This window comes from Arachis hypogaea, chromosome 15 (genome assembly GCF_003086295.3).
Source record: "Arachis hypogaea cultivar Tifrunner chromosome 15, arahy.Tifrunner.gnm2.J5K5, whole genome shotgun sequence".
Lineage (NCBI taxonomy): Eukaryota > Viridiplantae > Streptophyta > Magnoliopsida > Fabales > Fabaceae > Arachis > Arachis hypogaea.
The window spans coordinates 149,555,868-149,627,711 of NC_092050.1; the positions used below are offsets into that span (position 1 = coordinate 149,555,868).

A 71,844-nucleotide genomic window follows, 5' to 3' on the forward strand; every position below is an offset into this window, starting at 1 on the left:
TCCTTTATTTAATATATTTTACATAAGGTGTTTTTATCTCCAGAGGGGAGATTGTAAATACTAACTCCAGAGGGGAGTTTAGAACTATTTTTCCCTAATGGGAATTCTTCTTCAGATCATAGAATCGCCTCGGCAGCTTCCTCCTTGCTCTCCTAACATTTGAGTACTCTTTGCCTCCTGCTTTCTATTTTCTGATGCCTTCTACAATTGCCTAAGCAACCTATTTATAATGGTTGGGTCTGATGGACAATTCCCATCCTTACCCTTCTTATGACGTCATTGCTTACGTCATTGTTTATTATCTTGCACCAGCTACATTGTTGGTGCTCTATGACCTAAGCGCTTACGTCACTATGCAATAATGTTGAGAGATGCTTCAGATGTGCTGTCTTCCTCTTTCATTATGTGTCCTTCAGATGCGTTGTCTTCTTCCTTTATCATGTGGGTTGATTCTGTTTTATTATTGCTTTCTTCAGATAACTCTGAGACGCATAGCTGGCACTTGTGGTCTTCTCTCTCTTTTATCAGATAGCAGAGATTCCTCTTTATCCCTTCAGGGAGCTTTTCTAAGAGTCCAGACAAGTTGTAGAATGCTGATTCAAATTCCACTAAGAGTCTCATCTCTCTTTCTTCAATTTCATTCCTTTTACTAGACACAAGCAAAGTATTTCTGCTTTTATAATTAATTCTTGTGTGAGATTCCCTTGTTATCTTTTGAGTTCTTTCGAAGACCCTTGCTAGTGTGCTAGCTAGCCTTCCTTCATGACTGTAGATTGTTAAATCTTGAACTTGATCAATTGGTTGAAAATTTCCTGGGAAGACGGACATGAATATTACTTGGTGTGCTGGAACCAAGCATTCTTCTTCTTCATTAAAAATAGGTTGACTGTTCGTAAATTTTAGGGATATATCCCTTGGATTTACGTTGTCAATCATATTTTTAAATCTCTTCACTGCATCAACGAATCCTGCAGGAAACTCACTAATAATTTTTAGATCATTAAAAATTAAAATTGTATCAATTAATCCATACTGGAAAAACTGATAGGTGTCCGATGGGGATGCATCTGGAAATATAACCAGCTTTATTAGCTGTTCTTTGGCAATAGGATAATATCCTAAAATTGCTCTTTTTTCTTCAGTCCAGTTCAGGACTATATTAAGGGTTTCTCTGAGATTTGATCTACAGACCCTTTTCTTTTCTTTGATTTCAGCCCTTGTAGGAATGTTTCTTATTATCCCTGTTCTCTGGGTTTGAATTGGAGCTTTATCTGCTCTTTTTAGGGTTTGCTCTGGATGAAGAGCTTCATATTCCCTGAAAGATTCCTTTGCTTCTTCTAGTGTTAAAAATCCTCCTTTATGAATTATCCTTGATTGATGTGTAAATGGTGCTGCTTTTTCCCAGGCATCATATACTCCTTTCATGGGGCCATTATAAATTACATAATATTTTTTATCTTGGGTAGATTTTTTGATAATTTCAGCAATTGTTTTATTTTCTGGAATTTTTTCTTCACCTGATTTGTCCACCACGCTTAGCTGGCTGAGCTCTGATGATTTTGGTTGTTGTGTTGATTTCATTGCTTCGACGGCCTTCTTGAGAGATTGGATCTGTGTCCTTATTTGCTGACAATGCTTGCATTTTTCGAGTTCTTGTTCGTATTTCTGAATTTCTTGATCTAATGCGTTGTAGACGAACTCCATTCTCTTGTTAATGTATCTGCAATAACATTTTTGTCACCCTTAATATATTCAATTTTTATTGGATATTGTAACAAAAATAATTGCCATCTTACCAATCGTCCATGATTATAATCAACTTTTAAATTATATCGTATGAAACCTGTTAGGTAGCTTGAATCTGTCCTTAATGTAAATTCTCTGGGTAGTAAATCAATTTTCCATTTCTTAAGAGATTTAATTGCTGCTAGAGTTTCCTTTTCATGAGTGGTATATCTCTGTTCTGTTGGAGTAAAAGTCCCTGAAATATACCTGCAAAGTAATTCCTTTGGGGAATTTTTAGAATCTAGTGATTCTTTTCCTTGCTCCAAACTTTTTATAGCTTTCTTAGCTTTTAGACATCCTGACCAGGTTATGTCTGAAGCATCTGTTTCTACTATTAAGTAGTCATTTTCTTTTGGAATATAAAGTTCTGGAAGTTTTTCACATAATTCTTTAATCTTTTGAATTTGCATACTATCTTTTTCATCCCATTTTCATTCTTTTTTAGTACTTATTTTTGGAAATAAGCTTTTAGTGTATTCTGTTATATTTTTTAAGAATCCTTGATCAGAAATATAATTTATACACCCTAAAAATCTTTGTAATTGTTTTCTATCTTCTATTTTATTAGGAAATAAATTTACCTTTTCTAGGACATTTGGCTGAAGTTTTAGCTTTCCTTGAGTGGATAGAATTAATCCAAGAAACTCTATTTCTTGTTTTGCTATTCTTGCTTTCTTTTTGCTAAGAACTAATCCTTTTTCTTTACATCTTTCTAAAACTATTAATAATTTTTGAAGATGATCTTCTCTATCCTGTTTTGTAAAAATTAGTATATCATCAATGTACACTAAAACAAATTCATTTAACTCTTTTAGATTTTCTTCCATAAATCTTTGATAAATACCTGGAGCTTGTTTTAATCCGAATGGCAATACATTCCATTCATAGAGCAACACACTTGTTGATTCTTTTGTTGGACAAGTAAAAGCAGTTAATTTCTTTGTTTCTTCGTCTAAACGAAGTTGCCAATATCCTGATTTTGCATCAAGAGATGAAAACCAAGTTGCTCCTTTGATTTTTTCTAAAATTGAATCTTTTCTTGGAAGTTTATGAGCATCACCAATAGTTGCTTCATTCATCTTCTTATAGTTAATAACCATTCTTCGTTTTCCCCTTTTAATTTCATTATTGTTTTCGACATAAAAGGCTGGAGCCGCATGAGGACTTTTACTTAATCTTATAATTCCTTTTTTCAAAAGATCTCTACATTCTAATGAAAACTCTTCTCTATCTCTTGCGGAATAAGGGATTTTATTTGGAACATTTATCTCTTTTGTCGGATCTTTTAATTTAATGCTTACTAATTCGTTACTTGTATTTTTAATATCTAAAGGATTTTCAGCACAAATTTCATTCAAAAGTTCTTCTATCTTTATTTCAAGATTATTTTTTGGGATATTTATTTGAAAGTATAAATTTAAATAGCATGTCTCCAATATAGAAAATATTTTAAATTTTAAGATCTTATCTATAGTAGTAGTCGGTATTTTTATACGTTTTGATTTTTGATTTATTGAAGAATCGTGTGGAGCTTTTAAAACTATATATGTTAGTTCTTGAATGAATGGATGATATAGCTTTAAAAAGTTATTTCCTATGATAAAATCCATTCCAGAATCTAACATGTATATAGATGGAACAATGAACCTATAATTTTGAATAAAAATTTCAACCATCTCTGCTTTTTGGTCAATTTTATGTATTGATTTGTCAGCTATTCTAACTCTTAATGGTTTCTTTAATTTTTTCCAATCAAGTTTTATATTTGAACTAGCAAAGCATTGTGTTGCTCCAGAATCTATGAAAGCATTTATAAATTTTTCTGTTATTTTTATAGTAATAAATGTAGCATTATTACTCAGTCTCTGAGTCTGTTTCCGAGACATATTCAAAAATATAGTCTAAGTTATCATCAGATTCTTCTAAAGGTTCCATGAAACAAGACTTAGCGATTTCTATTTGTTTAGTAAGATCCTTTTTATCCTTCTTTTTCGGACATTCATTTGCATAGTGTCCTTCTTCTTGGCAATACCAACACTTATAATTTTCTTTTTTATTTGGGCAATAATCACTTTTTTGTCTCTTATTTTTATTGTTATTTCTTTTTCTAAAATACCTCTTTTTTCTCCAGTTTGGATAGTATTTTCTTTTTCTAAATTGATATTTTCTTTTTCTTTGAAAATTTTTATTAAGACCATATTTTTGAGGTATCTCTTCATTATCCTGACAGCAAATTCTAATTATATTTGCAAATCTTTTTTGAGTTGCTTCTTGCATACAACGTTCTTTTATTTCCTCTCTTATTGCAGAGGTTGCTCCACCAAAATTATTTTCAATTGTTTCTCTATTTATTTCTCTTATAAATCTTCCCATAATAAATTCGTTAGCAGGATATGGAAGTTTTGTTATATACATATTAAGATAATGATTTTTATCTTCTTCTTTTAATTTGTAATAATGTATTCTATATTCACATATATAAGACTCCACATTACATAGATCATATATGTGAATGTTAGCTAAATGGTTTTTTGCTTCTTGATATTCTTTATTATAGACTTCTTATTTATGATCTATAATATTTTTTCCAAAAAATTCTTTATATAGAATCATCATTATATATAATATCTTATCATAAGCTGTTATTTTTGTTGCTAATTCTTCTATTATTTGGTTTTCTATTGATGTCATATAATCTCTTATAACTCCTTTAGTATGAAACCCTATGTAATTCCAAATGTCTCTTCCAGATAATTCATTAAGTTTTGGATTAGTAAAGGCTTCTAATAAGAAGGAATTTAACCAGTTTTCGAAAATTTCTTTTTCATTCGATTTACAGTCTAAATCGAGCATTCTTTCTCCTTCCATTTCCTGGATTTTAGGAACATATTTTGATGGTATTTTTGTATATTTTGAATCTTTATTTATAAACCCCTTTTTAAAAGCATAATTATCAAAACCTGTTTCCCATTTAAATTGAGATTGATTATCCCTAGATGTTCCAGCTTCATTTTTTACTTGTATTGGAATTGCTGGTTCTTCGTCACTTGAATAATCTAGGATGTGTTCTTCATTTTCTATATTTTCAGAATTTACTATTTCTTCTTCTATCAGAAATTCCTGTTCCATAATATTATTTTCTTGAGCCATTTTTAATTGTTTAAAAAGCATTGTAACTTCTTCTAATTTTTCTTCAATATTCATAATTTTAGTGGTGGTTTTACTTTTAAATCTGTTATGTTGATTATATTTTGAAATTTTTCTTAGAAATTCCGTGTGAAAAATAAGTTTTTTCAGGTTTTTGAAGTCCTTCAATAAAACTTATAGTAAAATAAAGATTTTGAGAAAAATCATTTTGTATTGATTTTAAGAATTCGGTGTCATTACAGTTAACATTAGTTAAAATCATTAATTTTTGATCTATTAATTTTGATAACTTAATTATTTCTTCTCTTAAATCTTCTAATTTACTCTTTTCCATTAGGTGACGCTTTTCTTTGTGAAGAGCTACGGTTTTAAGTGAAAAGTGTGGCTTTAAAAAGTGTAGTTTAAGTAAGCAAATCTTTAAATCTGTACAGATTTAGATCTGTACCATATAATTTTCTTTATCCAATATATCTTTTTGTTTAATTACAAGGTACATCGACTATACTTTTGCACAAAGATATGGGACAACGTCAACAATTATTGTCTACCGTTTTATTTTTTTTTATCCAATATATCTATGATGATAAGCTCATGAGTCATGAACTAGATAGTAGCAAAGTTTTTGATTGATGCGGACCAAAAAGGATGTCATAAGTCATAAAATATCATAAACAAACAAAATAATATTCTTTTGCACCAAAATATCCGATACACAGCTGTCATGTTTGGTCGTACCAACTAATTAAATATTATGTAAGATTAATTTTAATAATCATTGAAAAAATTAATATTAAACTAAAATTAATCACTGAAAGATCAATAATATTGGATGTACAAATTAAAATTAAAATTAAATCAAATTTCAACTAAATGCTCCCTCTGTCATGATATCATAATACGATAATTTATATGAATATGATATAAAATATAAAATATATTTATTTCATTAACAGCCGAGGAAAGTTTTCATGTATTATTGTTTTAAAAAGGAAAAAAAAATTAATAAGCATGTATCATCTTTTGGCTTACCCTAAAGTTTCCTTTTAAATTGAGATTAAAGTTAAGGCACTCCCAAAGTCCCTATGATTGTCCAATTGCATCATTGTTAATTATGGAAATTAAATATCCCTTTTAAATTTTAAATTATTTTCATTTTATTTGGACAGCCCTGCCCCCTTCCTTTCTAATCATTTTTTTTTTTTGTTTTTCAAGTGCATGAACCTTAAAATAACACGTGGAAAATACAGTTAAGTTTACTTTGATCTGAAATTAAGGAATTTGATTGATTTAGTTTTCGAGATCTTAATTGTACTACTAAATTAGTTTTTCAAATTAAAAAAAATGTACTATATTAGTTCTCTCATTTTCTACCACTAGAGTACTGACGTCGTCAGTAACGTGGCCAATTCTTGCCACGTTGAACATAGAGAAACAACGTCATTTATGATTTGGCGTAAAACATCTCTTGAAACGACATCATTTGTTTTTTATGAGAAGTAAAACATTAACTCTCTTTTGTCTTTTTTTGTCTTCAATTTCTTCATGAGCGATGTAGAGAAAAAAAATTCTCTTTTGAGTGACAGAAATTAGTGACTCGTAGCTGCAACCTGCAATAGAATTTCAAGAGACCATTGGAACACGATGTAGACTGTACACTCGTCTAGAGAGTTCGTTTATCATTGCAAGAATCTTCTATTTCGTCACAGAGTTGAGTGAGAAGGAAAAAAATTTTGATACTAACTACTCCCTGTCTCAACACAATGAACCCACTACCACATCCAATTCTAATCCGAACTAAACTAATAAATCCACTGTCTCTGCTGATAATACTTTACCTTCCAACAACATAGAACCAACAAATCCTGGTGCTAATAACTCCCTGTCTCACAACAATGAACCCACTACTACATCCAACTCTAATCCTAATCAAGCTACTAATGCATAGCCTATTAATATTCCTATGCGAGTGCAGAAATTAGACACCATGTCCGAACATCCCACAATTGTGCTCGAAATTTTCAAGCGAATACAACAGTGCTTCAAACTACACTGCCTCCTACAAGGACATGTACACACTGTAATGCACGTCTGTTTCACCATGAAACATTTGACATGTGTTGCAATGGAGGAAAAGTCTCTTTGCCCCAAGTAAATGCTCCTCAGGAATTACTAGACATCTTCTTAGACCCTTCTGCAGAAGGGAACCATTTTAGGAAACACATTCGTGGTTACAATCATGTTTTTTCATTCACTTCGTGTGGTGTACACATAGACGAACAATTAGCTTCAGCAAGACATGGTATATATACATTCCGTGCTCAAGGATCAATGTACCACAGTATAGGAGGATTTCATCCGGGTCAGGGGGCGCGGCCACGCTTCTTGCAACTATATATATACGATACTGATCACGAGTTACAAAATAGGATGCTGGAGAACACACAACTGCATGAAAGTTTGGTTTTGAAGCTACAACAATTGTTGCACCGATATAATCCTTTTATCCATGTATTCCGCCAGCTTGCACAACGACTAGATGTGCAAGAGTGTAGTTTGGTGATCAGAGAGCGACCTGCTAATCAACCACAATACAGTCTCCCAACTACTTCACAAGTAGCAGCCATAATAGTCGGTGATGATATTGAAACAATGGTGCGAGGACGGGATATCAAGGTTCAAACCCATGCTGGTAACCTCAGAAGGATTCAAGAGTTTGTTGGGTATTACGATCCACTACAATATCCTCTTTTTTTTCCATTTGGAACCCATGGATGGGATATAAATACTCGAACTCAACGTGAAAACAAAGTATCATGCCGGACATATTATAGCTATATGCTCCAGGTACAAACTCCTATATTTGTTACATCATTTATAGACTTCCGTAGATGATAGTTTGTACCAATAAATCATTTCACAATTTCTAACAATTTTCTATAATCCTCAATATTCGTAGATCCGCCCCAATGATCACTCAACAGTTTTGCAAGCGGGGCGACTTCTTCAACAATATGTTGTTGACAACTATGTGAAAATGAAAACATGCAAGTTAAGATGGGTTCGACAAAGACAAAGGGAACTTCGAGCTGAACTGTATCAAGGCTTGCAAGATGCTTTGCACACAGGAGAGAATAATGCTGGTAATTACTCAACTTAACGGCCACATGATTGATCATTACGTGTTCCTAAATTTAAACTTTAAAACTAATAATACTTTTCTCTAAAATCTGTTTTAGAAAATGTTGGCAGAAGAACGATATTACCATCGTCGTTCGTGGGCAGTCGTCGAGACATGACTCAACGGTACGAGGATGGAATGGCTATTGTTCTTAAAGAAGGAAAACCAGATATTTTTCTAACTATGACATGCAATCCATCATGGTCAGAAATAGCTTCGGAACTCAGTCCTACTCAAACTCCACAGGATCGTCCGGATCTGACAACTAGGATTTTCAGAGCCAAATTCGAACAATTAAAACAGGATGTTATTACCAAAGGTGTACTGGGAAAGGTGAAAAGTTATATTTATGTCACCGAATTTCAGAAAAGAGGATTGCCACACGTACATATGTTGCTAATCTTAGAAAACAATGACAAATTGAGTGATCCTGATCAATATGATAGTTTGGTCCAAGCGGAAATACCATGTAAAGAAACAGAACCACACTTACATGAGGCAGTGCTAAGGCATATGGTCCATGGTTCTTGCGGAACACTAAATCAATCTTCACCGTGCATGAAGAACGGTCAATGTAAACGCAACTACCCAAAAGAGTTCGTACCAGAGACACGACGAGGTGATGACTCATATCCTCAATATAGGAGGCGATTTGATACTCCAATTCCTATCAACCAAAATGTCACCATTGACAATAGATGGGTGGTTCCGTACAACCCTTGGCTACTACTGAAGTATGATTGCCATATCAATGTAGAGATATGTAACAGTATCAAGAGGATAAAATATCTATACAAGTATTGCTATAAGGGACCAGACCGTGTGGCAATGGAGGTTCACAAAAGATCTCATTATGATGAGGTGCAACAGTTTATTGATGCAAGATGGATTGCCGCTCCAGAGGCATGCTGGAGGATATTTCGATTCAACCTTTACCGAATGTACCCATCAGTTGAGAGGTTGCAAGTTCATTTGCCAAATCAACATCAAGTGAGCTTTTATGAGCACCAAACTATTTCTGAAATAGTTAATAATGACTATTTCTCAAGAACAATGCTCACTGAATTCTTTGCACTTAATCGGGCCGATGACCAACAATCTAGACATCTTTTGTACAGGGAAATTCCAGAATATTACAGTTGGCACAGCAAGGAAAAAGAATGGCGTCGACGTAGGTCACAAAAGAGAGCTATCGGTCGGATCTATACCGTTTCGCCAACAGAAGGTGAAAAATTATATTTGCGTATTCTGTTGTCAAATGTAAGAGGCCCAACTGGTTGGGATGATTTGCTAACGGTCGATGGTATCCAATATTCGTCCTTTAGGAAATCCGCTCAGCATCGAGGACTGTTGGAGAGTGATAGTAGTATAAGATCATGTTTGGTTGAGGCATCCATTTTGAGAATGCCATGCGCTTTAAGAAGGATGTTTGCCACCATTCTAATTTTTTGTGAGCCAACAGATGTAAGAAGTTTGTGGGACGAGTTTCTTTCATGTATGGTGGATGATTACGCATCAACAAGCACTACAACCTGCAATGGGTTGACAAATCGTTTGTTTAGGGATTTAAATGACATCCTCCTACAACATGGAAAACATATTGGACAATACGATTTACCAGCTCTAACCTCGGACAACGACAACGACAACTTCATGCCTAGAATTATTCAAGAAGAAATGTCCATCGAAGTTCCTCAAGAAGACCTGTGTTCTATAGAAAGATTGAATCATGACCAGTCTGCAGCTTTCAGGTGCATTATGAATACAATTGATCGAAGAGAAAGTGGAGTGTTCTTCGTGGATGGACCAGGAGGAGCAGGTAAGACATTTCTTTACAGAGCTATAATTGCAGACTTAAGAAGTAAAGGGCATATTGTCTTGGTAACTGCGTCCTCAGGAATAGCTACAACTTTACTGCTTGGTGGTCGAACAGCTCATTCTAGATTTAAGATCCCAATCAATGCAGAGCCATCCTCCACGTGCAATATAAGTAAACAATCTGATCTTGCAAAACTGATTAGGCAGACGACCGCGATAATTTGGGATGAAGCGCCAATGACTAATAAAGAGACAATGGAATCACTGGACCGCACATTACGAGACATCTTAGAAAACAATACTCCATTTGGAGGGAAGGTGATGGTTATGGGAGGGGATTTTCGCCAAGTACTACCTGTTGTGCCGAAAGGAAGTAAGTCGCAAATGATTTCAGCTTCTATTGTTAAATCACATTTGTGGGCATTCACCAAAATTCTTCACCTGCGACAAAATATGCGATCCCTTAATGATCGTGATTTTGCGGAGTATCTTATGCGCATAGGGGATGGGATTGAGTCTACCATATGTGAAGACTTGGTACAAATAGAAGTAGGCATGGCAATACCATGGGAAGGTGAGGCATCGTTACACAAATTAATAGAAGAAACCTTTCCAAATTTGCAATCTCATGGGTGGGATGCATCTTATATGGTGGAGAGGGCGATATTGACACCCAAGAACCATGATGTGCAACAGCTTAATGATATAGTCATCAACCAATTTCCGGGAGACGAACGAATTTTAGCATCCTTTGATGAAGTAGAAGGAGATACAAATAATCTGTATCAACAAGAATATCTTAACTCGATCTCCACAGGTGGATTGCCACCTCATATGTTGAAGGTAAAAAAAGGTGCTCCTCTGATGTTACTGAGAAACATAGATCCTAAGGCAGGCTTATGCAATGGCACAAGGCTACTGTGTCTAGGAACTTTTCAAAATATGTTAGACGTGGAAATCTTAACAGGCCATCACTCTGGAAAAAGAGCTTTTCTGCCTCGGATAAAACACAAAACAACTGAGAACTCAGGACTACCCTTTGTGCTTATTAGAAAACAATTTCCTGTAAGGTTGAGTTTTGCCTTGACGATAAATAAATCACAAGGGCAAACTATCCCTAAGGTAGGGATCTATCTCCCTAAACATGTGTTCAGCCATGGTCAATTATACGTTGCTCTATCTCGAAGTATTTCTCAGTCAACCACAAAAATCTTAGTCAAAGAAGGAACAGTAGATGGAAAAAGGGGACAATTCACAAAGAATGTGGTGTTCAAAAAAATTTTGTTACCTGCACCTCAGGTAATTTATGTCCTTGGCAAATATGTGAGCCTTTTTACAAGTATAATCCGTGTATTATGTAATTTTATCATTACAATATCAACATTGGAATAGATAGTTTTGTTCACTAATTTTAACAACTAATGACTAAGATTTTTAACAGATAAATTGATATCAAGAGAGCTCATCAGCATATTAAAAGAGATAAGTGAAAGGAACTAGAACCTCTACTTATCCCAACAGGTATGCACCAACTACGATTCACATATATAAATTATAAAAATTATATCATACATCCTTAAAATATATCATTATTGGTTTTTTAATAAATTATAGTTTGCAATGTTTGTATATACTTTGAAAAGAATTCAAAATTTGATTTCTTTAAATGTTGCTATCAATTTTATAATTTTAGCAATAAAATTATAAAAATTAAAATTTTAAAACTAATAATAGGTAGAGGTATGTCTTATTTGGGATATATCATTACTTAATTCTAAAGTAATATATATAGGACACTACTGCAATATATTGTGATACATATATGCAATAAATTACAGGAAACAGGATTTCAATCGTTATGGAATACATGGAAAGATGAGCAATCAATTGCATCGATGAGACCAATTGACGATAAAGTAAGGATTACATAATTAATGACAGTGACAACTACACTGATGATACATATTTTTGTTTTAGTGTTACTGATCAAACGTGCAATTGACACAGGTTCATCTAATCAAAATTTATTCTATTGGTTGGGGAGGTACAGTTAAAGCAGAGAAAACTCAACTATGGAAGATGGTAAAAAGAGAAATATTGGAACAAAAAAATAAAAGGTAATGCAATAAACCTTTGTTACATAATAAATATTTCCGTCTATTTCGTCCTATATACCAACTATGTTAAAACTTTAACTCTTTTTTTTCAGCCATGAACTTAGAAGAACACAACTAACTCATTTCGAACCAAAACAATATCATTGCAGGTAATTATTATTAAAAAAAATTCCTAACAAAAAAAGATGTAATTTCATTTAATTTACATTTTGTCAATGATAAACAAGGATTAATGTCATTTCTTTTGTCCTTTCAGAAAGTTCAATGCAAAACAAGATATCACAATTCTACAGGTTTTAATTAAATTCTTCTCTATAATAAGCAATCAATTTAATTGAATAAACCTGAAGCGTTTTATACGGTTATTTTTATGATAAACAAAATCTGACAGTTTTTCAAGATGCAAGAAGTTATTGACAAGGAGATGTATAATGAATTAAGACGGATTTTTTCTAGGTACACAATCTTTGTATTCTCCTATTTTTTCAGTAATACTCTTATAGTTTGATATTTTAAAACGAAAAAAATAAGCATATTCATTTCTTCTATCCTTCCATTATTTGTAGGAAAATGCAGGTCTCTTCAGATTCAGAATCATATTTTGGCCTACCACTTAAAAAAGAAGAAGACAAACATGAATATCCATGATATTTAGAAAAAATTAATCTTTTGTAAATAACTAACATGCATTTGGGTTTATAGATATTTATAGATATATACTCTTTTTAAATTTGGATAATATTTTTGTCGTTATTTCTGGAACTATATCTTTTACTGATAATATACATATATTTTTATTGTGTGCTTTTATAATTTAGCATTTTAAAGGTTTTCTATAGTAGTTTTACCCTCAACAGAATATAAAACAAATAAGGTTATGTTAATTTTAAAATGATGAAAAGAATATTTATTTGACAAATTTAAAGAATAAATGATATATTAATATCAACACTAAAATATGATATAAATAAGATCACGTTAAACTTAAAATTTAACAAATATAATCTAATAAATTTAAAGAACGAATAATATATTTTAAAAATAAAATTAAATTCTTCAAAACAATAGAAAAGCGGCTGAAAGTGCCTGTTGAGCCGCTAGTATTTATAACAAGATTAACAACTTGAACATTTTAGTTATAAAAAGAAGAAGAGGGAGAAGTAGGGAAAAAAATTTTGGTTATAGAAGAAAACAAGGAACAAATTGGAGCTAATACACTTTTATGCCATGTCATCGCTGGTTACTATGTCCAGTGTGACAAAAATTGACCATATCACTGATAGCGTTAATGTTCCAGTGATGGAAAATAAGAGAGGAATTAACGAGATATAATTTTTCGAATTTAAAAGACTAATTTAATGCAATTAAAATTTTAATGACTAAATTTATACAATTTACCAATCTCAGAAATTAAAATGGGGCTTAACTCGAAAAACACATCTTCTATTGTTCCTAAAAAACTGCATACTATATATTTTTAATTATATATTTATTATATAAGTAAATAAAATCTTTTTATTTTTTAAAATAAAATATATTTTAATTCTTTCTGCATAAAAACCTCTCTGTCATAAATTTTAACTCTTAAAAGAACGGTCATCCAACAAGAGAATACCAACCCTTTTTCTTTCTTTCTTTTTTTTTTTTCTATTTTTTTTATGTTTATAAATGAAGCTTTTTTTTTTGTTTCACCTTTTGGATTGAATCTTTTTTTTAACACTTTCAACCAATTTTTTTTTTTGGTAAAAACTTTCAACCTAATTTTAGGTGGAAATTCAGGTGCAGTCGACTTCACGTGAAGTTGATAACTCACAGTCGTTAGACGATTTGACTGATTTGACAAAATTTTCATCTAACGGCTCTCAGCTATCAATTTCACATGAAGTCGACTGCACCTGAGTTTTTATCTTTTTTTAAACAATGTAAATAATAGACTCTAGAATTGACCCAATAAAGTAAAAAAGTACTCCACCTCCAAATTACCTCCTAAATCTTAACATTAGGATAACTATTCACACACCTAATAAATTAAACATTCAACATATTTATCATTCACATTGTTTAGTATTTTTATTGTCTACCTATAATTTTTCTTTGTTGACAAACAGTCATCTCCTTCAATTGTTTATTTTCCCTCCATTGTTGAATGCAAATAGACAAAACCCTCTTTCTTTTACAATCTCCCACTTCCCTTGATGATATTCAATTTAATTATCTGGTAATACTCCTTTTATTCTCCTCAAATATGGTTTTGTAAAAATGACTTATAATAAGATGGCAATTTTAGTTATTAGAAAAATAAAATGTAATATAATTTTTAAATAAGTATAGAAAATTAACTTTTAATTAGTTAACTTTTTATTCTTTATTGACAAAATATTTTTTTAATGGTGTTTTTTAATAGGATTTAGAATTTCGAGTTTAGAATAATAATAAAAAAGAACAGTTATGCTATCCATACAAGTCTTTTTGACTTATAAGTCTTACAAGTTAGGCCAAATTCAATAGAAGCTACGATTACCTACAAAAGCGTGTTAACACACGCATTACGTTTCCAAAGCACTCCTTCACCATTATGAACGACTCTTCTTTTTCTTCGATGAAAACCACAACTGTCATTTTTTCTTTGCGTTTTTCCTCCTCCTCTTCTTCTTCCTTCTTCTTCTCCTTCTTCTTTGTGTTTCTCCTCCTTTTTCTTCGCATGTTTCATCTTCATTGTCGTGTTTCTCCTCCTTCTTGTTTTGATTTTGCAACATTATGTATTTTTTCTTCTTTGTTTGATTTTTTCTCCCAAAAAGAATTATGAGAACATGAAATAAGAATATGAAGAAGAAGCAGCAGAAGATGAGGAGAAAGAAGAGGAAGAATTTTGAATTATACAGAACTTATCAGAATAAAAATATACCGAAATATTTTTGTTTTACACCCAAATTTCTTCGTTTTACACCCAAATTTGCTGCAAATACAGAAATGAGTTGTGCTACGTATACAATAAAATCAACCACCAAAGTCAGCCACCAGTATAAAATATATACTGGAATACAAATATACATTGAAAATAAATTAAAGCACACATGTATTTATATACAAATACATTGGTGACTGATTTTAGTGGCTGATTTTAGTGTACAAATAGTATTTTTGTACAAAAAAATATTTTCTAATGCTGCATTTTCTTCTTCTTCTTCTTTTCCTTATTTCTTTTAGTTAAATGAATGTAAATTCATCCTCTTCTAAGTAATTTTGCAGCATTATGTGTTTCCTCTTCTTCTTTGTTTGATCTTTTGTTTTTATTTTTGTTAAGAGAGTAAAACAAGAAGAAACTTGAAAATATAAAACAAAAAGGAAAAGATGAATAAGAAAAAAAAGAAGAAGAAGATTGTGATGATGATGAAAAAAGAAACAACAGCAAAAGATGAGGAGAGGACGAGGAAGAGGAAGAGTTCTGAATTATGCAGAACTTATCAGAATAAAAATACACCCAAATATCTTCGTTTTACATCCAAATATCTTCGTTTTACATCCAAATATGCTGCAAACACAGAAATGAGTTATGCTACGTGTACACTAAAATCAGCCACCAAAGTCAGCCACAGTATAAAATACATACTAGAATACAAATATACATTTTTTTCCAAAGATAGTAGGTTATATTTCATTAATTATTGAGAAATGAAATACAAAGATGTCCAAAAGTAGGACAGCATAATGAAAGGTGGAGATTTTCCAAAAACACTACATTGAAGGTATTCATCCAACGGTGCGTGGTCGAAAAATGAAGAAAAATCTTAAAGAAGAAAGAATGATAAATCAAATTGAATACAACTAAGAGCTTGCCTCATGGAGATGACGACCTAAACTGGGAGTTCTTTGGATTTCACGGAGCAACTTGACAGAGCTTGCTAGAATGGCAGACGGCATTGAAGTAGAACCTTCAAAAATCAACTGGTTGCGAGCTTTCCAGCAGTTCCAACAAATGATGACAAGCAATTGAGGATTACGGTCAGCATTTTTCAGCGGGTTAAACATCTCTGTTGATACAATCTACCATGTCCAAAAGTTGTTAGGACTCTGAGGGGGAAGACAGTCACGAAGATAACTCTGAGACCATACATCTTTAATTATAGAGCAATCGATCAAACAATGAGTGACTGTTTCGGTTGCTTCATGACAGCAGGGGCATATTGGTGATATAGATGGGATGCGGTGATGAATCTGAGTAAGCACCGGAAGCCGGCCATGAAGAGCTTTCCAGATAAATAGCTTAATTTTGTGAGGCAAGTTCAACTTTCATAGATCAATCCACGGCTTTTTCTGCTGCATATAATTAGGGAAAAGCTCTAGAGGCGGATGGTAAAATAAATAGCCAATTCTGTAACCTGAAGCTGTATCATATTGCTTGGATTTGTTCAAATCCCATTGCAATTTGTCCCTACTCTGCTGAATTTTAACTGACAAAATCCTGTTTGCAACGTCTTGGGGAAATAATTCTTGAATGAGATTCTAATTCCAATTTCTATCTTCAGTAATTAGATCTTTAACTCTTGGAACTAACTCAGAAATAGCCTATCTATTTGGCATATCAAAAATTATTAAAGGATACGGAGGAGACAGCCAAGGATCCTCAAAGGTTCGGATATTCTCTCCAGTACCCACAGCCCAATTAAGACCTTTTTCAACAATCTTTCGGCCTTCCAGTATACTCCTCTATCCCCAAGAAGGTAAGACTCCAATTTCTGCCGTTATAGCATTACCATTGCTAAAGTATTTACCTCTTAGGATTTTGGATAATAAGAAAGTAGGCTGTGTTACGAGTCGCCAAAACTATTTGCCTAAAAGTGCCAGATTTTGGATTCTGAGATCTTTAAATCCAAGGCCTCCTTCTTTTCGTGGACGAGTCATAGTGTCCCAGCTAATCCAAGCCATCCGCCTTTCAGAACCTTTTTGTTCCCACCAGAACTGAGAAAGTAGAGAGTGAATTTCCGAAATTAAACCATCAGGCAACTTGAAGCAAGACAATGTATAAATAGGAATAGCTTCTCCCACTGCCTTAAGCAATACGTGTCTACCACCTGACGATAGAAGATAGCGCTTCCACCCTTGGATTCTTTTTCGAACCTTTTCTTTGATCATACTAAAAGAAGCCTTTTTTGATTTAGAGATTGTAGAAGGCAAACCAAGATATTTATCCTGAACCCCAATATGATTAATATTCATAGAGTTAGCCAGTAGTGTACGAGTAGAGGAGGGAGTGTTGTGGCTAAAGAATACAGCAGATTTATTAAGATTTACTCTCTGGCCACTGATACTTTCATAAGAATTCAATAAATGCAGGATATTTGAACATGCTTCAGGATTATCCTTACAGAATAAGATGGAATCAATAGCAAAGAGGAGGTGGTTGACCTTGGGACATCGCCTATGTATCTGAAGACCCTGAATTAGTCTGTTTTATTCTGCCTTGTGTAGCAAGAAGGAGAGACCTTCTGCACAGAAAAGAAAAAGATAGGGAGATAGAGGATCTTCTTGTCAAATACCTCTATTTGGTTTGAAGAAACCATAAGGTTGTCCTTCCACAATAACAGAATAAGAAACAGTTGTCACTAATTCTCGAATCCACATGATCCACCGGGAGTCAAAACCAAACTTCTCCAATATAAACCAAAGAAAGTGCCATTTCACCCTATCATATGCCTTACTCATATCTAATTTTAGCACCATTTCATTTTCGAGTCCCTTTTTTTTTTGTTCTTCAAGTAATGCATACACTCGTGAGCAATTAGGATATTATCAGAGATTAATCTGCCTTTAATAAAAGTACTATGCGTAGGGCTAATGAGTCTATTCATCATACCCTGAAGTCTATGTACAAATACTTTGGAGATAATCTTGTAAAAGACTGAAGATAGGCTTATTGGTCTTACCTGAGTCATATCTTTAGCATCAAAAATCTTGGGAATAAGACAGATCTGAGTGTGGTTAAAACCCTTCAAAATTCTACCCCTTGAAAAGAAGCTCTTAACTGCTCGAAACACATCACCACTAAGTATGTTCCAGAAGCTTTGAAAAAAATTTGCTGTCATACCATCATCTTCTGGAGCACTTTGATGATGAATGCTAAATGTTGCACATTTCACTTCCTCCATAGTCACTGGTCTTTGAAGCCTACGGTTCATGTGAGCTGTAACCTTAGGTTCAAAATCAGTAAACAGAGGTTTAGGATTCTCATGACAAGTGGAGGAAAAGATGTCCTTGAAATAAGATTCAGCCACAGAAGCAATACCAGCATTTGAAGTAGCCACTTCACCATCACTGCCAGTTAGTTGCCAAATTCTATTCCTTCGAGTTCGATTTCTAAATTTCTGATAGAAGAAAGTTGTATTCTGATCACCGGATTTGAGCCATTTGACTCTAGACTTATCTTTCCAATAAGATTCCTCATTTTACAATGCTTTTTCAAGTTTGTCCTCTATTTCTGAAATGATGTCGCCTCCATGAATTCCTGCTAAACAAAATTCCTCTAATTCAGACTGTAGTAAATCAATCTCCACATTCGAATTAGATCTGTGTTCTTGCTGCCATCTGACAATCTTATGCCGACAACGCTTTATTTTTTGAGCTAGGATATACATGGCTGAACCATCAATCTGTCTGTGCCAAACCTCTCTAACACTCTGCCTTATTTCATCATTGGAACAACATCTTTCTTGGAATTTAAATCGGTGTTTAGATCTCTCAGTTCTCGAATTAGAGTCTAAGAGAAGAGGGGAGTGATCCAAGCCTGATTCTGACAGTCTAAGAACCGTTGCATTAGGATAGAGTTGCTGCCAATCAACTCCTACCAGGAATCGGTCCAGTCTTTCCTGTATCAACTCATCACCCCTCCGTCTATTCGACCAAGTGAATGGTCTTCCGACCATAATAATATCAATCAGAGAATTATCATCAATAAAACTGTTAAAGGTTTCGATAGAAGAAGGAAATTTAGCATCCCCACCTGCTTTCTCCAATTGATTAGAAATGACATTAAAATCACCCATTAACACAACCTTACCATCGAACTGTTGGGTGACTGAAGTTAATTCAGCAAACTGAGCCATTCTATGTTGATCATTTGAACTGAGATAAACACCTAGAACACCATAGGGATCATTAGAACCAGCTATCAGAACTGATGCAGCAATGAAGAATCTACCATGCTGTAAAATCTGAACAGTGCAACCATCCCTCCATGCCATTGCCAAACCCCCTGATAATCCATCCGGATCCACAATAAACCATTCCTTGAAACCACAAGATCTTAGTTTTCCTTCAACTTGTCGAGATTGATTTTTTGTTTCACAGATAAAACCAACCTCGGGGGAGTAGAATTTGCAAATCCCTTTAAGATTGTGGATTGTCAAGGGTCTCCCCAAACCCCGACAATTCCACGAGAGCAGTTTCATATTTTTTGGGTGCCACTTGAAGGCTGGCACCCTCCACCGTCATAGCATCAGAGACAATATCATTGAGACAAATTTTCTTTGAAATATCTTTAGTACCATTACCTCCACTCCTCCGTTTGAAACCTATCACAGACTTTCTGGAAAGTTGTTTCAGGTTTGGCTTTTTGTTCTCCTTTTTAAGCTTGGATATGACGTTGTTATTGTGTTGGACATTATTCATGGGATAGGATATCTCCAATAAAGCATTAGAAGAAGAATTAGTATCAGTAGTCGTACCTGTGTTTTCTGATTCACCCTCATTTTCTGCTCTAGAACCCGAATTGGCAGCAGTTTTTTCATTATTCTATTTTTTCTGATCATCTTGCACACTCATTTTTGAGAAACTATCAAAAAGCCAAGCAGGTGGAGATTTTTTCTTTGATTGAGTTGGAATAGAACCATCCCGAGGTTGGTTAGGATTGAAGGAAGCTCTCTTTTCAGTTAAACGCCTATCGACTTGATCTGCCTTAAGCCATTCACCAACTCTATCTTTCTTGATATTGTTTTAGGCAGAATCATCAATAAAATATTGGCAGTTCTTAGATTCATGCCCCAATTTTGCACAATAAGTACAGAACACACCTATACGTTCATAGCGTACTCCAATTTTCAGCATTTTCTGATTAAGATCAAGCAATTTCAGTGTATCCCTCACTCTTTTATCACCGTTCAGTTTCACTTTAGCCTTCACTATGTGTGTATCTTTGCCTCTAACTTCAAATAGAGCAACATCTTCAATTTGACCAAGTCTCCCACCCAATTTTTGGCCAACTTCAAGTGTTTTGTATTGTTCAGACAATCCCCAAAATTGTGCCCATACAGGAAAAGAAGAGATGTGATTATCCTCCATGTTTATTGACTGCTTCCATCTGCGAACATGAATAACAAAACTATTGAATAACCAAGGTGAACCCCTCTCAATTCGAGTCACATCAGAGTCATTCTCAAAGAAAAATTGAAACTGGTTCCTGGATTTTTCGACTACTCTGAATTCTTCTGGTTTATTCCATATTGCATAGAGAGCTCCTTCTATGGTACCTACAGAAAAGATCCGATCTGAGAAAATTCTTTCGAACAGGCTTGAATTCTTTCAGAAACATCTTCATAAGCTAAAACGATTAAGTCATCCTCCTGATCACTATCAATATGAGGGTTCTGAATCTCTGATTTGTTGCTCATGGTGTAGAGAAAAACAGAATTGATATTTAATAATTTTAGAGAGAAATAAGATATATGGAATGAGTGAATTAGAAAACGGAATGAATTAAAAGAGGAATGAATTGGGAGAGAAAACGAAAATTAGGGAACTAAGTGGAAAATAAATTAAGAGAAGAAAGTAGAAGAAGATAGAAAAGACTTTGACGAAGAAAAGACAAAAAAAGGTGTAACCATGGAGGCGGCGCAGTGAAACCCTAGCAGAGCGTGAACGAACTCATGGGGCGCTAGATGAGGAGTACGTACTCCCGCAAATTTTTTCACTTGCATACGTTTAGATTGAATACAAATATACATTGAAAATAAATTAAAGCACACATGTATTTATACACAAATACATTTGTGGTTGATTTTAGTGCCTGATTTTAGTGTACAAATAGCATTTTTGTATAGAAAAATATTTCCTCTAATGCTGCATTTTTTTCTTCTTCTTCTTTTCCTTATTTTTTTCTTTCTTTTAGTTAAATGAATGTAAGTTCATCCTCTTCCAAGTAATTTTGCAGCATTATGTGTTTCTTCTTCTACTTTGTTTGATTATTTTGTTTTATTTTTGTTAAGAAAGTAAAACAAGAAGAAACTTGAGAAGGTAAAACAAAAAGGAAAAGATGAATAAGGAAAAAAAGAAGAAGATGGTGATGATGATGAAAAAAAAAAACAGCAGCAGAAGATGAGGAAGAGAAAGATGAAGAGTTTTGAATTATGCAAAACTTATTAAAATAAAAATACACCCAAATATCTTCATTTTACACCAAAATATCTTCATGTTACACTCAAATTTGCTACAAATATAGAAAAATATTTTTTCGAATGCTGTATTTTTTTCTTCTGAATTGAACCACACCTCAGCCACTTGATTGGATTAAAAACAATAATCAATTTCGTTCTGCTTCAATTGATAATCTGAACTTGAATTATTAATTATATTCAACAATGAGATAACTGATGGTGGAGGAGAAAGAGAAAAAGAAAGGAAGAGAAGAAAATCCAATAAAAAAAGAAGGAGGAAGAGGAGGAGGAAGAGGTGATATTGATGACGACGATAACGAAAAATACGAAGAACGAAGAAGAAGAAGAACGTAGAAGAACATGCAGTAACATGAAGAAGAAGAAGAAAAAGAACGTGCACACGTTGATTGAAAAATATGTTATGGAGACGCATGAAACATACGTAATATAAGAGGCGCGTTTTATGGATAAGTGAATTTCAGGATTTGCAAGACTTGTATAGCAAAAAGAGTTGTATGTGAAAATTAATTCAAAAAATAATTTAAAACAGTTAATTGATATTAATAATTAACCAATTAAAAAAAAACATGTTGGCAATGACTTATTTCATAATTGGTATGTTTGTTGAGATTCATGTACAAAATTTCTATACTGGCAGTCAAAACAATTAGAGAGATGCAAATTGAAAGACCTTGAAAAATCTTATAAGCAATGGCTTTAATGTAGATCAAATAGAATTATGAAATCATATATGAAATGTGTAATATTCTGCTATGACTCGTGCATTGTATAACTCGTTTAGTTTTCAAGGTTTTGTATACTTAATTAAACAAAAGATAGAGTAATATATCAATTATGTTATGTGTATACCAAAATCAGCCACTAAAGCTAGTCACCAAAGTCAGTTATCACTATAAAATATATATTAAAATAAATTAAACTACACATATATTTATATACAAATATATTAGTAGCTGATTTTGGTATACGAATAACATTTTTGATAATATATATATACCAAAAAACAACAAAAGTTAGTACAATAACAAATAATTATCAAAAGACTATCTCCACTATCATATAAAATAATGCAAAAGCAACAAAAAAAAGGGGAAAAAAGATGATTAATCTATTAAGGTAACAAAAGTACTACCAGCATGTTATACACACTATATATCTCACTCACATGGTTACATGTTTCTTTTTCAAATAAAAAAACGACACTAACAAAACAAACACAACCACTTGTTGAATTTTCTTCCCCCTTGACTTTGATCACCAAGCCATGATTGATTTTCATTGTGGTGCAGTCTTGTCACTATAAAAGCGTTGTGATTACAATCAGTGAAACATTGCCATTGTTTTAGAGAGCAAAAAGAAATATCTCAACCTTTTTTTTTTTTGTGTGGTTGGAAGAAGATCATTATTCATGGAGAGTACACTGAAGGCCTTGAGAGAGGGTGAGTCAGTGCTTGATCTCAGCCCAAGATCCACCGTTAGCGGCGGCGTTGAGGATGTCTACGGCGAGGATCGTGCCACCGAGGACCAGCTTGTCACCCCATGGTCTTTCTCAGTAGCCAGGTCAGTCTCAAAAAACGGTTATTAACTAACTTTGTATGCTTTCTCTGCTTTTTTTATTTTACCTTCATAGCTTCTATTATTAGTTATAAACATAGCACAATTTATAAGTCTTACTAATAGTTGCATGAATGAATGCAAGTTTTTTATTTTGATTCTTAGTTAGCTAATAACTATTCCTTTTTTAATTATTTGTGATATGAAATTATAGTGGATACACTTTGCTGAGGGATCCACAATACAACAAAGGACTTGCTTTCACTGAGAAAGAGAGGGATGCACATTATCTCCGTGGACTCTTACCCCCTACAGTTATCTCCCAGCAACTTCAGGTTTGAATTCAATCATCAATATATAAGGATTAATTACTCTATTAGTTATTATAGTTTTATCATATTTTCAATTAAATTTTTATAATTTAAATATTTATAATTGAGTATTTATAATAAATAAAACTTTCAATTAAGTCCTTTTAACTATATTTTTTTTAAAAATATATAATTTTTTTAAATATTAATTTTTGTGTTTGATATAAGATGAATTAGTAATATTTTTAAAAAAATATTCTAGACTCATTTTGTTTTCCTAAAAAATAGCAATTATAAATATTAAATTACAAAATTTTATTTAATATAAAAATTAAATTATAAATTTTTAAATTATAAAAATCTAATTAAAAATTCAGTACAACTGTACAAACTGAGTGAGTTACAATGATCACTGCATGCAACACTGCTTAATTTGTTTTGAAATACAAGTCTTATATAACTTAAATTTTCTAAGGTGGTTAGTGTACACTTTTACTCTTTCCTTTTCTCTTTTTTTATTTTTTTTTTATTTTATTATTTCTTCTACTTTTGATCACAGGAGAAACAGCTGATGAACAACATCAGACAATATCAGGTTCCTTTGCAAAAATACATGGCTATGATGGAACTTCAGGCAGGTTTTTCAACTCATCATGTTAAAATTACACAGCATGAGATAGTATATTTGTGGTTTTAACTTTTAAGTTCATGCTATTAAGGTTGTTTCCTGGGATGAATGAAAGTGATATATAATTGCAAATATTTGATACTGAAAGCACTACTTAAGAAAGACCAAATGAAAACTTGAATCTTATTATTGAACTGACAAAAAAAAAAAATCTTCATGTTGCAGGAAACAAATGAAAGGCTGTTTTACAAGCTTCTTGTTGACAATGTAGAGGAACTGCTCCCAATTGTGTATACTCCCACCGTCGGCGAGGCTTGCCAGAAATATGGGAGCATCTTCAAGCGTCCTCAGGGTCTTTACATAAGTTTGAAAGAGAAGTATATTTCTTTCTTGTATGCAACTTTGTACTGTGTTTGATTCAGTATCATCATAAGAGCTTTTGGCTTTCTTTCAGGGGCAAGATCCTTGAGGTACTGAAAAATTGGCCTGAGAGGAGTATTCAAGTTATTGTTGTCACAGATGGCGAGCGAATTTTAGGACTCGGAGACCTTGGATGTCAGGTATTTCGTTCCTTGATTTACTATAACTACTAGACTCCTATCTGAAGCTGTTACTTTTTAGTATATAGATACATTAATTCAATGAAAATATGATGTATAGTAAAATAGGTAACTTAGGCTTCATATAGTTTATGTAAGATGTGTTTCATTTCAGGGAATGGGAATTCCTGTTGGAAAATTGGCTTTGTACACAGCACTAGGAGGGCTTCGTCCATCAGCAGTATGCATTTTCAATCTTCTACTAACTTTTTTCTTCTCATTATACCATTGTATATGTCTCATTTCCTCTGTTTGTGTTCTATGGTTAGTGTTTGCCTATCACAATTGATGTTGGGACAAACAATGAGAATTTGCTGAACGACGAGTTTTACATCGGACTTCGACAGAAAAGAACCACTGGGCAGGTTGGTGTAATTACATACATGCCTTGATATCTGCATATCACTTTCATTTGCATTGATATGAAGTGATTTTGATGATATCTGGTTTCTATATAGGAATATTCTGAACTTCTGAGTGAGTTCATGGCTGCTGTAAAGCAAAACTATGGCGAAAAAGTTCTTGTGCAGGTTGTGAATTTTAAACAAGTTTTTATGATGTTATGAACCTGAATCACTCAATTGAGTTTCTGTTACCTTAAATGTTTTTTCTGCAGTTTGAAGATTTTGCAAATCACAATGCTTTCGAGTTGCTTGCGAAATACGGCACATCTCATCTAGTCTTCAATGATGATATTCAGGTACTATAAGTAGCATCTTAGCATCTATACCATGAAGATTGTTCGGTTCAAAATTTCAAATCATGAATGTTTTATAATCTATCTCAGGGGACTGCATCTGTTGTTCTTGCCGGGGTCGTGGCAGCATTGAAGCTGATTGGTGGAACTTTGGCCGACCACACTTTCCTGTTCCTCGGTGCCGGCGAGGTAACAAATTGACAATCATAAAAGCTTGCTTGGTGTCTTTTGGGGGGGGGGGGGGGGAGAGTGAAAACAGATACTATTTCTATTTTCTATTTTTAAAATCCCTTTTATATATGTATATATTTGCACTTGACAAGTTAATTCATCTCGTGTTTTTGCCATGATTTCAGGCAGGAACTGGAATAGCAGAACTTATAGCTCTTGAGATGTCAAAGCAGGTGATAATAATAATAAAGACTTCAATCTTCATTGCTGACACAGTAGTCTTATATTGATTTATGGAGTGAATTTTAAATTACAATCTATGGAGCTATTCTATTTCTTTGTGCAGACAAAGAAACCGATAGAGGAAACTCGCAAGAAGATATGGCTTGTAGACTCAAAGGTAGTTGAAAAACCATGATAATACTCTACTTTTTAGTTTAATTTTCCTTCTTTAATAACAAACTGTTTCATTTCTTTTTCTCTTTTTCAGGGATTAATTGTTGGTTCGAGACAGAACTCGCTTCAACACTTCAAGAAGCCTTGGGCTCATGATCATGAGCCAGTTGGAACTCTCTTAGAAGCTGTTAAGGTATCGGAATATGCCTGTTAAAAATGTTACCAAAATCAATTTGGTCTAACATTGTAAGGCCTCATTAGATCAGGCAATAAAATGATTGTGTAAAACAAATGTCTCTAACCTTGATTGGTTCACATGTTCAGGTAATCAAGCCTACAGTTTTGATTGGATCATCAGGAGTTGGAAAAACATTCACAAAGGAAGTAATTGAAGCTGTGTCTTCAATCAACGAAGTAAAACTCTTTTTCCCTCCCTCTCATATACAATCTTATTTAGCAATTGAGTCTCTATCATACTTGGCCTGCAGAAACCTCTTGTTATGGCCCTCTCGAATCCAACTTCGCAATCCGAGTGCACAGCCGAAGAGGCTTACCAATGGAGTGAGGTAAAAACAAAATGATTCCTGATTTATAACCACATCTATCCGTTTCTTATGTGGTTGAAACTTGAAAGCCCTTTACTTCAATGTCTAGTCTTAATTCTTTGATTCTTCTTCTACACAGGGCCGTGCGATTTTTGCTAGTGGGAGTCCATTTGATCCTTTTGAGTACAAAGGAAAAGTTTACTACTCCGGCCAGGTGTTGAATTGGTGAAAACCCACGTCCTGTTGTTTTCACGTGAAGTTGTTAGTTGAAAATCGTCAAATAATTTAATATGTTTGTCTAAATTGTCATCTAACAGTTTTGAACTATCAACTTCACATGAAAATAACTGCATCTAAGTCCTCACCTTTGAATTCTGCAATCCTCTTCCTCTTGGTTAAACAACACAACATAACATAGCATCATATCTGATTCAATTCTTGGGTTTTGTCAAATTAGGCCAACAATGCTTACATCTTCCCTGGCTTTGGTTTGGGGTTGGTGATCTCCGGAGCGATCCGAGTACATGATGATATGCTTCTGGCAGCATGTAAGTAGTAGTCATGTTGAAAAGAATGAATGGTTAAGGATCAAATCATGTGAAATAATTTGATGATGAATGATTAACATTCTTGTATTCAGCGGAAGCGTTGGCTAAACTAGTGGCAGAGGAGGACTACAAGAAGGGTTTGATTTACCCGCCATTTTCTAACATAAGAACAATTTCGGCTAATATAGCTGCAAATGTTGCGGCCAAGGCATATGAACTAGGTATGCCTTCAAAAAAAAAAAAAGAACACTCTTATTATTCATGCCTCATTTCACTTCAATATCTAATTAACTATAAACCGAGTTAACCAAAAATCGATCACTTACTTGAAAATAGGTGAACCAATTTTTTTTTTTTCTGGTGACTGAAAATAGGTGAACCAATTGAATCAACAAACTATGATATGACAGAAAAATCAGTTATCTTATCTATATAGAATATATATTAAAATACAATTAAACAATATATATATTTATACATAAATACATAATGATTGATTTTTTATATACACAGTATTTTTATTACAATATTTTTTTTTAGGAAAAGTTAGTTTTAAAAATAAATGTAAGAATACTTTAGTTAAATTTGTAAACTTTTGATAAATTCACCAATTCAAATACCGATTTGGTTTTTAGAATTTTATTAATTATTAATAAGTCGTTGTTTTAATAGGGTTGGCAACACGCCTTCCTCGTCCTGAGAATCTTGTGAAGTATGCAGAGAGCTGCATGTATACCCCAACATACCGCAACTACAGGTGATCATGGCCCAAGTTACTATATATTGACCTTGGTGGTAAGAATCACAAATATTAATTAATTAATAAACATAATATGTCTGGCTATATGTGTTGTTTGATGTAGCTTAAGCAAGAGTAAGGGTTTGTATGGTTTTAGCATGAAGTCATGAACAAATAAGTGCCTTGTATTCTTGGTTACATATCCTTGTTTCATCTCATGTAATGTAACGTCAATGCAAATTGCAAAATATATAATATATAAATCTTGTGCTTATGCAAGAATTTCTCCATTGATTTATGATAATATATTCAATTTCTATAAAATATTAGGGTTAAATATAATTTTGGTCTTTTAAGATATATACCAAAAATTTTTTTGTCCCCAATCTTTTTTTTCATACAATACAAAATCGTCATTGAATCAGACTCATTGATGGCCATAAATTTCATCAAAGATAGCTCACCTCCCCACGACCCCACCATGCGTGTGCTGCTCTCCTTGAAGACATTCGCAATATGGTCGTATCCATACTTTCCAAGAAGTTAATTCTGTTGTTGACATTCTAGAAAAGAAAGGTCATGATTTACCTTTTGGCCTCCATACTTTCGAGTTGGCCCTTATACATCTTACAAACTTTGTCTTTTGATAGTTTTGGTTCCTTTAGATTAAGAAGATGTAGTTAGTATTACTATTTTTTTTGTATGTTTTGTTTCTTTTTTTTTTTTGGCCAAAAAAAATTGTCATTTTTACTTAAATATTAAAATTTTAAACTAAATTATTTATAATAAACAATTATAAAATAAAATAAAAAGAAAAAGAGAGTGTTTTTGTTCTTGCAAAGGAGAAGGAAAAAAGATGGGAAAAAGAAAGAAGAAGAAGAAGCTGTGAACGATCCAATTCTGCCTCCGCTTTCGCCGCCATCTTCGTACAATTTTGGTCCATAAGGTAAGGACGATTTTAAAACCAAGTTAAATCTTAGGAACGATTTTGTATACAAAAAAGGTTGAAAACAAAAAGTATTTTCGACTTATACCTTAGGAACCAAAATCGTACTTAACCCAAGATGTTATTAGAGTAGTTATGTTGCCAACTTGCCATGTTGGGCATCCAGCTTCTATAACAACTTGTTATCACTCGTCAACATAACCTAGCTATACTCAATAGGCTTGTGAATATTTTATAACACAGGGAGCTAACTTTTTTCCCATCAATATCAATTAATTTTTTTTAAATTATCTATTTTTATACTAAATTCTAAATTTTAAATCTTAAAATTTTAATTCTAAATTTTAAATTCTTAAAAATGAACATTTTTACAATTTTAAAAAATAAATTAATATTAACTAATTAAAAGTTAGTTTTCTATAATTATTTATATTTTTATCATAAATCTATCTTGAGCTTTTATTCTAAAAATAATAAATAAAAATGAACATAATATTGCTACTAAATCAATATATTTCCTTTTCTTCTTTTTTCCCACTAGTGCTTTAACATTCAATAGAAGTGGAGTATTGTTACTTAGAATATAGACCCACTAAATAGAGAAACACTTTGAGGGAAAAGAATAACCAAAAAAAAAAAAAAAACTTTGTTGAATAACTTGAATTCTATATTCTCACGTCATTTGACTACTACCACATCATAAAGCTAAAAGAATAGTGTTGAATGAAACACAAGGACACAAGGACACAAAGTAACCACAAATAAAGCCAACCATTGTATACCGAGAATAATTTATCTAATGATAAATGAAAATATAGAAGATAAATTTCATTTGCAAGTCCTACATTAGAAATTGAATGTGCTAAAAGTTTGAAAAGCACAATGGAAGTGGAAGCAAATCCTACTATCCTTCCTCCTATAATTCCTAAATTTGAGCTTGAACCAAACAAAAAAATAAAATAAAATACAACTGTTAATTTCATATATATGTTTCTTTTTCCCCTTTAGCTTTAGTAAACATCAAACCAACTACCTACCATGTAAAAACTAAATCTATACATATAAGGTGGCTAATGCACTATGCTTGTAGGTTAACAAAACAGCAATTTCCATTCTCTTTAGGATTCACACCTCCAAAAGACTTGATACTTAAGATTTTAAGCAATGTCCAATTCTGCATGAGTAGTAATGTTCTTGGGTCCAAAGGATTTTAGTATTGAAGATTTTGCTGTTTCTTGTAAATAGTAAGATTGGCGTGAGTATCGTTGTATCGTTGGCTCAGGTAGTCCTGGCATAGGATAGGAGGAAACCTGTAACAAGAGAGAAAAGAATGAAGGGATGTATGACATTTACGATTTATTTAGGCAGCATTTGGTTCATATGATCATATCCTAAGTTTCTAAGAAAACAATGTTAGTGTCAAGTTAAATGGCATTTTTCACTCACTTGGGAGGATTTGTGGCGGATTTGCATGTTGGCAAGCATTCCACTAGACATTCATGACTAGGCTCCAAAAAGAATGGAATCTGTAAACCAAAACAACATTGGCGTAAGCAAATTGGAAATGATTCATAACGATTTATATAGTCGCCATTAAAAGATGAGAGGAAATGCAAAATAAAGAAGTTGAACAAGAACAAAGAGCTGAGGCTTACAGAATATCTCTCTTTACCATTTCCCAGAACTCTGTGCAGTGTAGACCTGATCAAGAAAATGCAAAGCAACTTGTTGAATATATGATGTAGAAAATTCAACTAAAAAATGACATACTACAAAATACACCAAGGTCAAAATCACTTGATTTGCTTAGCTGTGGTTTAAAGTCCCTTAAGTGCACATAAAAAGTACTAATCAAGTTCTTAAGCATGTGATCTCTGCTTCAATTTAAGCTTGTGAATTTCATTCTAGCAGCTATAGAAGACACAGGATGCCACATAAGGTTTCAAAATTCTTGTACCCTTATGTATATACTAGTGATCAACCATCGGCAAACGCAATTTCAATCATTTTAAGTGAATAAGGTGAATGAAATAAGTTTGCATGCAGAATTAATATGCGTCGCATCGAGTTCAAAAATGCTAAACGGTAGGGAAAGTTTCTTACTTGAAAACACAGTTGCTCCAGCGCTCCAGCATGTCACCGATATTCACTATGAATGCTCTGCAACAAAAACAAGCAGAAAAATAATGTAAATAGTTCATGAGAAGGGCATGCAAAAAATCATCATGTTTTAGCACATTGCGGAATCTTCATGCCTTTTCAGCCAATGATGTTTTGTGTTTGATAACATGCAGCTCAAAATGAATTTTAAGGTATACAAATATACTAGTTCTGGAAGATAATTACTATTTTGTTTTGGTTGAATTGTTTCATAATGCACAGATCATTCTTGTTCTTAACCTATAAAAGCTAAAAGGGTGTAGAGACTAACCCCTTCATCGGCGGCACATCCTCCCATTTTTGAGGCTTAGCATCCCTATCTTTACATATCTGCGATAAAAGATATTGAAGTTCATTATTAAGTACCAAACATATCTGGAACATCAAAAGAAACATCCTTTGCCTTCTTACTTGAAGACCTGAGATCTCATCCGTCGCCAATAGTGTAATTAACCCATAATCAGTATGAGCTCCAGCTCCAAATAATCCTTTTGTGGGATCTGATATTCTACCTTTATTGAACAAGGAAGATCACAGCAACATGAGTAATTAAACAAAAGCAACATGAGTATAAGACAGAATAGTAATGATTCAAAACCTTCATAGTGCAGCAAACGCAGAACTGCAATTGGCTCTCCGAGCATTTTCGGCTGATCAAAGAAATTGGCATCCAAACCAAGAGCAAGGGCAATTATCCTTGCAACTTTTTTTCCCACTTCTCTGCATTCCCCCAACAAAATAAATTGGAGCAAAAGATGAAGAAGTTAATAGAAGACCCCGAAAAAGAGGGGGGGGGGGGGGGGAGTCAAAAGAAAAGGCTACAATTTGCATCTAACCCCATGACAAAGAAGAAAGTCGTGGCAAATATTCAGGGGAAGAAGGCATTTTTTGTTTCAAGGCAAACATATATTCCACATAAAAGTCTCATGTTTCACCGCAAAAATACAGAAAAGTTTGTAACAATGTAACATTTAGGTAGCTCCATATGCAGCACAAATAAACAAAAGAAAGTGGTATAATTGTATCTTAGTATAACTGAATAACTTCAATTGAAACTTACAATGCTTGTTCGTGGTATTTTTCCATAGTCTCCCTCCATTTAGGCAGAATACCTGCATGACATCAAAATAATTTTTCAAAAAAAAAAAAGCAGCATATGAAAGCCAATGAAATGGACACTTTTTCTGGCTTTTAGTCTATTTGGTTTCTGTTTTTGTTTCTTATTTTCATTTCTGTTGTTTTCTCTTTACTGGAACGGAAATTGACAAAAAGATTTTACTTTATTAGCATAATAACATTTTCAGCTACTGATTTTTACCTGATGAAGGCCATCGATTTGGTCCATAGAAAGGTTTATGTGATTTTGGATCATCTTCAGCTACTTCAACTCCAATATAATATCCCTCTTTGTAATCTCCTACTTAATCCACAAGGAACATAAAACAAAGCATATCAAGCTTCAACACAAACAAGAACAACAATAATACTAACAAAACATAGTTCAAGAACAAGAGCCAAACATGCAACACAGAGGCATATATAATTATATACCATGAACTTGGTTTTCAGGATCAAGTAGTTCATCAAGAACAGGAGTATACCCCCTATGCTTCTCATTCCTGAGGAGCTTCATCTTCTCCTTATGTGGAAGAGAGAAGAATTTCTTGCTCTCTGCAAAAACCTCGTCCATGAATTCCTGGCTTATTCCATGATTCACAACGTAGAAGAAACCAGAATCCAAGCATGCCTATTATCAATAAACAAAATGGTTAAAGGGATTGAAATAAAAGAAAATAGAACCTTGATGATCATGGAGGAAGAACCAAACCTGTTTGAGCGAATTAACGGATTGGTTTATGTCAGGGTTGGAGAGGTCGACACAATTGAGGGAAGAGGTGAGAGAATCTGCGTTAACCATGTTGGAACTTGGAACAAAGAAGACGAAGAAAAATGAAGGACAACCTCTAAGTTTTGTTTTTCAATGGTTTTTGTACTTTTTGGTTTTTGGTATGCAGAAAAAGAAAAAAGTGAATTGCACTTTGTTTTATATATATTAGCACAAGACCACAATGTCCACAAACTGTTGCCACCACCACTCATCAGCAGCCATAGATTTTTTCTTTATTTAATTAAATATTTTTTTATTGCTTATTTAGAAATTGACATCTCTTGGTTGGGAAATTCTTTTTTTTTTTTTTTTTTTTGGGGTGGGGTGGTACAATTATTGTGTAACATTGCTACTTAAGCAAACTAGTCCTTGCATTTTTCGTAAAAAATAATTAATATTAGATTTCAAGGTTCTCAAATAAGATTTAGGACAGAATCACAGAATCACACATCACTTCTTAGTTTTTACTTTTACATTGCTACATCATCGTATCTAATCTAACTTATTTTGAGCATGTGTATATTTTTTTCCCTTTTTTTTTATTTTTGGGTTTTTTTTTTTAAATTAGGAGTGAGATTTGAATTTACAATTTTTAAATGAGTATGAAAAAATTATATCATTTAAGTTATAATTTGTTGACAAATTATTATAGATGTAGATTGAATATGCATCTTCTTTGTTACTGCATGCTTTTCTTACTAAGAAACTATATTCTTCATTTATCGTGTATTTATCAAATAAAAGTTTAACATTTTTATTAATAATAATCTTATTATTAAACTCTTCCATGTACAAGAAAGTGAAGAGAGGGACGAAACCTCCTTGCAAGTTGCAACTAGCCAACTAGTACAAGCAAGACAAAATGTAGATGCTTCCGCGAACGATGGACAGATCAGAGTGGAGTGCTACGGGTAGGCATTTTCTGACTACAGAATCAAAATTAAACATGTCCAACACTAACATGGATGCTACAAGGGGTACTGAGATAGGAATATAAAATTATAAAATTATATTTAATAAATAAAATATATATACAGATATCATATTTAAAGATATTAAATTAATATATTTTATAATTTTTTATTAAAAAAATATATTAATAAAAAATATAATTTTTTATTTTTTTATTGTTTTTATTAATTTTTTATATGAAAATAATAAAAATTAATTGAATTTTTATAATTTATTTTTTTATTTAATTTATCATGAAAGAAAATATAAAAATATTAATTTTTTATTTTTATTTTATGTGTTTTGTTTTTAATATCTTGTTTTATTTTTTTCTTATGACAGACGCAGTCGTATTGTGGTGGCTGTCGTATTGTGGTGGCTGTCGTCGTTATAATATTAATTAATATTAATTATTTTAAATAATAGAAGTAATAGTAATAGAGTAATAGTTCAAATAGTATAATCTCTCCATACTTAATTAAAAGATTGCGGATTCGAGTTTCATATTTTTGGTAAAAAAAAATAGTAATAGAGTAAATAATCAATTTGACTTTTTTCTTTTTTCAAATGGCACCACAATGCGGCTCTTTTGTTGGTACCACTATTATCTGTTGACAAAAATTATTAATGTGTCATATTAACATGTTGAATTGGATGTTAAGTGTCAATATAGAATAGTTAAAAATTTATTTATTTTTAAATTTAAATTGGTCAGAAATTTATTTATCCATATTTATTCAAATAAAATAATATATTTTAACTTTAAATTAGTTAAAAATTTATTTATTAAGGATTTATTTATCCTAAAAAAATTAATACAATATTTTTTCTCAATTTAATTTTTTATTGTCATAATATCATTATATTAATATTTTTTAATAAATTATTTAAATTTAAAAAATTATTTATTATGACACTAAATAAATAATTTTCAGGGTAATTCTTAAATATATAAATAATAAAAACTAAAGTACAATGAAACAATTAATAATATAATTTTTTATAAATAATAATTTTCTAATATATTATTAGTATTGTGATCTAGATAATTTATATAATAAATAGAAATTAATAAATGTAACACCCTAACTTTTAGCACCTCATAATCATACTAAAAGTCCGAACACTACTTATCTCTAAACTTTTTTATTTTATACTATCTTTATTTAATAGCGAGCCTTTACAAATACGAACCGGAATCTTAATCAGGAAAACGAAAAGTCTTCACTTTAAATCTCTTAATCACAAATATATATATATATATATATATATATATATATATATATATATATATATATATATATATATATATATGTTCACATAACAACATCTACATAGACTTATTCCAAGATCCTCAAATACAAGTCCTATCCCTCTGAAATTTTCCAAAACAATGAATGACGAGAGAAAAATAAAATCTAAGATTAAACCAAAATCCAGAAAATACGAATATATGTATATAAAACTCTGTGGATTAGTCGCGACTAGGGGTGTACATGGGCCGAGCCACACCGGGTTTGGCTTAACCCATATCCGGCCCGAAATATAGACCGGACCTAATTTTTAGACCCTAACCCGATCCTAGACCTGATGAAACCTATGCATCTTCGGGCTGGGTGAAAACCGGGTCTTTAGCTTGTAAAAATCACCTAATCTCCAACCATTATTTCACAATTCACATAGTAAAATTCACTTAAAAAAAATATAACAAGAACCAACCCTTCTCTAAAATTAAAGCATAACCATAATCAATACTAATATTGTCTAATAACACCAAATATTTAAATCAATACAAATAACACTATTATGCATTAGTCTAAAGTCTTATGCATTTTAAACATAAAACATTAACTTATAATCTTATAATGACTAATAACACAAAATATTAAGGTTTACAATATTTAAATTCCACATAAGAATAGCCATCATCTATCACTAATAATACAAAATATTAATTGTGTATGGTGACCGGGCCACCGGGTCGAGTTCGGGTGACCCGAGCTATGGTCCGGACCCGACCCGAAATGATGACCGGGTCTATTTTTAAGACCCTTACCCGACCCTAGACCCGATGAAATCACACTAAATTCGCCCCAAAAGTGTTTGGGGCCGGGCCGGGTCTTCGGTCCGGGCCAGGCCATGTACACCCCTAGTCGCGACTCCTTGCCAAGGGCTTCCTAAACCTGTCGCGGAAACAGAAGATCTGTAAGGGTGAGAACGTCGTCCTCGCATGTTCTAAGTAGGGAAGGTGAATGCCGTAAAAGTAATGAACAAAATGTGAATAATTGACAAAATGTAGATGCTTCCACGAACGAGGGGCGGATCAGAGTGGTGTGCCCCGGGTAGGCATTTTTTGACTTCAAAATCAAAATTAAACACGTCCAATTAGGGATGTCAATGGGATAGGATATGGACGAAAGATGCCTTACTATTTTTTATTTCTGTTTTCAGATTTGCTTTTCATTCTTATTTCTGTTTCTCATCGTGGGAGAATATTGCTCCCCATGTCTATTTTTCACATAGCCCCATTTTTTGTGGAGATCCCATTTTTCATCTATTTAATAGTTCTAACTAATTATTAATTTTCATATGAATAGAACTGCAAGTATTTATCCTATACAAAAATAGCAATATTTTATACAAAAAGTCTAAACGATAAGATAGTGACTTTTTTTGAAATGATGCAGTGAGATGACGCAACAGCGAGCCAGAGGACAGAGCAGTGGACGAGGTGGGAGACGCGGCAACAAGAAAAAAATGGACATGACGACAGAATTACGGAAAGGGACGCCACAAATAGAGAGCACGACGCGATGAAGGTGATGGCACAGTGAGGTGTGACGATGCGGTGAGAAGGAAGAGTGGCGACAGAGTGGTTGCAGAGAGGTTGAATGGAGTATGGACAACGTTAGGGATCTTTGAATTGAAGAAGGGTTATGCAAATGAGGATTAGGAGTTTTAGGTTTCTATATATATGTGTGTGAAATGACTAAAAAACATATATAAGAAATAAACTATTAAGGATAATTCAATAAATTTATGAATTTCGGGGATTAGTGGGGATGAAGCAGGGATCCCCGCTCAGTTCCCGTGCCTGACTCGGAGGAATTTTATCCCCATCTCCATCCCCACAGAAAAAATCCCCCGCAGTCGGATTCCTATTCGGAGCAGTCTCCGTAGGTATTCCCGCGTTTTGAAAAGTTTTGCCATCCCTACATCCAACACTAACATGAATGCTTACTTACAAAGGGTACTGAAATAGAAATATAAAGTTATAATATATTTGATAAATAAAATATAAATACAAATATCATATTTAAAAATATTAAATTAATATATTTTATAATTTTTTACAAAAAATAAAATATATTAATAAAAAATATATTTTATTTTTTATTTTTTAATTATTTTATTAATTTTTATATAAAAAAATTAATTAAATTTTTATAATTTATTTTTTTATTTAATTTATTATCAAATAAAATATAAAAATATTAATTTTTTATTTTATGTGTTTTATTCATAATATTTTGTCTTATTTATTTTCATGATCAAAGGGGGTCTTAAATTGTGGTGGTGGTCGTCATAATATTAACTAGTATTATATTATTTTAAATAATGGAAGTAATAGTAATAGAGTAAAGTATCAATCTGACTTTTTCCTTCTTTTTTGTAATGGTAATGCGACCCTTAATAAAAAATATGATTCACTTTAGTCTATATCTTTAATTTTTGTGAGTCTGTCAATATCACCGTTAACGGAAGTTGCTGACGTGTCATATTAATATATTGAGTTGGACATTAAATATCAACATAAAATGATCAAAAATTTATTTATTTTTAAATTTAAATTAGTTAAAAATTTATTTGTTTATATTCATTCAAATAAAATGATATTATTTTAACATTAAATTAGTTAGGCACTTATTTGTTAAGAATTTATTTATTCTAAAAAAATTAATATAATATTTTTTCTCAAATTAATTTTTTATTGTCATAATATTTATTATATTAATATTTTTTAATAAATTCTTTAATGTATGATATAATAAATATAAGTTAATTAATAAATTATTTAAATTTCAAAATATTATTTGTTATGACACTAAGTAAATAATTTTCAGTGTAATTTTTAAATATATAAATAATAAAAATTAAAATATAATTAATAAATTAGTAATATAATTTCTAATAAAAAATAGTTCTTTAATATACTATTGGTATTATAATTTAGATAATTTATATAATAAAATAAAAACTAATAAACATATTATTTGACATATGTGACATATATAATAATAATTGTAATATTTTTTATTAGGAATATGGACAAAATTTTTCATACATTAAATCAATTACTTGTATATTATAACTAATAATTATGGAGTCATGGTTGTATGTATGTATAACTATATATAATGGATTTAGATTAAAAAATATATATGTAAATATTATAATATTGTTAATAATTGACAAACGTTTCTTAAAACGTGTTAGTCAGTATTGTTGCCTTGATGTTACTCTTAATAATTTTTTATTTTGTAATTTGACAATTTTTTTAGTAGATTTGAGTGTTTTCACATAAAAAATAATAATAGAAAAAAATATAAAATTTACTGTGTTTTGAACATTAAAAATGCACTTTTTTAATGTCTTATAATATATTAATTATTATTATGTAACTATTATAAAAAAAAGTACAAGAGACTTCCAATTTTAATTATAATCCCATAATACTATTAATAAGAAGTCTCTTAATGAAGTCTCTCATCAATTTAGATTTGACATTATGTGTTGATATTTAATGTTTAACTCAATATGTTAACGTGACATACTAGCAACTTTTGTTAACAAATAATAGTGATACTAATTGAAGGATTGCATTGTCTTACAAAAATAAAAACAGAAGCCGAAGTCGATTGTCATTTTGTCAGAAATTGTGTTGTCATTCGAAAAAAAAAAAGATGAGCGAATTGGTACTTTACTCATAGTAATACTATATTTTGAGTGAAACCTTATCTCGACCTTTGACAATATCACAAAATTTTTTTTCACCCCTTAAAGAAAGTATAATATCATCACGACCCCTATCTATCACTTCCGCTAGACATCATAACCCTTCTGTCAAATTTTCTGTTAGTAGGAGGCGGAGACAATTCTACGCGTAAGATAATGTTTCTATGTGTCATTGGACAATTCGTTTGGGATAAATTGGCCCCTGATATAATAAGCAAAACATTAGTGTTTTGATGAGGTCAAAATGTTGCATTTCACAATAGTAGAGTTATATAGATAAATTCTTCCCATTCATCTCTCTTATTGACATCAACAATTACAAAAAATCCTAAAAAAATTCCTAATTCGCGCAAAAAATTTTCTAGCGAGAGCCACCATGACAGAGGACAAACGACGATGTGACAATGCAATAACAGCAAAGAGCTGACATCTAAAATTAATAAGAAAACTAATAAGAAGAAAAGTTGACAAAATATCTGAGAGTCAGTTGGCCGAGGACAATAGCACAAAAATGAAGAGATCATTCCAGGTTACACGCAGTGAGTATGGATGTCACTATTTGAAGGAACTCCAAAGAATTCCAACCGGTAACAAAAGAAAAAAAAAGATTTGCTAAGGCTACTGGCAATCCATCAAGACAGCAGCAACCAGTCCAACCAGTTGAACAATAGGTACTATATAAATCTAAGTTTATAAAGTTCGTGATTTTAAGTGTCCTTGAATAAAATTGACAGGGATTTAAGAGTCCCTTATCAAAATCTTTAGAGATTTAGTTGTCTAAAAAAAGAGTCAATTAGAATTTAATTGTCTTTGTTTTATCTATTTGCAAACATTAGAATGTGTCTCCAACTAATAATGCTCCAAGACCAAATAGAGTTAATCCAGATGTGACAAATGGTACACCATTAGAGAGTGAAGCAATTGATCCTGTTGTAAGTACTACTTGTATATAATTTTGTATTGAAAGCTTTACAAACATATTGAGCCTAAATTTTAAACTTGGTTGTGCGTCTAGGCTAAAACTAAGAAGAAACCACTAACAAAAAAATTACAAAACCACTACAACAAAGAGAATATGATATTCCACTTTTTTAATTTGCACTGCCAGCTAAAGTATTGAAATATAATATATCAATCTCATAGTGTTTATAGATTTAAAAATTGAAATTTGTCATTGATTTGACTTGTTTATCGGGTTCAAGAGGCCAATATTAATCTTTAATTCAATTCCATAACTTATAATGACATACCACGAGAAATCACACCAATAACAAGATCATGAAGAGCAAAACAGCCCATTGTATGGCTATGCTTGTTCGATTTGAATTTTCTGTGTCACACCCATTATTAAACCAATTGTAAATGCAAAAGCATCCAAGCCAGCACCTCCTAAACTAAGTAACAACAATAAAATTTTCACAATTACAATGTGGGTGTTTGAACTTTTTATTTTTCTCTGTTTTGATAGTGTCCATTTTAGCTTTTTCACAATGCATCAATCTCTCGATAGTTCTCTATGAACGTCGATTTAAAGCTGACGATTACTCTGTACAGTTCATTCTTCCTTGTTAGGATTTTAAATCCTTTCAGTAACAAAGAGAGGGAGTGATTAATCCTTTTTCATACTAACAAAATATCAACATTTTATTGATTGTGTAAGGGGACAAACTATCCAAAAAAAAATTGCAATGGATATTAAAAACGTTACGTGACACATAAGAACATCGTCCACCTATTGCTAAAGAGTTTTACATAAGAATCAAAATGTAACGGCCTAGCTTTTAGCCTCGAAGAAACAGCGGTTTTTCGGATCAAACGAAATTTTATGAAATTTTTAGGAATTTTAGTGCATATAAGCACCTCTGCTGCACAGGTGCTGTGTCATCAAGCTGCTGAGTCAGCAGCTTGACTGCACCAGACACCTCTCCTGATCTAAGTAAGCACGTCGTGAAAAGTTGCGTTTTTGAGCCACTTCGAGTCCGAATTTTAAAATTCTGATTTCCGTGGTTAGTCCCTATGTGACGAGCTGGTCTCGAATTTTGAGAGAAAAATTATATTAATATAATATTCATATATTATTATTATTTTATTTGGAATATTATATTATTAGTTTCCCTACTGTGATTAATGTTGATTTATGTTTAGTAATATAATAACTGAGCTAGAAATCTACCGGTAATGGATAATACCGGCATTCTTAGATGAACTTAACAATGCTAATACTTCATCATATATCTTTTATTCTCATGATTATCTTGTTACTAGTATCATTTATACTAGTAAAGCTCATGCTTATCCTTTAGTAGTGTAATCTGATTTATCTAGTTTTAGTAATTATCTCCAGAATAATATTTTATTATTAAACTCTGATGAGTCAGCATTCAGTGACACGTGGCTCTCCCAGAGTTAGCCACCACATGTTTCCTTTCTTTCTCTCCAAGCCAAGCTTTCTTAAGGAAAAAGTAAAAAACACTTGTATTCTAATACATCTAGCTTCAGTAATTTTTCTTTCTTGAGATATTTTTACACCAAACTTTAGGATAATGCTTATCCTAACCCCATGGGTCCCAAGACTCATTATTACCATCACCGTTTCTTCCAAGACAAGCTAAAATTCGAAAATTCCATGAGAGAAACCAAGAGAACTTCCATGAAAGCTTCAAGCTTCTTTCTCCGTTCTTTCTCAAACTAAAACCCTATCAAAAATCTAATCCGACCAAAATTTTCACCTCTTCTTCCTCTTCATTTATATATCAATTTTCAAGTAGTAAATCAAGGTATGATGGCTGCTCCTCCTCCTTGAAGTTTCAGCCATGGTGGAAACTCAAGCTGATGGTGTTTTCTTCATGTTTTTCCTTCGGATCTCTTGTTCAACCACCATAGGCTCTAAGTAAACGTGATTTCTAGCTACTTTAAGGTGAGAATAACCTTCTTTTCATCATCATGAAGCTTCAGCCTTCATAGTTCATATGGTTCTAAAGTTGTTTTTGATGTTAAAATAGGCGTAAAAGTGCTTTTGGAAGCTTGTTTTTGGCTCAACTTTTGGCAGCAGCAAAGGAGGTAAGGTTTGGTAAATTAATCAATGTTTGGCTGTGTTCTTGAAGTGTTAAATCAGATCTTGTTGCTTGAGGTTTGATTTTGAGTGTTTGTGTAATGGTTTGATCATGAGATCTTGTTGTTTAATGCTTGAAAATCATGTTTTTGATGGTTCTGAAGTTGTTGTTGTTGCTGCTGGAAAACGTGGCTTTCCAGCCATGAAATTCATGATATTTGATGTACTTTTGATGTGTATTTGATGGTTGAAACGTTGCTCTTTGGTTTGGTCAAAATCAGGTAAAAATCGGTTACCGAAAAGTTTGAAAAATTGGTTGAAAATCAAGCTGAAATTTGATGAACTTTTGGAAAAATGTTTTTGGTTTTTGGAAGGATGTGAAAACGTTTATTTGATGATTTTGAGGTCAAAATGTAATTATTAAAAAGTTTGGGTTGAAAGTTAATTAAAGAAAAGTTAAGAGGCCTAAGTGTAAATATTAAAAGTTAAGGAGTCAAAATACAATTTCTAAAAAATTCAGGGGTCAAAATGTAATTTTTGAAAGTTGAATAAAATATTATTATATATTGAAATATTATTTCATTAATAATATTATTTTATTATTAATAATAAAATATTGATAAAAAGACAATTTTTCTTAAAAGTCTCGGGATGGCAGTTTTGAGTCTATAACTCCCTAATTCTCTTTATTAAACACCTAAGTAAAGGTATAAGATAAGATATCGAAGAATGTAAGGTAATGAAACAAGTTCTAAAAACTTGCAAACATGTTAGAAAGAAAGGGAGTTAAGAACTATATAGCAGTGTGCTGTTTTGATGTTGTGATATATACAGAGAATTGTGAAATGAGATCACTGTGATGCTTGACTTATGATTGTGGAAAGATGAAAGAGGATGATTTCTAAGTGATGGAAAGTATGGTTATATGTGACTTATGAGCCTTCAGGCGATGCTTGAGAATGGTTATGTAAGAATCTGCTGCAGAGAGGCAGTCAGATAAATGGTGGTGCGACCACTGAGAACGCTTTCTTGGGATACTTAGCTATAGTGCTATTCTGTAAGTCAAAGGATTCTTACAGAGGTATCGAGAAAACACAACTAGCATATGCTCCTGTAAGTCAAAGGACTCTTACAGTGAGTGTGTTGGGCAGACTAGCTCCGTCCTGCAAGTCAAAGGACTCTTGTAGTGGGTAGCTAGTGCCACTCTGCAAGTCAAAGGACTCTTGCGGTGGTTTGCCTCGCAAGTCAAAGGACTCTTGCGATGGGTATTGCCAACAGGAAAGCCTTACCTGGTCAAAGGACTCCGGGTAACGTCGGGAGCGGGTCTGTAACCGACAAATGAGCTCATTACCTACAATAGGACCAGACATGCATCATACTTATTTGTGCATATTGTAATTGGAATTCCTTTGTGAATAATTCTATTTAATTGCTAATTGCTATACTTGACGTAGCTGTTCTTGATTGTGCTTGAACCTTATTGCTTGTGTTTGTAAGTGAAATTGGTTGAGTTGTGGTGAACTGGATGTGATTCAGCTGTTTGGGCTTGAAGCCATGACTGATCATGTGATAGGCCGAAGGCCTTGATTAGTTTGAGTGTGGTTTAGTAAAGCGTGAAATATCAAGCTGGTTCAACATAGACTTAATTAACCTATGTTTGGAACAGGTTGGTCATTCATACCACTGGAAAACTTTTAAGATTCTTTTATCTGAAAAGTGAGTTTTTATTTTGGGTTAATTAACTGATTTCTTTTAAAAAGGTTTTGAGTTTTTGATGGCTAAACCACTGATTTTCAAAGGACTTAGAAACTTGCAAGTGGACATTATAAATGAACTTAACTAATAATCCCGACCTTACTAAGAACTCCCCAGTTCTTACCCCTTCTCTCTCCCTTCTCCCTTCAGATGGAAGCATGAGTGCCCTTCCGTAGTTCGCTGATGACGTTCCACCTGACTTGAATGTTGTTAATTGTTTGAAATGTGTATAAGTGTGGTTGTTTATAACTGTTGTTTCTGTTATTATTTGAGAATTGATTGTGAATGATTCCGTTTATTAGTCCAAATGTTTAAAAAAAAAAGGGTACCTCGCAAAATAACTACGCTTTTAACAACGAATCAGGCTCATATAATAAATAATAGATAATATTTAGGAAGACAAGTTAGTAGCGCTCAGTTTCTAGTATGATCATGACGTACCAGAAATCGGGTCGTTACACAAAATGTCCAACAAAAATAATAGATAAGAATCGCGAAGACATTATGCTTTTTTCTAAAAGACGGATAAAAATTTTGCAAAATTATCAAGAGTCAAGGTTAGATTTTACTCCTATATTTTTTATCAACTAAAGTTCAATGAACCTGTGACTTTTTGTGCCCATCGCCCAGGAAATTGCTTGGTGTTCGTTTTGGGTAATTTTATTTTTTTCAAATAACTTATTTTTTTAACAAGTGTTTTTATTAAAAATATTATAAATAAAAAATTTAATTTTTACATACAGTCAATATAAAATAGTTTTATATATATATTTAATTATATAATATAATATCAATAAAAATAAGTATATTTTATATTGATTACATAAAAAATAATTTAAAAAAATAAATATGATTATGTGATTGTATAAAATATTTTATAATATTAATGTATTAAAATTAAATTTATAAAAAATTAAGTAATAAAATAAGTACGTTCTTTAAGAATTTCTAAACAAATTTATAGGCTTCCGATAAAACACATATATCGAATAAGCGTTTTAAAAAATTTTATAAGGCAAAAAATCTCGAAAAAAATATTAAATAAGTTATTGAAGTGTTGCGTTGACTGATGATATAGAAGGCTTACGAAAGAATGAACATGTTTTAGAAAATTTGTGGGTAGCATTATAATTTTTTAGTGACCAGTTTAATATTTTTTTTCAATACCTACAAATATTTTTAAGGATTTAGTGTGGTCTTGCGACATCAAAAAATAAAAAATGAGTAAAAATATAATATACTAAAGATAACGAAATTATAATAGGGACACACACAAAACTATAAACTAGAACATAAAAGAAATAAACACAGATTTTTTTTAACAGAGACAACTATTCTTTCACCTGAAATCGGTACTGCACAAATTATCTAAGATTGCAAGTTTAATTATCAAAATTGAAGAGAAGAACACCAAACAACAGTTTCCAATTCAATTGGTAAAATTATTGCTGATCTTTGTTCTATAGATAGAGGGAGGAAAGGATATAAGATCAATCATAATGGTTTACTAAATATCTAGGTAGAAAGAAAGATAACACATGTCAGATCAATTAGTTCATTGTTTTGTGCCACATAAAGTACATAACTAAAATCATACCATTCGTGATATTCTATCACACACGGCATGGTGCATCAGGATTCCAGCAGCAACCGAAACATTGAAAGAGTCTACCATTCGTTCATCGGAATACTGCAATGCAAATCCGACAACTCCAAAGCCTCCTCGCTAATGATAAGAACATAGCTAATGTTGAGTGTGCACAAAATGTGGCCACAAGGAAGGAAACAACTATTTAACACTTAAAACCAGTGTGAACATTAGCAGAGATTCCCTAATTACACAGTCAGTAATCTAGAACAAATGACAGCTACATTAAACTCATGGTTGCATCTTTTATTGATTTTCCATCATTCAGAGAATACTATGGAGTTTTTTTGTTCAATGGCATATCTATATAAGCACTGAGCATCAAACTGAACACAACCAACTTCATTAACAAGGCATCTGTCAGTTAAAAAAACAAGAACCTATTCTCATTCCCAACTACAATTGCAGTTGGGCAGGACCAGTCCATGTCATATATAGAAACCTATATATATAGCAAGAAATGTCAGTGAATCATCTGAAGATCCTGAACAATTTTGGTTCAGAATGTAAAGTAATAAGACCCACCAAATAAGACCCAAATGATAGTGTGAAGTCCCCCAAAAAGCACTTACAAAATGCAAGTGAAACAAATATACAAGTACTGGTTGTACACACTTTCTCTAGTATGAAATAGCACTATAACAGAAAGGGAAGAGTTGAGCAATACAGTATCCATTCCTAGATGGATTGTGGCGATTCGATAACCACGTGATTTTAACATCTTAAAGCACTCCGTTGTAGAGTCCCACAATTCAATGTCCAACCACTTTTCTGCACCCATGCTCACATGATGATTATCTCTATACCTGAAACAAGTGTAAAGGCTTAAGCAGGCAAGATATTTCAAATTGAGACTTCATCTATAATGATTCATGGTCTGTCTTTATCTCAAACTGTTTTGTAAGTTCAATGTAGAACTGGCTGAAACCAGTGAAAAGAATTTTCTCCTTTTCATATACCTGCCACTGCACAAATAACAAAAGTAGGGCAATGCCACTATATGAAATAAAAAAAACAAGTTCAAGTTCATTTCATATCAACAGTCTCAATAACTAAAATCAAGTAAAAGGGACAGAATGATCTGAGCTCTTTTCTTTTTTTTCTTTTGGATAACAAAACCATCATGAAAAAATTCAAACCAGATGAATTCAAAACAAGGCATGATAGTGAAATTCAAGAAACAAAAACCAAGCTCATTTTCTTCCTTTTCACCTCAACACATTCTTATAAGTCTCAAACACCTTTTGTTGGCGTCACAAGACACCACATGAACAGACTGCACCCCAAGTGCATCCGCAGACCGAAATGCAGCGGAAACATTCCCAAAGTCGCAGAGCCCTTCCACCACCAAACAAACTGAGTAGCTCCTGTTCTGAACCACATTCTTGAACCTCTCCCTCCTCTCTTCCGACATCACCGGACTAACAGCATCAATGATCTCACCACTGCTTATTACATAACCATTTTCACAGCTGAACCTGTTAACAGACTCAAAAGCATTACTCACAAAGTGAAAGTAAATGAAACTCCCTACTATTAACCTGGTGTGTTCAACTTCAACTTCTAAACTAAACATCATAGAGAACTACCATGGACAAATACTTCAAACTAGTCACCAATATGGCAATATGTTTGATGCCGGATGCTTCTAATTCTATTATTATTGTCCACTAATTCTTTGGAATCTTAATAACTCGATAAGCAAAAATTCTATATTAATCAACCATATGAGTACATTCTATTATATGTTAATTATTTCACTATTTTTTTTATGTTATACTAAAATGGTATTGTATCTTGTAACTTCTTCATTCTTCATATATAGAAAGCACAACAAATCTAAGAAACTCCTGGCAGCATAGCATCAATGGTAAATCTGTTTATAACTGGTAACTAATCCACTAAACAACTTGTTATTCATTCATGTAACAGATTCTAACTAACTATTTATATCCTTTATTGCAGAGTATAAAAGCTACAGCATAACTAACTGTAACTAACAAATTGAATACAAACTCTTGTTATTAGTTGCATTGGTAGGTACCTGTTGAGGTAAGGGAAGGTTGGGGTTGGAAGAGGAGTGGCTTGCGCTCTGTCTTCATGAGCCTGGAGACACCATCGTGGCTGGTTAGGAGTTGAGTGAGAGTTCTCTCAGGCACATATCCACAACTACAAAACATGCAGAATCAGATACAAGAAGCGCTCATACTAAAATAAAATAAGAGATAACATATAGCTCCAGAAATAACCTTATGCTCAAGTGAATGTCTCAAATCAAATCAATAATGCTCAGCAAGAATGGAATTAACAAGTGCATTTGAGTGGAATTGCCACTCAGTATATTATATTTGAATAGCTTCTTTTTTACAACTACCACAAACTGTTCCCTCTCATTGGCTTTACAACGGTGCTGCTGCCACTGTAAGCACAAGCTGATCCCTGCATACAATTTCTCTGTTTTGCTAAACCAGCAGCTGCAAAGTATATGATGACATCCTTACTTTTAATACAACAGCAACGTATACAGTTAAATCCTCATATTTATTCCTTAAAAGTTAAAACTATAAGCATCACTTCGGCTGACGTAAGCCTTTGGAACATATCCAACCTGCCTAATGTCCTTTATCAATCTGTCAATCATTCTATATATATCATCTGATTTAGGGTGTGACTGATCAAATGCTGTAAATTCATGCACTTCCTCTTCTACCTCAATGGAACTAGCTCCAGAAGGCTTTTGGCTTCCTGTGTTCTTCATTTGCCACCTTACACTAGCAACATTCACCCAATCCCCTGCTTGAGCATAAATGTTTGACAAAAGGTTGAAATTTCCAGGATCCAGTGGTGCCAACTCAAACAAGTGTTCGCACACAGCTTTTGCAAGATCTACATCATTATGCATTCTACAAGCCCCCAAAAGAGTTCCCAAGACTATTTCATTTGGCTCCATAGGCATGCTGCGCACAAGCTGAAAAGCTTCCTCCAGGTGTCCCCCTCGACCAAGAAGATCAATCATACAACCATAGTGCTCAACTTGAGGAACAATCCCATGCACTTTCTCCATTGAATAGAAGTAATTACGCCCTTCATTGACAAGGCCTGCATGGGTGCAAGCACATAAAAGACCAATGAACGTATATTTGTCCGGTTCAAAACCCTCATGTACCATCCTCGTGAAAAGCTCAAGTGCTTTCTCACCACGTCCATGTATGCCTAACCCTTGAATCATGGAATTCCAAGACACCAAATCTTTCTTTTCAATCCTACTAAAGACACCAAGGGCAACATCCACACAACCACACTTCGCATACATATCGATGAATGCGTTCAACACCTTAGTGCTACACCTCAACCTCCGCCTCTCAACAGAAGCATGAATTCTTTTCCCCAACGCAGACATTCCAGACTCGGCACATGCAGCCAAAATACTTATCAGAAACCCATCATCAATCCTCATCCCAACTCCCTCCATCTTATCATACAACTTTGTTGCCTCATTAACAAGCCCCTTCTCAGCATACCCAGATATCATAGTGGTCCAAATCACCAAGTTCTTCACAGGACACTTATCGAACAACATCCTCGCCATATTCATATCCCCGGCTCTACAATAACCCCAAACCATTGAAGCCCATGACACAACATTCCTCTCGGGCATTCCCTCAAACATCTCAAACGCCTTCCCCATCTCCCCAGCCTTAGCATACCCATCCAACATGATGTTCCAACTAAACACATCCCTCTCAGGCATTTCATCAAACACCTTGCAGGCTTTCTCAAACTCACCACCTCTCACCAACCCACCAATCAGAGAGTTCCAAGTCACCACATCCCGTTCCTCCATCTCCAAAAACAACCGAATTGCCGCATCCATTCCAGCACCCCCACATTTACAATACGAATCTATCAACGAGTTCGGCACAAATATATCACTCCCGAAAAACCCAAACTTCACCACATGCGTGTGGATCATCTGCACCATCCGAAAACAGCTATAACCGTCAAAAGATTTCAACAGACACGTGTAGGTGAAGCTATCTGAAAAAACACCATTCCTCTGCATCTGGAAGAAGGTTTCAAATGCGACGGAAGGGTAAGCCTTGTTTTGGGCCTGAGCTCTGATGAGAGTGTTGTAGAGGTGGGTGTTTGGGTTGGTTACGAGGTTGAATGCGTTGACGGCGGAGGGGAGGTGGCGGGAGAGGGAGAAGGCGGCGACGAGTTTCGGTGCGACGTAAGGGTCTTGGTGGAGGTCATTCTTGAGGACTTGAGCTTGGATTTGCTTCACGGTGTTGAGGTTTGAGCAGCGGTGGAGGTCGGAGAGCTTTTCATCGAGAAGGCGGCGCGTGGAAAACCATGTGGGTGCACGCGCCGCCGCAGCAGGCAATTGCATCTGTCGCTGACAGTGGCTTTACAGTGAAAGGGTTTTGAAATGAAATGTCGCAAAACCCCTCGAATTATGCCCACCAGGGTTTATTATTATAAAAATATATTAAATTATTAAATATTGTTAATAAATTTAATATATTTTTATAATAGACACAAAACAAAATTAACATAAAAGTTTTATTTACATTTGAAATTTTATAAAAACTGATACAGGGAAAACAGAAAAGAATAAGGTTCTGAAAATTGGACCGGTCATCGAATCGTTCTGGTCATTAGTCTGGTTTACTGGTCCAATCGTGGTTCAACCAGAAAAACTGTTTTATATTAAAATAAAAAATAAATTATAAATAAACACTCTAAAAAATACAAACATCAAAATATTATTCAAACTTTAATGTCTAGTATTTGCAAAACTCAGATAAATAGTGGAACATTTGCCAAAACTCAGATAAATAAAACTTTTTCACCATATCACCATATTTAAAAACTCATATATCCCACCCTAAACTAAGACAAATGAATTAGAGACAATAAAATGAATTAGAGTTCAATCAATCATTGATGAATGACAATAAAATAAAGCTAGAGGCATAATACCTAATAGAAAAATTGAATGACTTAGAATTAAAACAACACCACCAATTAAAATTAAAAATAAAGCAACAACACCAACAGGAACAATTGAAAGTAACTCAGCAACAACACCAACAATTAAAACCATGGTTCTAAAACCGGACCGGACCGGCCGGTTCAACCGGAAAAACCGAAAACTGGTTATCTGGCCGGTCCGGTTAACCTCCAAAACCGAGTGGCAAAAAACCGGTCAAAAAATCAGTCGAACCGGCGGTTAATCGGCGAACCGGAAGAACCGTCCGATTTTTTTACGGTTCAGTGGTTTCGAAATTCAGAAGCCAAACGACGTCGTTTTGGCTATTTAAAAAAAAAAAAAAAAAAAGCATACGCGTTAACCAGTTAACCCTAACGAAGCTAACCCTAATCAATCAGCCTTCAGCCACCCACCAAACCCCCGAAGCTCTCAGCCAGTCAGCCTCCTCCCCTTTCTTCCCCCCTCATCCACCAAGGCCACCATTGCCACCGCCCACCAAGCTCCAAATTCCAGCAGCGCTCCTCATTCGCGACCCAGCATCGCTCCCCATTCGCCACCCAGCAGCGCTCCTCAGCAGCCGCGACCACCACCGCGTTGAGCCCGCCTCCTCGTCGCCGAACCTCGACGAGCTCGCCGAGCCCGCATCGCATTCGCCGGTAAGACTGGTTTTCTTGTCTTCTTGATTTTGAACATGCTTCCTTCTAGCTCGCCTGTTCTGTACTTCTGTTTGAAAAAAAAATAACAGGGCATCTAATTCTATTTGCTGGTTCATGGATAACATGCTGATCTTAATTTTTGTTTTTGATTCTCTATGCTGCCTGTTCTGTTTGCTGATTCTGTTTGCTGGTTCATGAATATGCTCTATGCTTCTGTTTGCTCTATGCTCGACCATTCTGTTGGATTCTGCTTTTTGTTGCTTCTGAATGGAAATGGTTTTAAATTTTTATTTTACCTGAATCAGTTGATTTCTGTGACTGTCAAGCACTCAAGCTGCATGAAGTTGATCTATGCTGCCTGTTCTGTTTGCTGGAATCTGGAAATAATTTTTGATTCTCTATGCTGCCTGTTCTGTTTGCTGGAAATAGTTTTTGATTCTCTATGTTGCCTGTTCTGTTTGCTGGAATCTGGAAATAGTTTTTGATTCTCTATGCTGCCTGTTCTGTTTGCTGGAAATAGTTTTTGATTCTCTATGCTGCCTGTTCTGTTTGCTGGAATCTGGAAATAGTTTTTGATTCTCTATGCTGCCTGTTCTGTTTCTGATTGTTTTAGATGGAACAATCACAAAGTAACTCACAGCCACAAGATAATGCTGCTCAAAATTCTCAAACTGGTTCATCTAGAGGTAAATCTGATCCAGCTTGGCAGTATTTCACAGTGAGGTATGACAAAAATAAAAAGGCTCAATATACATGTATTTTCTGCTTGAATACTTATAATGGAGGGGGGATATATAGAATGAAATATCATCTTGCAAAAATCCCTGGACAAATTAAAGTTTGTAACAAGGTAACTGAAGATGTTGAGCTTCAATTCAAAAGGCTTTTGGAGGAAAACAAAAAAAATAAGACAGAAAAAAGAAAATTTACATCTGAGTGTTATGATGTGGAAAGTGAAAGAGAAGCGGAAGAAGAGGGTGAAGCGCCTAATCCTGTACAACCTCCGGCTCCTGCAACAATGGGAGACAAAGGAAAGAGAAGAGCGATTGCTGCTACTCCAATTGGAAGTTATTTTAAGGAAAGGACTACGCCAGGCTCTCAACCAGCTTTGAAAAGTGTCTTGGCCAGTGAACAAGTTAAACACAAGGTTAAGTTGGGGCTTGCAAGATGGATCATTGATGCACGGATTCCATTCAATGCAATTCAATCGCCTTACTTTCAACCTGCCTTGGACGGCGTTGCTGCAATTGGACCTGGTTTCAAGGGACCGTCGTATGACGAAATGAGAGTTCATTTGCTGGCCGATCTTAAGAAGGAGTGTCAGTTACTTGTTGAAGGTTATAGGAGCTCGTGGAAAAGGACTGGTTGTACACTGATGGCAGATGGCTGGACTGATCAAAGGCAGCGTACGTTAATTAATTTTCTAGTTTATTGTCATGCTGGTATGTCATTTGTTAAGTCTGTTGATGCTTCTGATATGATAAAAACTGCCGATACCTTGTTTAAATTGTTTGCTGAGGTTATTGAGTGGGTTGGGTCTAGTAACATTGTGCATGTGGTTACTGATAATGCTGCGAATTATGTATCTGCTGGAAAACTCATTCATGAAAAGTATCCAAACATTTTTTGGTCTCCTTGTGCTGCTCATTGCATCAATCTTATCTTAAAAGACATAGCAAGTCTTCCTCACATAGCTGACCTTGCCTCTCGTGCTTCAAAAGTGACTGTCTTTGTTTACAATCATATGATTTTCTTGTCATGGCTTAGAAAAAGAAAAGAGTGGAAAGAAATTGTTCGACCAGGTGTAACACGTTTTGCTACTGTTTTCATTACTTTGAAAAGTATATATGATCATAAACAAGACTTGCAAGCATTGGTGATTGACAAATATTTCACTTCTCATAAATTATCCAAGAGTGTCAATGGGAAGATGGTTAGTTCAATTATCTTGGATAGTAAGTTTTGGGAGGATTGTTTTACTACTGTTATGCTTGTTGGTCCTCTAATTAAGTTATTGAGGCTTGTTGATGCTGATGAGAAACCTTCTCTGGGTATTGTGTATGCGGGCATGCAAAGAGCCAAAATTAATATCAAGACAATGTTTAGAAATAGGAAATCTGCATACACACCTTATACAAGTATCTTGAAAATGCGGTGGGATAAGCATTTGAAGCGTGACCTCCATGCAGCAGCATACTTTTTGAATCCAGATTACTTCTATAGTGAGGGGTTTGTTGAGAAGGCAAATATCTTGAGGTCTTTGCTTGATTTATTTGATATTGAAACTCTTTGCGATGACTCGGTTGCCGCAATGCAAGAGATACAGTTGTATCGAGATCGAAAAGGAAGTTTTGGAAGGGAAAGTGCATTGAAAGCAATTAAGAGACTTGAACCTGGTAAGTATTTATATTTCTATGTTCAATTTACTTTGAATGTTTTTTAAATATTGAATGAGAATTGATAGTTGAATTTCATATTCTGGTAGGTGAATGGTGGAGGCTACACGGTGGGAGTGCTCCTAACTTGCAAAAAATGGCAATTCGTCTTCTTCATCAAACATCTTCATCATCCGGCTGCGAGAGGAACTGGAGCCTCTTTGAACAAATCCATTCAAAGAGGAGGAACCGATTAGAGCATCAAAGGCTAAGTGACATTGTTTATGTCACTTATAATCTACGCCTTCAATCTAGAATGCATCGCAAGAAGAAGAATTATGATCCAATTGACATTCAAAGCATTGACACAGTAGATTTTTGGGTAATGCCGGATGAAGAAGATCCTGAATTTACTAATGGAGACATTGAAGGCATTGAAAATTTAATCTATACGGATAATGCTATGCCTTCATATCCTACAGGTTATTGAAATAGCAAAACTTGTTTCATTTCCTCTCAATATCTGATGTAAAGTTCTAACTTTAATTTTTTCTTGGTTTTCTATTTTATTTTATTAGATGGAGGAGATGTGGAACTTGATGTGGATTTCCCTAATGTTGCTGATTCTTCAAATACAGCTTCTTTTGGTGGTACTTCTGATGATGGTGGCTTTGGATTACCTGTTTATGATGGAGATGTTGGAACACTTAATGATAATTATGATTTTTGATGAGTTGCATCTTTGATTAGTTGAAAACTTGCTAGTAATTGTATCTTTTGAATGTAGAACATTATGGGTTTGTCATTATGTACGTTTTATTTTTTGTTTAGCTATAAACTTTGATGTTTGAAGTTGTTTGTGAACCTCTAATATTAAGTAATGGATAATTTATTATGTGAAATATTAAATTTTATTAAGTTAGAAATTATTGAATTTATATACTTAAGATTATTTTAAGTTTTTTAATAATTTTATTTAATATTTAATTAAACCGGTTGAACCTCGGTTGAACCCCGGTCGAACCAGTGAACCATTAAACTAGTGACCTCACCGGTTCATTGACCGGTCCGGTTCTCGCAACCTTGATTAAAACACAATAACACAATAAAATATTACGCAGCAGCAACAAACTTTTCCAAAGATTAACAAGGATTATCAAAATTTCAGGTTTTGAGGACAATTTCAGCACAATTTTTTTCAGCACAACACACAATAAAAGTAACAAAACAGAGTACATCACAGTACAACAGCAATGAGCAAAGCTAATTATTCAAAGCAAGAACACAGCACAATACAAAGAACGAAAACAGAACCAAAATGAATCAACTAATCAGTAATCATTCAATCCAAAACAGAGCTAACCATTCGATGATTCAAATTTCAATATGAGTAGCACTAGCAGAATTCCCAAAAAAAATCAATGCTCTGATCAGAACTAAGAACAGAGAACGGATATTCATTACGATGTCCAAATCCTCATATCAAGTCTTCTACCACTAGCATACCTAGAAAACAAAAACACACTAATCAAAACCAAGGTACTGAAAATCGAACCGGTTATCGAACCGCTCTAGTCACTGATTTATTGGTTTATTAGTCCAACCGGTTCAATTGTGGTCTAACCGAAAAAAACTGTTTTATAATAAAATAATAAATAAATTATTAATAAACATCCTAAAACATAATTATAGCCTAATATGAACTTTAAATATCTTCCAAATTTAAAACATTACATCAACCAAAATCTAATATAACCTTTGATCTTATCAATTAATAACAATTTATTACTCATTCATCATTATATCCCTATTGAACTCATTAAGATCATTACAAGAAATAAAAAAAATTCATTGAATTAACCAAACCAATAATAAATATTCAATCATCTATTTATCTAGTTAATTGAGTTAATTTAATTTATCTATTCTTTTATTGAATTAAAAACAAATTCAATTATGATCATTTTCATCAATACTAAGAATCAAATACTAAACTTACAGCAACAAATTCAACTTACTAATAATTTTTAACAAATTCAACTATCCTAATTTTCATCAACAAAAAATTTAGCTCTAAAGATAATTTACAATAATAAAAAAATTTAGCTAAGTGATTATTTCAGTAAGACAACAACAAATTCAAGGTCCACTAATGATAATTAGCAACAAATTCAACTCTATTGATAATTTTCATCAACCAATGCTCAATGATATTTTCAGCAATAAATTCAACTTACAGCAAGGCTGATTATTATTGAACTCATCAGAATAGTCATCATTGAATTAACCAATTTGTTCTTTCCCTGATAAAAGACTGACTACATTCAACAAATCAACATCATTTAACAAAAGAAAAAGATAGTAATATTTTCAGGACACAATATACCAATCAGAATTTTAACAAAAATTAACAAACTTTTTCAAAGATTAACAAGGATTATCACTCAAGTAAATCCTCTTGAAGAAAAATTGAAAGTTGAAACCAAAAAATGATAGTCTAGCATAATGCTACTCAATGTAGTTAGACTGTTACAGTTGTCAGACAATTTAGCAAATCATTATATCAGAAGGCACATCTTTAGACATGTACAATTCTCAGCAACAAAGTTCCAAGCAGTGAACAAAAAGAAACCCAAAATACACTATCCTTCTCTAATTTGCTCTCTTTTTTTCTGGAATACCAAAAATGCTCCTGGCGTAATCCTCACCCCCTCTCTCTCACGCTCTCCTCTTCACAGATTAATTAACAATTTTCAATCCATAACAAGTTCACAGATTATTCAACAATTATTGTTTTGAAAAAATACCTAGAAGCTAGAAGCATAGAACAGAGCAGAGCAGATCCTGAGCAAGAGGGGGAGCAGCGCTGACCGGTGGAACAGAGATGGCGCCAGCAACGGTGGAACAGAGCTTCGCGACGGAGGCAGAAGGCGAGCCCGGCGACTGTGCTTCCGCTGCTGAAACGTTAGCTGCACGAGCAGGAGTGAGCGAGTGAGCTTCGAAGCTCCAACTTGCGACGGCGGAAGGAGCAGTCCGGCGGCTGAACGGAAGTGAGGGAGTGAGCTCGCTGCGTTGAAAGGAACAACGAGGTCGAGGGTGATGGGAGGGAGGGAGTGTGTGCTGCTGCTGCTCCGTTGTAGTGAATTAGGGTTGCTGGGTTGGTAATGGTTAGGGGGTTAGGGGATCAGCTCACAAAACGGCAGTGTTTTTGGTCAAATTCAGAAAATCCGTCAGGTGTTCGGTTTAATAGACCAGTTTCCACCGGTTTAACGGTTCAACTCCAATTTTCTATTTTTGCGGTTTTGACATATGATTGAACCGTGATTCTTATCGGTTTGTAGTTTGACTGGCCGATTTTCAGAATCTAATAAATCTCCAAAAAACACTAGATCCATTTAAATATTCACTAATTTCAACAAAATCAAGGCATATCAACCCTTCAATTCGGTTACGTTTAAAATGAGCTCAACATTCAACATTTATATGCTTATTAAATATGTCATATTTATATAGATTATTAGATTTTATTAGATTAAAATTAAAGGCTAATATAAAGAAAAAATATTGATGGATTTTAATAAATATAGAATATCATAGTACATAAATAAATACTTTAAATGACAATACTTTAATCCACAATATTTTAAATAACAACAAAATTTTTTATTCTTAAATAATTAAATATAAAATATATAAATATAAAATATCTAAATATCTTTTATTTATTAAAATTAATTATTATACAAAATTTTTTATAATATTAAAAAATTATATTAAAATAATATTTTAAATTGTAACATAAAAATATAAAATAATTAAAATTTTATTTTATATTATTTTAATAATTAAATTATTATATTCAAAATTTATTAATTAACTACTGTTGTTAAAGATATTATTATATAATATAATTTTTTATAAAAATATTTTTAAAATATAATTTACGTATATATAGGATTGTATAATCTATATATATATATATATATATATATATATATATATATATATATATATATATATATATATATATATATATATATATATATATATCATGTATTATATATAATATTTTTAATAAAAGTAATTAGTTAATAAATTTTGAATATAATAATTTAGTTGTTTGTCAAGTAATATAAAATAAAATTTTAATTATTTTATATTTTTATGTTATAATTTAAAATATTATTTTAATAAATAAAAAATATTTAGATATTTTGTATTTATATATTTTATATTTAATTATTTAAGAATAAAAGATTTTGTTGCCATTTAAAGTATTGTCATTTAAAGAATTTATTTATGTACTATGATATTCTGTATTTATTAGAGTCCATCAATACTCTTCTTTTATATTAGTATTTGATTTTAATCTAATAAAATCTAATGATTTATATAAATGTGACACATTCAATAAGCACATAAGTGTTGAGCTCATTTTGGACATACCCGTAGGAGGTGTGGTGTGAGAAAAAAAATAAATGAATAAAAAAATTAAGGTCATAACTCATGACTCAAATAATAAAATTAGGACAATTTACATAGATAAAATAAATGGAAGAAAATATTATGTAAATATAATATTCTGAAAAACTAGATACAAATACAATAAATTTAATTATATGTAATCCGCGACACTCTAATATGAAATCTGAATACATCTAATCTGCTAAACCCTGTTGCGGATTATGTTTAGAAGCTGCAAACACATAAACCGCTACAGTATGAACAGATGGGCCGAAAGTATATTCCGCGAGACCTTGTAGCGGATTATGAAGAGAGTGGTTCACTATAAAAATCATGTGAGGGTGTAGCGGATTTCATTTCATGAGTATTGATAGGGATTTAGAGAGAGAAAGTAGAGAGAAGGCAGAGGAAAAAGGGTGGGTTTAGGGTGAGTTTCTTGGAGCAGTTCCATTAAGCGGAACCATGAAAGATGAAAGGCAGTTGAACCGGCTCAACGGCTTTGCTCACGTAGCCGGAGGATGCTGTACTCAGAGGGTCGTCGCAGGCGCCCATTAGAGTTCCAGCATTGGATATGCCCGATAACAGACGTGTGGAGAGGAGACGACACATTGGTACACGTGCCACTGATCGGGAGTGGCGTTGGCTCGACGACATGATGCATGAGGAGCAGCTTGGTGGTGGTGATGACGGAGGCCAGGCAGATCATCGCCTGTGTCAATCTAGTGCTAGACGACGGACTGCTTGTGCTGGACGAGCACCTTCTGTCCACCATGATGACGAGGCTGGATCGTCCCATGGTTACCCTGCTAACACTTAGGCTGATGGCACTGTGGAGGCTAGTATGGGTGGTACACCTTTTACTCACGTATCTAGTTCCCAGGTATTGCATAACGAGAGCATGCAGATGTTTGCTGATCTTGCTACCACTACTTTGACCATGGATTTTGACGATCAGCTGGCTAGGCCGTGATGACAAGTCATCTTAGCCTAGTTTTACTAGTCTTTTTCTTTGTTTTTATTAGGTTTTATGCACTTTCTTGCATTGTAAGTAAGTAATTTGGAATGGAATTGCATGGTTTCTTTGAATCAATCAACCACCATTTAATTGATACTAAATCATGAGGTTTAAGCTAAATTTAATTGATATTTAAATGATTTATAAACCTTGTGAATTTGGTGATATTTTGATTGGTTGTTTTGATTATTTATAGGTGAAGAAAAGAAGAAAACAAGAAAGCGTGGCCTAAGAAGCGTGGCCAAAGGAAACAAAGAAGTGTGGCACAATGAAGGAGGAAAGCCACAAAGCTTTCTCCAAGAGCTCAGTACTCTCTAAGGAAGCACAACAATGAACCAAGGAAGCAAGACTTGGATGCTACGCTCCCCTTGAGAGCGGAGCACAATTTTGAACCAAGAGAGAAAGGGGAGAAGAATGATGCTCCGCTCTTGCCAAGAGCATTATCGGGCTCCATCCAAAACAATTGCAAGGGAAAATGTTTGCCAATGCTTGCCACAAGGTTCGAACTCATGAGCAAGGAGGAGTGGGGGAGCGCTACTCACAAAAGAAAATGAGCCACACTTGGCCAAATTGCATTCACAAGGATTCGAACCAAGGGTAGTCATGAAGAGTGGAGAGAAGGCGCTACAAGAAACCAAGGAAATTTGCACCAAAAAGCTCCCACCATGTTTCGAACTTGGGACTTTACCCAAGCAAAAGGAGTGCTACGCTCTTGCCAAGAGTAGAGCGCTACTCTCCTCATGCCTTGTACAATTGTGACACGGGCAGGGAGGCATGAAGCGCAACATTAACACAGCCCAGGGAACTTGGTGCGCGCACAAGACACACCACAAGCAGCAATGCTCCGCTTTCCACAAGAGCTGAGCGCTATCCTGATTGCTACCCAACCTTGGCACGCAACAAGGGGCCAAAGACAAGCCTTGATGCTCCGCTCCCCTCAAGAGCAGAGCACTCCACTGGGAGCAACACTCTTGGGCTAAAATTGGACAAAAATTTAATTTAAATTCAATTCTTCACCAAATTAAAAAGCCCACTCCAAATTTTAAAATCCAAAAATAGAAAGTGTATAAATAGAAGCTAGTTTGATTTAGAGAGGACACACCTTTTGCTTCTTTGAGAATTTTCATTTTTGTAATTTTTAGAGTTTTTACTTTGAATTTGGATCTTGGAGAATTTGGAAGGAGAATTGATCTCTCTTCTTCCTTGTTCTTGCTTGAGCACTCTTTACTTCTTATCTTGGATCTTGGGTGGAGAATTGAAGAAATTCTGTTTCAATCTCACCTTGAGATCTCTTTGTTTATCTTTCTGCATAATTCTAGAAACTGGGGTTTGTTTGCAAATTCTGTTTACTGCTTTCATTCTTCTATTTCTTCTGCAATTTACTTTTCCATTTTCTTTTACAATTGTTCTTGTAGGATCAAGGAAGGACTTGAGATCTAGACTTGTTTTCTAGTCTCCTCCACCCCTGAGATCTTCAACTTTCTTTTAGTTATTGCAATTGAATTACATTTTACTTTCTGTTTAGATTTTCAAGTAATTGTTCTTCTCTTAGATCTACTGCATTTAAATTCTTCTTCTATTTTTCTGCTAATTATCTTTTACTTTTGCTTGTTTAAATTCTGCAACCCCAGTTCCCGATTCCTTTTATAATTCAAGCAATTTATATTCCTTGCACTTTAAGATTCAGTCATTTACATTTCTTGCAATCTAAGCTTCTGCAATTTAATTTACTTGTTCTTTAAGATTCAGCACTTTTACTTTCTGTTCTCTTTAATTTACTGCAATTCTTCCCTCTCCCTTTACATTTCATGCAATTTAGCTTCTGTCAATTACAAACCACTCAAACCAACACTTGATTCACTTGACTAAATCAACCACTAAACTAAAATTGCTCAATCCTTCAATCCCTATGGGATCGACCTCACTCATGTGAGTTATTATTACTCGGTGCGACCCGGTACACTTGCCGGCTAGTTTTGGGTGTTGGAATTCGTTTTCCAAAATATCCATCAAGTTTTTGGCGCCGTTGCCGAGGATTGATTAGATTGACAATAATTAAGTGAAGTGGAGATCTAGATCAAGCACTTTTTCTTTTCTGTTTCTTTAATTTTTAACTAACACACTAACTGTTTGAATTTTTGTTTAAGCTAACTAAAATTTCACTCTAGCAATGGATTGAGGTGTTATTGTCTTTCTGGTTTTGTGTGATTTTTATGTTTGGTTTATATGTCAGGGACAAGGGGAGTTATACCCACCTTTTGTGAACAAGACGAAAGAACCCTCAGGAGATTAAGAAGAGCTGAAAGAGGGAAAAACATTGTTGGAGAAGAGGATTCAGAAGAAGAGTTCCAAGATATGGAGGAACACTCAACAAACCCAACAAATCCACCAGGAGGAGCAGCCAATAACAACAACAATCCACCATAGAGAAGAGTTTTGGCTTCCTACACATTTGCAAATCCTAGACATTGTGTGAGTAGCATTCTTACCCCAAATGTTAATGCAAATAACTTTGAACTGAAGCCACAACTTATCACCTTGGTTCAAAATAATTGCTCCTATGAAGGAGGACCACTTGAAGATCCGAACCAACATTTGTCTACTTTCTTGAGAATTTGTGACACTGTCAAAACCAATGGTGTGCATCCTGACAGCTACAAGCTACTGTTATTTCCATTTTCTCTCAGAGACAAAGCTACTCAATGGTTGGAATCTTTTCCAAGAGATAGCATCAACAATTGGGACGATCTAGTGAGCAAGTTCCTTGCCAAATTTTACCCACCTCAAAGGATCATCAGGTTGAAGACTGAAGTACAAACATTCACACAAATGGACACTGAACCCATATATGAGGCATGGGAGAGATACAAGGCTCTAATCAGGAAGTGTCCTCCTGAAATGTTCAATGAATGTGACAGATTGCAGAATTTTTATGAAGGTTTGACATTGAAATCTCAGGAGGCTCTTGATCACTCAGTAGGAGGTTCTCTACAATTGATGAAGACTGCAGAGGAAGCTCAAAATCTCATTGATATGGTGGCTAACAACCAGTATTTCTTTGCTCACCAAAGGCAACGCCAACCATCACAAAGGAAAGGAGTAATGGAGTTAGAAGGAGTAGATTCAATCCTAGCTCAAAACAAAATGATGCAGCAGCAAATTCAACAACAATTTGAGCAAATGACAAAAAGGATTGATAGCCTCCAAGTTTCAACAGTCAACACAAGCCAACCATCAACCACATGGGGGCAAGGTGAAGAAGCCTGTGAAGACCAACAACAGGAACAAGTCCAGTATATACACAACCAAAATTCTGGGCCAAATGAGGTTTATGGTGACACTTACAACCCCTCCTGGAAGAACCACCCCAACCTCAGATGGAGAGACAATCATAATCAAACTCAACAGCCATGGCAAAGGACTTCAAATCAAAATAGTTGGAAAAACACAAACCACAACAACCAGCAGAATAATAACCAAAACACATACAGAAAACCACAAAACACTTACCCCAACTCTAACCATCATCCATCCAATAACCAAGCCACCAATCAAAACACTTACCATCAACCCTTAACACCCCACAACCAACCAATCTCACAAGACTCTCAGAGGATCACCAACTTAGAGATCTTAATGGAGAAAATGATGAAGCACCAAGAGATGATAACAAAGAACCAGGAAGCTTCCATGAAGAATATGGAAAGACAGATTGGACAGCTTTCCAAGCAAATTGCTATTGGGAAGCCTTTAAGCTCACTCCCAAGTGACACCATTCCTAATCCAAAAGAGGAATGCAAAGCTATACAGCTAAGGAGCGGAAAGACCTTGGTGAAAAATGAAGAAGCAACCAAGAAGCCAAAGGAAAATGACAAGAAACAGGGTGAAAAAGAGGAAGCCAATGATAAAGATGTAACAGCAAGCAAGCAAACTTCAAAGCAGGCCCAAGAAAAGGGAGACCAGCCACAAATTTCAAGAAAAGGGAAGGAAGCAATGAACGAGCCAACTAAGGACCACAGGCAGGGAGTGAACTTCACACCTCTATTGCCATATCCCCAAAGGTTCACCAAGGAGACTAAGGACCAACACTTCCCTAAATTTCTCAAAATCTTCAAGAAATTGGAGATCAACATTCCCCTGGCTGAAGCATTAGAGCAAATGCCCCTATACGCCAAGTTTCTGAAGGAGCTTATTAACAAGAAGAGAAGTTGGCAAGAGAATGAGACTATACTGCTCACTGAAGAATGCAGAGCATTAATCCAGAAAGGACTCCCCCCTAAACTTGAAGATCCTGGAAGTTTCTTTCTACCTTGTGCCATTGGTAGTATGACCATCAACAAGGCAATGTGTGACTTAGGGGCTAGTATCAATCTGATGCCTTCCTCTCTAGTGAAAAAGCTATGCATAGAAGAAGTGAAACCAGTACAGATGTCTTTAGAATTGGTGGACAAGTCAGTGATATGTCTCAGGGGTGTGATTGAGAACCTTCTAGTAAAGGTAGACAAATTCATATTCCCTGCAGATTTTGTGGTCTTAGATTCAGATGAGGATGAAGGTGATTTCATTATACTGGAGAGACCATTCTTGGCCACTGCTAGGGCCATTATAGACGTAGAGCAAGGAGAGTTGACCCTCAGAATGCATGATGAAAGCGTCACCCTGAATGTATTTCCAGAAACACAGCTCATTGATGAAATAAAGGAGTGCATGGAAACTGACAAGGAAGACTCACAGTGGAAGGAAGGAATCAACAAGACGATCAGTAGTTACCTTTCAAAGCAAGAAATAGATAACACAGCAGGACAAAAAGAGAAAGAGATTGTGTAGAGTGATGAAGAAATTCAAGAAGACATTGAAGTGTTAGCCACTAAGAAGAAAAGTCCCAAAGTGAAGCCCACTTGCAAGGAGAAAGGATCAACAAAAAGAGGGAAGAAAAACAAGAACAAAACTAAAAAGGGTTGGAAGAACAAAAAGATTCTAACAAAGGGGTTCTCTAAGGGTGATGAAGTACAATTGATCTATCAACAACTGGGGGCAAGCCAACAAGCTGATGACTACTATACTGTCAGTACAATACTCTCACTAGAGCATGCTGAAATTGAACATCAAGGAACAAAGAAGAAGCTCACAGTCAGGGGGGATAAGTTGAGACACTACCGTCATCAACCACCATAAAAAAATGGTCCAATGTCAAGCTAATGACAATAAAGAAGCGCTTGTTGGGAGGCAACCCAACCTGAGGTAGTTTTCTTTTCATAGCTATTTTAATAAAAATGTCAATTAGTTTTATCTGTACTGCAAGAAGTTAAGTTTGGTGTTACACACCAAAACAATCTAAGGGAGAATGAAGGATTTTAAGTTTGGTGTTCCACCAAAAACTTCATCATAAAACACATTCTCACCTTCTGCATAATGCTGGCCTCAAGCAATCAGATAAACTAGTTAACCAATCTGCTATTTCACAGATTTCAGTTCTATCACCTGTAGCAAAGAAAAAGAGTTCTACATATGTTTAATTTGATGCATGAGAACCATTGGCAAGGTACTAAGTTTGGTGTCCCCACACCAAAGTGAGTTCAAAAGCCCATAAATAATTCATGCATGCTAACCATTTTTCAAGTGCTTGGGGAACAAGCAACTTCAATATCACTGCAAAGCATCATACAAGTTTTTGGAAAGATTAAGCATCATCAATCAAAGAGATGAAAGAGGAATGTGAAGACTAGCAATGATGATGATGAGGAGTAAAGCAAGTAAACTCCAAAAGATTGTATTATTAAGTGATTGTTTTGCATCAGACACTGCCATGATTGAAAGTGATATTATATCCCTATCTGTCTTTTTGTCTAGTATAGTCTCTCTGTAGTTCAATAATTAAGATGCTTGATCATTCACACCCTATACCCTCCAAACTTGTTTGCACTCAATGTCTCAAAAAGGCATCACATGATAGTTCTTTGAAAAGAGGGATTGAGGAATTAAACAAATTTGAGGCAAGCAAAAGATTAGGAGAAGTGGTGGTTCTAATTGTATGATTATGCATTGTGGCTGCATGTTTGTGAAAACTTGCATGGGAGCTCATAGGCAGGACATAGAGTTCAAAGAAGTATTGTGGAGATTCTCAAACATTTATTGATCCAAGAAGCAGCAAACAAAAGAAAATAAAGAAAATACAAAAATAAAAGAGCATGGCCCAAGGTTCTGAGCATCAATTACTAGGCAGAAAAGAAGAAAGAAACAAGAACTCAAAAAGTTATTGTCCTAGTAAATGCTTGTGGTCGAATTGTGTCAAAGAGAGAGGCTTGAGCAAGTAAATCCTTAGGGGTGCTTTAACACCTAATACCTTAAAACCAACTGGTTTAGGAGTATTGATTGAAAGATTATCTAAATAGCCGCTTTGAGACATGACACTTAGAGTCGAGGCCAAAACACAAAAATTATAAGCTGCTTCAAGGTGATTACCTATAGAGAGATCTCCATTATATTATTTGGATGAAAGTTCTAAGACCTAAGACTTCCAAGATGTAGGGACTAGTAAGCACTGAAGCCCTTGCATGAGCATATAACTTAGAGTTCACCCCACTGTCACTTAATCACTTCACTTACAGGATATGAAAAGTTATTCTTCAATCCACTTCTAACTGAAAGAACCTTCGAGCATAATTCTTCTCTTGCTTGGGGACAAGCAAGTTTTAAGTTTGGTGTTGTGATGACAAGTCATCTTAGCCTAGTTTTACTAGTCTTTTTCTTTGTTTTTATTAGGTTTTATGCACTTTCTTGCATTGTAAGTAAGTAATTTGGAATGGAATTGCACGGTTTCTTTGAATCAATCAACCACCATTTAATTGATACTAAATCATGAGGTTTAAGCTAAATTTAATTGATATTTAAATGATTTATAAACCTTGTGAATTTGGTGATACTTTGATTGGTTGTTTTGATTATTTATAGGTGAAGAAAAGAAGAAAACAAGAAAGCGTGGCCTAAGAAGCGTGGCCAAAGGAAACAAAGAAGTGTGGCACAATGAAGGAGGAAAGCCACGAAGCTTTCTCCAAGAGCTCAGTACTCTCTAAGGTAGCGTTTGGTAGAGAGACAGAGACTGAAAAACTGAGACTGAGAGACAAAAACTTAGAGACAGAGATTGAAATAAATTTCAGTATTCTGTTTGGTGCAAAGTGAGAGACAAAAATTGAAACAAGAATGAAGCTCTAATTTAATTTGTATAAAGGGTAAAATTCGAATTAATTAATTGAAATGAGAGTATTTTAGGTATAAATGTTATTAAAGTTTTAGTTTCCATCTTTAAAAATTTCAGTCCCCTGTGTCCCCACTTTTTGGAGGTACTGAAATACTGAAATTTTGGAGACAAAGACAGAAATTTTAGTACCGGTCTTTGAGCCAACAAATATGATACTGAGTCTCAGTCTTCCAGTCTCTGTCCCAGTACCTCAAAACAAACGCTACCTAAGGGAGCACAACAATGAACCAAGGAAGCAAGATTTGGATGCTACGCTCCCTTTGAGAGCAGAGCACAATTTTGAACCAAGAGAGAAAGGGGAGAAGAATGATGCTCCGCTCTTGCCAAGATCATTATCGGGCTCCATCCAAAACAATTGCAAGGAAAAATGTTTGCCAATGCTTGCCACAAGGTTCGAACTCATGAGCAAGGGGGAGTGGGGGAGCGCTACTCACAAAGAAAAATGAGCCACACTTGGCCAAATTGCATTCACAAGGATTTGAACCAAGGGTAGTCATGAAGAGTGGAGAGAAGGCGCTACAAGAAACCAAGGAAATTTGCACCAAAAAGCTCCCACCATGTTTCGAACTTGGGACCTTACCCAAGCAAAAGGAGTGCTACGTGATGAGTTTGGAAAACTCTAAATTAAATATTTGTGATGACTAAACATTATTAATTATATTAATTATAAAATTATTAATTTGATTTTCATCTAACATATGTTAATTAATAATTTTGTGATGCAGGTTTTTAATATGGGCCGAAAATAAAAGAATTCTGGTGCAAGCCCAAATTAAAGTTAACATTCAGCATTGTTACAAATTATTTTGTTCCTTATGGCTGAAATCATGGTTATGCCAATTGGGCCGAAATGAAAAGAAGAGATCCCAAGCCCAATAAAATCAACATTCAGCCTTGATGTTAAAATTATTATGAGGATGGTGGCTGAAACAAGTGTTTTATTAAATGGGCTAGCAATTGTGATAACAAGCCCAATTAAAGGTCTTGGTATGAGACCAAAAATGCTTGGTCCGAAATTAAAAGGAAATGGGGCACAATATTATTTTATTCACTTAACAAAAGAAACCCATTCCTTTGATTATGTACTGCATGCTTCAACGGATATCACTTTTATCTTTTGATGGAATCCAAATTTTATTAATTGGAGTTATTGCAGACCTTGGAAACATGAGAGAGATTATACAACTGATTTGATGGCTCATTAATGCTACACGCCACCAAGAAAGAAAGGGGAGTAGGAATTAATTCAGCTTGTTTTATTTTATTCAAACTCATTACATGCTTTTAGTTCCACTTTATCTTCTCTCTCATCTCTTTCTTCTCTTCGGTCACTTCAACAGAAATTATGGAAGCCATGGAAGCTACTTTGAGCTATCAAAAAGAAGGGAAGGCAAGCTACAAGACCATCACAATGATGGCAAGAAAACATACTAAAATAAAAAAGAGCTGTGGCTGAGATTTTTACCAAATATGGTTAGATTTGGTGAAGTAATCTTGAGCTCTTCATGTTCAAAAATGGAAGAAGAAGATTCGGCTAGCAAGGTGAGATTCTTGGAGGCATGGCTTGTCTTTGATTCTGCTCAACCACCACAGGAAGTAGCTAGAGTGGCGAAGTGATGGTAGAGACAGAGATTGAAGCAGATGAAGTCATCATCATCATGAAGCATCAAGGGCCAGAAATCCATCTTGGAGAGCAAGCCAAGGATGGAGAGCTCAGATTGATGAAGAGTGATGACCAAGGAAGGACTAGAGGTAATTGCATGTTGGTTATTGCATGGTTATCTCTTCTCTCTCTGTGTGGCCGAACCGGTTTCTTGAAGGAAGAAAAAGTTGGCTTGGGTTTTTGGCTTCAAGTGTGGAGGCTTCTCTCTTCTATAAAAAGGGGGAACAGCCACTGGTTGGAGCAAGGAGTTAGAAGTAAGCATTGAGAGTGCAAGGCACAGGATTCTCAGAGCTACCTAAGCTTACAGATTTTCTTCTCCTTCAATATATTTTGTTTTGTAATTTTTCTGTTTAATTTTGTCATGTCTTGAGTCTCATGAAAAAAGGCAAACAGTGAGATTTGTATGAAAAAGCCATAGAGCGGAAAAAGGCAGAGAGTGCAAAATTAAAAGAAAAAGCCATAGATGTCTTAGAGTTCCTTTGTTCATCTATGTTGTGTTTCATGATTATGTGGGAATCCCCTTGTAAGTTGGGTTAGCACTTTACAGTTTGTAATCAGATTGATTACAGTGAAATTCCATCATGTTTGTGATGGAGACTGGATGTAGGCTGCACTGCACTTAGCAGCTGAACCAGGATATATCTGGGTGTAATCTTCTACTCTTCTCTCCTACATTTCTGTTTCTACTGCACAGGAGCAAAAACCAAAATTATCTCGTGCCAAGTAACGAGACAAAAAGAAAAGTCTCGTGGCTAGGGACGAGACAAAAGAAAAGGTCTCGTGTAAAGTGATGAGCAAAAACAGAAAAGTCTCCTCTAAGTCCAGCAAGGGTTATTAAGCCAAAAGGGGGCTAAGATTCAACCTCCCCTTCTCTTAGCCACTGAAACCATCAATTGGTATCAGAGCTTGGTCTCAAAGAGATCAAGCTTTGCAGCTTGGAGTAAAGATCCTCATGGCAGAAAACAGTGGCGCAAATGTGGTGTCCTATAATCTAACTGAAGGTCAATCAAGCAACAGACCTCCTCTTTTCAATGGGAAAAATTATACCTATTGGAAGGAGAGGATGAAGATATTTGTACAAGCAGTGGATTACAGACTTTGGAAAATTATTCTGGAAGGGCCTCAATTTCCAACTACCACAAGTGCTGAAGGAGTAGTCTCTCTCAAACCAGAAGCAAGATGGACTGAGGAAGATAGGAAGAAGATAGAATTAAATGCCAAGGTAGTTAATCTGCTCAACTGTGCTGTCAGCTTCGAGGAGTACCGACGGGTATCAAGATGCACAATGGCAAAGGAAATCTGGGACAAATTGCAAATTACCCATGAAGGAACCACCATTGTAAATAAGACTCGGACAGACATGTTAAATAGAGAGTATGAAATGTTTGCAATGAAGGAAGGAGAGTCCATTGATGAACTATTCGAACGGTTCAACGCCATCATTGTTGGCTTAGATGCTCTGGGAATTACACATTCTGAATCTGTGCTAGTGAGAAGAGTGTTGAGATGTCTCACAAAAGAGTGGGAAACAAAAGCTTTAATTATTTCTGAGAGCAGTAGCTTAGATTCCATGACACTTGATGATTTGAGAGGAAATCTTCTTGCTTTTGAAAACACCTATTTGAAAAAAGATTCAAAAAAGAAAGGAATTGCTTTTTCTTCTATAACTAACCCTCTGGATGAAGAATCCAGTGATAACTCCTCTGAACATGAATTTGTGTTGTTTGCCAAAAAATTCAGGAAAATGATGAAGCTTAAAGGCAAAGGCAGCAGCTCAAGGAAAGTGAAGAAAGACCTTAGCAAAGTAACTTGTTACAACTGCAAGAAAATGGGGCATTTCAAATCTGATTGTCCCAAGTTAGAGAAGGAGGAGAAGCTGAAAAGAGGAAAGAAGAAAGGACTGATGGCCTCATGGGAAGATTTGGAAAATGACTCGGATGATGATGATGAGGAATCCGAAACCAAGTCACAGCCTTGTCTCATGGCAGATCACATAGATCAGGTAGTCTTTCATAATCCTAACACTGAAGATCTTCATCTTATGATAGACCACCTTTCTGAAAAAATAAGATGTTTTCTGCTGGAAAATCAAGAACTTGAACAACAAATCACCATTCTTAAGGCTGAAAACAGTTTTTTAAAAGAAAAAGTGAGAGAGGCCGAAACTGCTTGTGATCTTGTTGAAGAGAATAAGCAGTTAAGAGCCCAAGTTAGAAGCTGTGAAAGTAACCATTCTGTTCTTGCATATGTAGATTGTTTTAAGCAAAATGAAGAGTTGCTTAAAGAGGTTAAAAGACTTAAGGAAGACTTAGCCAAGTTCACCCAAAGTTCCGAAAATCTGAATCACATCTTGGCTAGTCAAAAACCTCTTTATGATAAGGCTGGTTTGGGGTTCTATAAATCTGAAAAATCACATTTTAAAAATATTGTTTCATCTTCTAATGATACAAGATTTCAAGATCCCACCTACCTTAACAAAACAGCAACTCCAAGATTTTGTAGACTATGCAATCGGAATGGACACTTTCCCATTCAATGCTTTTTTGGTGAAAGAATGGTCGGTGATAAGGTTTATAAAATTATTTTTTATTACAATGGCTTAGGACATAGAAGATGGTTTAACGTAAAAGGATCCAAAAAGATTTGGATACCTAAGGTTACTTAAGCTTGTTTTGTAGGTGTGCCTAGCATCCAAAAGGAAGGAAAATATGTGGTATATGAACAGCGGATGCTCTAGGCATATGACCGGAAAGACAACCTTCTTCATAAAGCTTGATGAATATGATGGAGGGCTTGTCACTTTCGGTGATGATGCAAAAGGAAAAATTGTGGCTGTTGGGAAAGTGGGTAAAAATTTCTCATCTTGTATAAATGATGTTCTCCTTGTACATGGCTTGAAACATAATTTACTTAGTGTTAGTCAACTATGTGATTTGGGTTTTGAAGTGATTTTTAAGAAGTTTGTTTGTTTAGTTGTTTGTGAGAAAACTGGGAATGTTCTTCTTGAAGCTAAAAGATGCAACAATGTGTATGGATTAACTCTTGAGGATTTAAAGGAACAAAATGTAACATGCTTTACATCTTTTGAATCTAAAAAATGGCTTTGGCATAGAAAGTTGGGACATGCTAGCATGTATCAAATTTCTAAGCTAGTCAAAAGAAATTTGGTTAGAGGAATTCCAAACATCAAGTTTGACAAGGATCTTACTTGTGACGCTTGTCAATTGGGCAAACAAGTAAAATCCTCTTTTAAAACAAAAGATGGAATCTCAACCAAAAGGCTATTGGAAATGTTACATATTGATCTTTTTGGTCCTACTAGAACTCAAAGTTTAGGAGGTAAACACTATGGTCTTGTGGTGGTAGATGATTACTCTAGATTTGGATGGGTACTTTTTCTTGCTCATAAGAATGATGCCTTTCATGCTTTTTCCACCCTTTGTAAGAAAATCCAAAATGAAAAAGATCTGAAAATTGCCCATTTGAGAAGTGATCATGGAAAAGAATTTGAAAATCAAGACTTTGAAAAATTCTGTGATGACTTAGGGATTTCTCATAATTTTTCATGCCCTAGAACCCCCTAACAAAATGGGGTGGTTGAAAGAAGGAATAGAAGCCTTCAAGAAATGACTAGGGCTATGTTATGTGAGAATGAGATTCCTAAATTCTTATGGGCTGAGGCTGTGAACACAGCATGTTATATTTTGAATAGAACAATCATTAGAAAAGGGTTAAAGAAAACCCCTTATGAGCTATGGAAAGGAACCCCTCCAAATCTTAAGTATTTTCATGTTTTTGGATGCAAATGCTTTGTGCTTAACAATAAGGAAAACCTTGGAAAATTTGATCCAAAATCCTATGAAGGAATGTTTGTTGGATATTCCACCACAAGCAAGGCTTATAGAGTTTATCTCAAAGAACATAGAACCATAGAGGAATCCATACATGTTACTTTTTGTGATTCTAACTTAATTCCCAGTATTGTGAAGGATAATGATTCAGATTGTGAAGAGGTTGGAACAAATAAAGAAAATCCCAAATCTGTGGAAAATGAAGAATCTGTCAGCCCGGTTTTATCTCGTCAGTTTGGAGGAGACATTTTCATTTTGTCTCCTGAGCAGGCACAAGCAACTGAAACAGTGAGACCACCAGAAGTTCATCAAAGCTCTACACCTATCCGAAAGCCTAGAGAATGGAAGTCTATGAGGGGTTATCCTCATGACTTCATCATTGGTGATCCCTCTCATGGTGTAACAACAAGATCCTCCACCAAAAGGCAAACCGAACCTAGCAACTTTGCTTTCTTGTCACAAATGGAGCCCAAT

General features: G+C 34.1%; 6 protein-coding genes across 10 annotated transcripts; 3 read left to right on the top strand and 3 right to left on the bottom strand.

The window, feature by feature from the left end:
• The first annotated feature begins 7,044 nt into the window (after positions 1-7,044).
• LOC112749235 (uncharacterized) lies at positions 7,045-12,693 on the top strand. Its single transcript, XM_029293008.1, has 9 exons — positions 7,045-7,776; positions 7,889-8,072; positions 8,169-10,771; positions 11,767-11,844; positions 11,936-12,045; positions 12,138-12,194; positions 12,302-12,338; positions 12,437-12,501; positions 12,612-12,693. The coding sequence occupies exons 1-9, from the start codon at positions 7,045-7,047 to the stop codon at positions 12,691-12,693; spliced, it is 3,948 nt and encodes a 1,315-aa protein (XP_029148841.1).
• Positions 12,694-22,559: 9,866 nt separating this feature from the next.
• On the top strand, positions 22,560-27,969 carry LOC112751262 (NADP-dependent malic enzyme). The gene is made up of 19 exons (XM_025800343.3): positions 22,560-23,051; positions 23,260-23,380; positions 23,916-23,990; positions 24,210-24,361; positions 24,439-24,544; positions 24,699-24,764; positions 24,853-24,948; positions 25,042-25,113; positions 25,200-25,283; positions 25,371-25,469; positions 25,637-25,684; positions 25,798-25,851; positions 25,942-26,040; positions 26,172-26,261; positions 26,336-26,413; positions 26,532-26,606; positions 26,850-26,940; positions 27,033-27,161; positions 27,613-27,969. Exons 1-19 carry the CDS (start codon positions 22,900-22,902, stop codon positions 27,699-27,701), a joined length of 1,776 nt encoding a protein of 591 aa, XP_025656128.1. The 5' UTR covers positions 22,560-22,899; the 3' UTR covers positions 27,702-27,969.
• A 1,408-nt stretch (positions 27,970-29,377) lies between these two features.
• On the bottom strand, positions 29,378-32,908 carry LOC112751263 (kihadalactone A synthase LFS). 4 transcript variants are annotated; one of them, XM_025800345.2, is made up of 11 exons: positions 32,614-32,908; positions 32,337-32,532; positions 32,104-32,202; positions 31,846-31,897; positions 31,384-31,505; positions 31,197-31,297; positions 31,057-31,115; positions 30,729-30,785; positions 30,281-30,326; positions 30,072-30,151; positions 29,378-29,935 (listed from the first exon to the last, which is right to left on the bottom strand). In XM_025800345.2, exons 1-11 carry the CDS (start codon positions 32,701-32,703, stop codon positions 29,836-29,838), a joined length of 1,002 nt encoding a protein of 333 aa, XP_025656130.1. In that variant the 5' UTR covers positions 32,704-32,908; the 3' UTR covers positions 29,378-29,835. The 4 variants fall into 4 exon arrangements, with proteins under 4 accessions (XP_025656130.1, XP_025656131.1, XP_025656129.1 ...); XM_025800346.3 differs by having other exon boundaries at positions 32,387-32,532; positions 32,614-32,813; XM_025800344.3 differs by having other exon boundaries at positions 32,104-32,205; positions 32,614-32,810.
• An 8,350-nt stretch (positions 32,909-41,258) lies between these two features.
• On the top strand, positions 41,259-54,016 carry LOC112751264 (uncharacterized). The gene is made up of 5 exons (XM_072217219.1): positions 41,259-41,557; positions 41,643-41,700; positions 51,358-53,140; positions 53,230-53,601; positions 53,698-54,016. The coding sequence occupies exons 3-5, from the start codon at positions 51,358-51,360 to the stop codon at positions 53,847-53,849; spliced, it is 2,307 nt and encodes a 768-aa protein (XP_072073320.1). The 5' UTR covers positions 41,259-41,557; positions 41,643-41,700; the 3' UTR covers positions 53,850-54,016.
• On the bottom strand, positions 45,479-47,540 carry LOC112751265 (uncharacterized). The gene is given in 5 exon segments (XM_072218292.1): positions 45,479-45,901; positions 46,337-46,573; positions 47,140-47,176; positions 47,179-47,264; positions 47,470-47,540. Coding segments are annotated over 5 exon segments (669 nt in total). The 3' UTR covers positions 45,479-45,663.
• On the bottom strand, positions 47,400-56,333 carry LOC112751266 (pentatricopeptide repeat-containing protein At3g29230-like). 2 transcript variants are annotated; one of them, XM_072217220.1, is made up of 3 exons: positions 55,927-56,333; positions 54,483-54,625; positions 47,400-49,795 (listed from the first exon to the last, which is right to left on the bottom strand). In XM_072217220.1, the coding sequence occupies exon 3, from the start codon at positions 49,483-49,485 to the stop codon at positions 47,644-47,646; it is 1,842 nt and encodes a 613-aa protein (XP_072073321.1). In that variant the 5' UTR covers positions 49,486-49,795; positions 54,483-54,625; positions 55,927-56,333; the 3' UTR covers positions 47,400-47,643. The 2 variants fall into 2 exon arrangements, 1 of the variants encoding a protein (XP_072073321.1); XR_011872542.1 differs by lacking the exon at positions 47,400-49,795 and having other exon boundaries at positions 54,252-54,625; positions 55,357-56,244.
• Between the last annotated feature and the right edge of the window lie 15,511 nt (positions 56,334-71,844).

Excerpts from the sequence above, each read along its gene's own strand:
- LOC112751264 (XM_072217219.1), top strand. The coding sequence starts at position 51,358 with ATGGAACAATCACAAAGTAACTCACAGCCACAAGATAATGCTGCTCAA. Across the intron at positions 53,141-53,229 it reads AATTAAGAGACTTGAACCTG|GTGAATGGTGGAGGCTACAC; the intron begins GTAAGTATTTAT and ends ATATTCTGGTAG. Across the intron at positions 53,602-53,697 it reads TATGCCTTCATATCCTACAG|ATGGAGGAGATGTGGAACTT; the intron begins GTTATTGAAATA and ends TTATTTTATTAG.
- LOC112751262 (XM_025800343.3), top strand. The coding sequence starts at position 22,900 with ATGGAGAGTACACTGAAGGCCTTGAGAGAGGGTGAGTCAGTGCTTGAT. Across the intron at positions 25,114-25,199 it reads GCGAAAAAGTTCTTGTGCAG|TTTGAAGATTTTGCAAATCA; the intron begins GTTGTGAATTTT and ends TTTTTTCTGCAG. Across the intron at positions 27,162-27,612 it reads GGCCAAGGCATATGAACTAG|GGTTGGCAACACGCCTTCCT; the intron begins GTATGCCTTCAA and ends TTGTTTTAATAG.
- LOC112751263 (XM_025800344.3), bottom strand. The coding sequence starts at position 32,703 with ATGGTTAACGCAGATTCTCTCACCTCTTCCCTCAATTGTGTCGACCTC. Across the intron at positions 31,898-32,103 it reads AAATCGATGGCCTTCATCAG|GTATTCTGCCTAAATGGAGG; the intron begins GTAAAAATCAGT and ends GATGTCATGCAG. Across the intron at positions 30,786-31,056 it reads GATGTGCCGCCGATGAAGGG|AGCATTCATAGTGAATATCG; the intron begins GTTAGTCTCTAC and ends TTTTTGTTGCAG.
- LOC112749235 (XM_029293008.1), top strand. The coding sequence starts at position 7,045 with ATGTGTTGCAATGGAGGAAAAGTCTCTTTGCCCCAAGTAAATGCTCCT. Across the intron at positions 8,073-8,168 it reads CACAGGAGAGAATAATGCTG|AAAATGTTGGCAGAAGAACG; the intron begins GTAATTACTCAA and ends AATCTGTTTTAG. Across the intron at positions 11,845-11,935 it reads TGAGACCAATTGACGATAAA|GTTCATCTAATCAAAATTTA; the intron begins GTAAGGATTACA and ends CAATTGACACAG.
- LOC112751266 (XM_072217220.1), bottom strand. The coding sequence starts at position 49,485 with ATGCAATTGCCTGCTGCGGCGGCGCGTGCACCCACATGGTTTTCCACG.